The sequence below is a fragment of the Ascidiella aspersa genome, chromosome 1 (assembly GCF_963924565.1).
Source record: "Ascidiella aspersa chromosome 1, kaAscAspe10.2, whole genome shotgun sequence".
Lineage (NCBI taxonomy): Eukaryota > Metazoa > Chordata > Ascidiacea > Phlebobranchia > Ascidiidae > Ascidiella > Ascidiella aspersa.
In genome coordinates this window covers 28,225,629-28,296,432 of record NC_139447.1, presented here as the reverse complement: position 1 = coordinate 28,296,432, position 70,804 = coordinate 28,225,629, and the positions used below count along the sequence as shown (strand labels likewise).

Genomic DNA, 70,804 nt, shown 5'->3' with positions numbered 1-70,804 from the left:
AAGCATCATTAACTAATGATGAAACTGCACTTAAACGCAATAAAATAACTTCTGTTGAAAAACATTCGCCAGTTTCTGCAACGCCACAACCACATCAAACTTCAAAATTTTCTTACAATTTATCTATGCCCCCAGAAGTAGAAATTCCTGTTCAGGTGTCTGCTGCCACTCAGTGTTATCTACCTCTTAACCAAGCCTTGTTGCAAAATGGTCCTCAAAACCTGACGTTTTTGCATCTAAAGTCGCTTGAACCGACAATGTCAAATGAAGAGAAATCTCTTCTAGTTTCTAAAGATCCCGATTTTAAAGTGGGTTGGCTTTTCGACGAAGTCATAAACAGTTACCTATGGTCATTGAGCAAAGGTAACGAACATGTCATGTATGCGTCGTCAACAGTTGCCCAAATAATGGAAAGAAAGGGCTCTCTTAAGCGATTGTGGCAAAATGTTTCGTTGCATAACAAGAAATATATTTTTATTCCTTGGAATCCGACAGGATCACACTGGGTTTTATTGGTTGTAGATATAACCAGAAAATGTCTTCTTTATTTGGATCCCCAACAAATGGTTCAGGTGGAAAAGAATTCTGCTGTAATAAAAGCCAAACATTTTGTTGATCATGCTATTTTCACTAAGTTCAAGTTTCACATTCGTTTTGTCGAGAGCACTCCGAGAAGTCTGCAATCGGATTCTGCCAGCTGTGGTGTATATGTTTGTATGTACGCTAAATGGATGGCCAATAACAAAACTCTTACTCAAAGCGAGGATCACGAAAACTATAGACAAACAATTTTAGATGAGATTGCTGGTGGTTGTCTCAATAATATTTTATCAAACAAAGAAATTTGTAAAATTTGCAATAACGATGTTCAGCCAAACTGGATCCAATGTACAAGATGTCAGCATTGGCTTCATATTGAATGTGTCGGATTAACACCAGAGGAAGCAAATTGTTATCAATATTTCGTTTGTCCATGAATAAATTATTTTATTCCTTTTTGCAGTAGTTTTAATTTTAAAACAGACAATACGGTTATATCAGGCTTTCCGTTTTATCTTTAAGCTACGACCATTTCTTCAATTTGTGTAAAAGATAATCGTAAGGCGATTGTGTTTTTTCTTCTACATTTATGGAATTTTATATTCTATTTGTTTTTCGTTTTTTTTGGTTTAAAATTTCACCAAGTTATCCTTTGTGTTGTAACGAGGATGGATTAACCTGTTTCACTTAGTACCGCCCAAATTGTTGCATTACCTTGCTGGACCCAGTGGCGTATCCAGGGGTTGGGGGTTCGGACCCCCCCTTTTTGTAAGTGACATTGTCGCTTTTTGTTCGGTTAAGAAAAAAAAAATTTTTTACAAAAAAACTTGAAAATATTTAAAAGAAATGCCGTTATACCAAAAACAAATCGCACTCGCTTTGCTCGCCACGAGTGCCCTGACTTAAAAACGTTAACAAACACTGAACTAGATTAACATTTGTCGACCCCTGGTGTAACACGTGCTTGTATTTTAGCTGACTTGGCGCACCGTTCGGCACAGAGGTCGCGCTAATCGAATAACACCCGGGAAAAACGATCTACGTTTAGTATTGCAGGTGGCGACAGACGTGCTTGCAATTTAGTGTACTGCTGTACATGGATCTACCAAAATCAATTACACATATTTCACGGTCTTGGTTTAGTTTTTCGCCTAAAGTTAAAGATTGCACACTAAGCGGTTTCGCAGCTGGCGCCAGGCAGGAATGTGGACGACGCACGTGTTCGATTTTGCTGGACAATTCGCTGTTTCTCATATTTTTTTTATTACTTATGACGTTATATCCGTCGCTATATTATGACGTCAGACGGAAAAACGGGGAATTCCCTAAGTTGAAAATTCATAACCCCCCCCCCCCCTTTTTGGATTTCTGGATACGCCCCTGGCTGGACCAGTAACTTTAAAAACTGAAATCAGAGGTTTATTAGGAATTTTCGTGCAATCAAGACCAGGCTAGAAACATCTTAGTTAAAACTTGCTATTTAGATATATCAGGACCAACTGATTTCGGTTATCCCTTCTTAAGATGTAATCTTGTATTTTTGCAGTTATCGTTAATCAATGCGATCTAGGTAGGGCTGAATCGCAGTTGTTAACACAACATATGTGAGAGATTTGTTCATTACCTTTCGAGGTCTTTCTTTATATAATTTTGTTCGAGATGGAGCTTAAAATGTTTTCGTTTGACAGTTTTTTATTTTCTTTTTTTTTGGACATTAAAATTATTTTGAACACAAGTTTGTGAAACGACTTGTCAGGTGAAATTCTTAAAAACTTCGATTTTTATAAATGACCACTTCGATTTTTATAAATATTACTATTCAGCCATATTTCCAGGTAATTATCGAGCCTTCTCACCGAATTTTCGCGAAATGAAGTACAAGACATGTACTTTAAAACAGGGAGTCGAACCGTAACCGAACCGGAACTTTATAAACCGGTTTTGGTCCAAATTTTGGACCAACCGAACCCGAACTGTTTTATGTTCTGAGGAGCCGGAACTGAACCCTATATTTTAAATAAACCTTATAACCGAACCCGAACCTGTCAATAAAAGCGGTTCACTCCAGCATGACGTCACAACCTCTATTTTACTAAGTTAATCTATGTCATGTTCGAAAATTTTTAGGAAAAAAATGAATACTGATTAAACAAAACGTTAGTTTTTTTTATTTTCCAGATATTTCAATAACGCAAATTTTCCAGATATTTTCAATAACCCAACCGGAACGTTATAAACCGGTTTAGAAAATAAATTTTGGCGAACCGGAACTTTTAAAATGCTCGGAACCGAAACCGGATTCCGAAACAAATCTTGAACCCGAACCGGAAAAGTAAAAACGGTTCGACTCCCTGCTTTAAAAAGAGCTATCTCCGTATTCAATGCCGTTTGCGCTTTGCTTTTAATATTTCAACATAAGGCCGTTCGAATTCAAAGTCCCCCAACAGCATCTAATATTTACTTCAGAGATCTATAGCAACCACTTCGTCAAATGTTGTTTTGCTACAGAGAATTTTTGTTTTAATCGCTGTGATTTATTGCACCCGCATTACAATGTTTGCGTTATTTTTGCAGCCAATATGCAAACGATAAACGGAAAGTTTTCGGTAAAATTCCGTTACCTAGATTTCTTGCAACCACATCTCAATGTTTGCGATATCCTTGCAGCGAATGTGCAAGATTCAATTGTTTTGACACCAATTTTTATGCGTCAAGGCATTTACATCCGTTTTAGCATATGTTTTCAAAACGCCGATCCACGCCGCGGTGTAAACATAAATCAGTTTCCCAGGTCGTGTGGTATTCAAACTGTTGTCATTGAACTGAAGTCGGAGGCTGTTTCGCAATCGCGTTTTGACGTAAAAATTGTATGTTTCGTGTCAGAAATAAGTGCAAAGAAGCTTTTGAGGGATCCAAAGAAGCTTTTGAGGGATCCGCCCTTGTCACGTGACCTTTTATTAGATATTGTGAGAATTAATGACGTAAATCCTTCTTTGTTCGCAGAAATTTTGTTAACTGATTCTCGTCTATAAATAGCGTGTTCAATCAATATAAAATGGCTTTAAAGGCTTTTACCCAGACATCAAACTCGAGTGCTTTTGTGACTGAACCAGATAGGGGTTATTCACCCCAGCCGCTGCAAGCGGAAAGAGCAAGCTTTGTACGCCGAGTATCAGAGTTCTCGCCAATCAGTTCTGCAAGCTCAGACTCAAGCAGAAATTCTCCAGTCAAGAAGATACGTAAACCTTTCGTTAATCTTGATAGACTTCAAGCATCTACTTCAGCAGCTGCTAATTATACAGCGAAAAGACAATTGAGGAAGCCATCTCGAGGTCCTAGAACGCCACCTTTAATCAGACGAATTTCAGGATCCAGATCGCCCAAAAGATCTAGATCACCACCAAGGAGAAGATATCCATCGGAAAGAAGAAGCACTTACAGAAGAAATAGCCACAAACGTTCTCTGGAATCCGAAGATTCTTACGAACTGTATCTCCCGCCAGCTCGAAGACCTTCCTGGCGAATTCATGTCCCGTTCAGTGCAGGCACGTCAAGAGAGCAAATTACTTCCGATCGTCTACTTGAAAATCAACAATTGTGCCCCTTTGTGGATTCGTATTTCAAAACTCGTGCAGTAACTACTCAACAGATCAGACTTCGGAACGGCTCATTTGAGGCTATTATAAAGAGGACGGCATTCGGGCATCAGCGAATTTCGGCATATCAACGATATAGACAATCTTGGAATTACTGCTGTGCATTCTATGCAAGCCAACAACGAACCAGGAGACGTGTTCGTGTGGCAATCAAGTCATACTCCAACATCTATTGAAGGCAAGGTCTTGACAGAGACATTCTTGGCACAAAGAATTTTTATTGGTGTTCCATTACGTCTTATAATAAGTCTTGTTCTTTCAGATCTAACATTCTTACCAACGCGTTGTTTGTACACAGTCCTTGTGTTTGATTCGGCAACCCAGCAAATACACTTTTAGCAAAACTTATTGAATTTTAGTTAAAAGTAATCATCATCAACATAAATAGTAATATTTTTTGCTGAGAGTGTGTTTGCTGGATTGCTGAAGCAAGTCCTACAAGAAGTGTATAACATTTTTAGCTTATTAGCCACACATTCTTTTTGAACAAAGTAAACGCCAAAATCTTTACGCGCTTCGCATGGATCTTATTTGCCAAAAAGGAAAAATATACCCCAAAGCACATAAACATATTTTTCCACTATTTAGCTTCGGAATTGGCACTCCAGTGGGGTGCGAACTTTGAAGTATAAATATTAGATAAAAAATGGCTTCCTAATTAACCAAAGCCGATTGTTCAGGTTAATAACCCTTTCCAAAACAAAATATCACCCTTAAAGAAGTAAAGAACTTAAAAATTTAGAGTTATATAATAATTTTTAGCAAGAAGTTGATTTTCAGTCTTATTTAACATGTAACGAAAGCGCCGCCATTTTACAATGTTGCATAAGTTAACCGCACATGTTTTTATATTTAATGTAAAGGAGTGAATTAAATTAGCATATTAAAAAGCTTGAAAAGAAACAAGTCAAAAGCTTAATTACTATAGTAGAGGTTGCGCCTCCAGCAGAGGGGACATGCCAGTCTGCATTCTGTGGCAGGTGCACAGTGCACACCCCATATATTTTTTCTATAGCAACTTGTGTGCACACCTAAATTGATATATTGCGCACTTAAAAAACTTGAACTTAAAATTAAAAAAACTCTGGTATAGGATTTCCAACCTGAGGTTTGCAAAAAAATATTATTGCTCACCTGCACACCTCAAATTTTGGTGATCACAACCAAGATCTCGGCATGAAGTGCCATGAAATGCAGACTGGGGGACATGGGTGGCCTTTAGGTTAAACTCTATTAAAATGCATGACCTGACACCAAACCACTATTGGGAAGTATGGCAAGTGTACCTGCAAGTTTTTTTCTTCAACCTTTCAAAATTGCACCCCAAACTAATCTCAACTACAGCCCAAATATGTTAAACGCTTGTGCGACAAACGTTTACAGTGCAATGTATGCAATACAGAGTGCATCGGAAAATCATAAAGTGCACCCGAGGTGCACTTTTTTGGCCTTTGTTGCACCTGGTCACCCAGATTTTTTCAGCTGTGCACATGTGATATCTCGTCGAGATCGGCCATACCTTCCAGGCTTGACACCAAACACATGTGCAGTGCCAGGTGCTACATATATATTTTTCGTGCAATTTGAAAACGTTAGTGCAATGGTTATATACTTAATCTAAAAATATTTACTCATACATATCTGTATGTATAGCCAGTCAGGTTTTTTTATGTTACTTTTAAAATAATTAAGACTGGTTTTGTTTAAACTAAGTGCAATAATATCCGAAAAGAGATGAAAAGACAGCATGTATGTGCAAAATCCAATGTCTTCAAAGATTTGTCTCCTTGGATAGGGGACATTTACCCCCATTGGGAAAAACCATTTAAGATTAAAAACTTATCAATCAGCACTTCACAAGAAGATGACAAAAATCTGTTACGAGAGGGCAAGTGTCCAAGAGAGACACAAAAGGTTGGTTATTACGATCTTTTTTAAAAATTGCCTTTAAAAACTTATATTTAGTTGGCTTGTTCGATGTTTCACTCTTAGTACCTGTGCTACAATAGAATTACAATTATTCTTTAAACCTATTTATGTTGTTTTGTTATAATTTGCTTTCTGATAATTTGCACATTTTAGCCTAATTCCTGTCTGAAAAGAAACACTTTTGTTTAAAAACAAAAAAAAAATTTAGTTGTAAAATAGCTGCTACCACAGTACATAAAGACACGTTTACATTTTAGTGGTTTCAATCAATTGAAGATGCAAAAAACTATCTACAAGAATTTGCACATTCACAAAACCTAAAATTGATGAAGTCTAGCACCAAAAACTATGGTATAAATGCAAAACAAATTGGAACTGAAAAGAAGGGAAACACTTGTTAAATTTTAAAATGTTACAGATGTAGCAAGCAAGAAGATTTATTGGGATGAATTGCTTACTCCATTTATCATTCTTGCTTGTGACACTTCCAAATTGTGCTTTGGACAAGACACATTAAAAAGTTTGGGAAAAAATGCAACTGCTTCTATTTTAAAGACAGAAAAGTTTCCTCATTACAAGGTACATAATGGTTTAAACCTAACTTTAAATTGAAATAAATATGCAGCCGTAAAGAAGACCTGTATTTGATAGTTAGCTTTGGATCTGGAATATAACAGAAAATCAACTAGCAGAGCTATAAAAAGATTTTTGTCTTCGAATGACCCAGTATTAGAAAGAGAAGTGGCGTATTTGGTGAAGGTTCCCACAAATACAATTAGACCATGTGTTGAGGTATGTCATTCAATGTATTTCTTTAATTTATTTACTCTTTAAGCATTAGTTTATAAATGTGGCATTGGAAATATACAAGCTCCTGCATTGTTGGAAATGTGATTTGAAACATTAACATGCTATTTTATATGCATACATCTAAATGAAAAAAATTGTTATTACTTTTTTCATAACCTAGTTTTTTTTATTGATCTTTAAGTTCATGTTTTGTTAATTTTTCTTTTCATTTTTAGAAAACCTGCAGTGTTGAAACTATGGCGAAAAAAAGTCCCCCAAAGGTATGGGGTTTGCTTCAAACTGTGTAAAGTTTTTATTTAATTCAGTCCTTGTTTTACTTATTTTTAGTGTTTCCATAACATGGAAGAAGCTGAAACAGCAGTTCAAGATTTTGAGCAATCAACATTTTCAAAATTTATTTCCTACATGAATAGAAAGTGTGGTGAGTATTCACCTTAATAAATTAATATCATTCTGTTGAAGTATGTTCTTTCCACTTGTCCAAAAGATGCTTCAAAATGTATGATCCAATGGGATGACACGTTGATGCCTTTTGTAACTGTGCAAGCAAAAACCTTGGTATGCCAACATGGCAAAGATCGCAACAAGTCCTATAATGCCTTGCGGCAAAAGCAAGCTTTGGAGAAGGTGAATGAAATAATCGCTACCCTCTGATTATTATTGATGTAATATTGCACCACTTTATGGTTTGGTGTGTGTCCTGGGACAATGACGTATCCAATCCCCACCCCCTTTTTCTATGTAAATTTATCGGTTTTTTGTTCGTTTTCCTCAGAGTTTAACTCACTGTCCGAATCGGCAATGTTTTTAATATTATTGGGTCAAGCGTCTTGAATTACAGCGAAACCACAATCAAACGCAAAACGCCGTTTTCCGTCTCTTGTTTCGACTGTAAACGCAGGATATTTTTTCTCTTTCTCTTGGTTGATAAGCAAAGTGTGTATTCGACAATTGACAACCCTAAGTCAAACCTTTTCCTTTTTTACTCGCTAAAAACGAGTTTTCTCCCCCTAAAAATGGTGTTCTCGCTGTTCACTGTCTGCGCAAATATCCGATTTGGTGTACCAACGATTTTTTTTGTAACTGAAGCAGATTCTCTTTAACTGTCCGTTCAAATTTCGCCTTTTTTTGACCGTTCAAATTCGCCTTTTTATATAATAATAGTTGCTGCAAAATTGTTCTCAAAAAGCATATCATAAGACTACTTGTTGTGTGTGTAACCGCATAACCGCAGCTTGTATGGCGCAGATGTTGCGCTACTCGTGGCTTAATAACATCCGGAAAAAAAACATCTTCCTTTAGTTTTGCAGGTGGAAAAGGACGTGCTTGTTGTTTAGCGTAGTCCCGTTGATAGAACTTAAAAAACTGCGCTGCTGATAGTCGAAAGTCGAAACCCGATTCTACCAAAAGCAATCACACATATTTCACCGTCTTATATTAGTTTTTCGGGTAAAGTTTACGATTGCACACTAAGCGGTTTCGACGCACGTGTTCGCTTTGGGTCTTAAAGATTCTCTTTTGCTGTGTCTGAACTTTTTTCTTTTATTTATTGACGTCATTCAGTATTTTATGACGCCATACTCAATTCTATTTTATGACGTAATTAATCATTAACGTCTGACGGAAAATAGGAGAATTCCATAAATATAAATTTCGGGCCCCCTTTTTGATTTTCTGGATACGCCCCTGCCTGGGGTTATAATAGCAGATAAAAAAATCCTAATTTCAGGGTATATGTGCCAATTGTTTTAATACTTGACTACCATACCAGTCTACCATATTTCCTCCTTGAAGCAATTCAAATTTGCCTGAACTTATATATATCAAACAGTCAATGTAGATAACATCATATTTGTCCATTACAAAAGAAACCTAAACTTGTAAATCCGATAAGTTATTTTTTCACATTGTTTACACGTTTTTTCACGTTATGAATACATATTTTGATATAATGTTGCGCCAAATTACCTTAACACTCTGTTATAATATTATAAACATTTCATTCCTGTTTTTAGCAACTTCAACCAAAGAGAAAAAGATTATCTGTAAGGTCAAAAAAGAGAGATTGTAATGCCAAAATACAAATTCGGCTGTTGCTTAGATTTCCAAAATATCAGGTTTGCGTGTTGTTTTACTGCAATAAAGTAGTATCGCTTTTGGAGACACATCAATGTAATTCAGTATATCAAATAAAACTCCTATACTATACGTTTATACGTTTTTTGTAGATGGCAACAGAAAACGTGTTTCAACAAAAAGAAAAAAGTAAACTTATTCGCAAAGCTCTTGCCAGCAGTGATGAGAACCTTGAAAAAGAAACTAAATGTCTCATTTACTTTCCTGACAATGAAGATCATTCTGGTCATGTTCTTGGAGAGGTAAGTTATTATCTTATCATTGAAATCAAATGTGGAATTATTTGCTTGTTAAATACCGAAATCTTATCTGAATATATAAATCTCTACATTTAAAATGTGTTTAGGATCTTGGACAAAAAGCTATTGAATCGCAACTTTTTGGTAGAATAAATCAATTGGTTGATAATGGAATGACCACTGTTACCGAAATCAAATCAGACCTTGAGTCGTATGTTGTCAATGAGCTTCTGAAAGATCGGCCAGAATTACACAATCATTACCAAAAATTTATGCCAAAACAACGCGAGATTTCGAACTACAGCTACCTCGCGTATACCAGGCGATTTTATTTGCAAATTGATCAACAACTCAGTCCCAATGGATGGAATGATGTGCTACAATCAGGTGACAACATTGTGTTTCGGCCGCGTGAGGCTGCCGATCAGAAACTGCTGTTCGTCCATCAGTTCGATTGGCAAAAGAAACTTTTAAGAAGGTTCGGTACAACTGCCTGTTTGCTTGAAGCAACCTACAAGACTTTTGAATATACGAATCCTTTATTCTTTCTTGCTGTTAAGTCAAATCATGGGTATCACCTTGTTGGTAGTTTTATTACGCAAAACAGAAGCACTTCGGATATGGAAGAGGCTTTTCAGGTGTTCAAGGCGTGGTCAACTGATTGGGATTCAACGTTTCTCTATGTTAACAAATCTGAAGAACAAATACAAGCAATTGAAAAGCTTATTCCAGGTTTGTTAAGTTTTTGTTTTGTGACAATTAATGTAGAACTCAACGTTCGTTGTTTTATATATTATATTTTTTTGATTTTCAATGTAATACTATTTCTTTTACTAAACGTTGTTTTTATTATTTAGATTGTTATGTGTTATCATACGGATTTCATGATTACAATAATGTAACAGGAAATTATTCTATTGATTTAACGGAAAGTTGGAACTTTTTACCAATTGACAGCTTGCAAAATTGCCAACAAAAGGAGGACACACAAAGTCGCATTTCCAGCGTGTTATCAGATATCGCCAAAACTTCGCTAGAGGTCCCCTCTAACCGTGCCTTGATTGAGGCTGAACTTGAACTAAATAAGGTTCTTGAAAAGCTAAAAAAATGTTGCATTAATGCGGTTCAGACTGTTTGCGACAAAATTAAGGCCAAACGAAAATCTCTAACCGACAATATTGAACTTCCGACCAAACGCCAGAAAACTGCGTTGAATAAAAAACAACCAACTACGGTCCCGCAGCAATACCGAGCTTCAGAAGTTCCGTATACAAAGACAAATCCTTCAGAAATTGGTATGGAGGTGCCTGTTTCTGAATATACTTTTCCCATGAACGAAACGTTGTTTAAAAATGGACCTCACAACCTATCGTTTTTACAACTTAAGTCGCTTGAACCAGAAATGTCCGATGAAGAGAAATCCGTTCTCGTTTCCCAAGATCCCGATTTTAAAGTTGGTTGGCTTTACGACGAAGTCATAAACAGTTACTTGTGGTCGCTGAGCAAAAGTCACGAACATGTTATGTATGCGTCATCAACAGTTGCCCAAATAATGCAAAGAAGGGGCTCTCTCAAGCGACTGTGGCAAAATGTTACATTAGCAAACAAGCAGTTTATCTTTATTCCTTGGAATCCGACAGGAAGGCACTGGGTTCTGTTGGTTGTTGATATTAGAAGAAAATGTCTTCTTTATTTGGACCCGCAACAGATAGTTTGTGTGGAAACGAACACATTTGTAAAAAAGGCCAAACATTTTATTGACCATGCCATTTTCACCAAGTTTAAGTTTCATATTCGTTTCGTTGAAAGCAGCCCGAGATGTTTGCAAACTGATTCTGCAAGCTGTGGTGTTTTTGTTTGCATGTACGCCAAATGGCTGGCCAATAACGAACCTCTTGTGCAAAATGAACACAACGAAAATGACCGACAAAACATTGTTGACGAGATTGCTGGCGGTTGTTTAAATAAAATTTTGTCGAAAAAAGAAATTTGTAAAATTTGCAACGATAATATTCAACCTAATTGGATTCAATGTACGCGGTGTCAGCATTGGCTTCATATAGAATGCGTTGGATTAACTCCAGAAGAAGCGAATTCTTTTCAGTATTTTGTCTGTCCATTAGTATATGTTTAAACTAATTGTGCCATATTTCCTATTTCTTCGCCATTTTAGTGTGGTTTATGCTGTACCGTACTAAAGTTGAAATTATGTTTCTGTTTACTATAAACGTTTATTATATAGAAAAGTTTGATTACAGGACATTACCATGGGTTAATTTTTTCCAACGTAACCTAACCTATAATTTGTGGTAGTGCTGAAATAAACATATTTCGGCAGTTATACGAGTTAGTTTGAAATAGGTATGTCCGATGATATCAGTTCGGAGATTTTTTTCGGTATGAAATGATAGTACCGGCATTTGTCCGATACCAGGGCCATATCGTCGCCAATTTGATACCAAATTAACGTATGTATTTAAGCCTTTTGTGTAGTTCAACCCAGTGATTTTTTTACCTTCAATACTTTTTGTTAATATTGGAAATTCTAATGAAGTAGGAAGTATCGGACAACCTCATTCCAAAACTCGGTTAAGTTTCGACTGGCATTCTTGAATGCATGCAAAAACTAATTGTCATTCAGATGAGAGGTGTTTAGACTTGCATTTCTGTCTTTCTGCAATAAGGAAAACTATTTGTCGTTCGCTGAACCTTGTTAGCCGTCGTTATTTCGCCAAAGTTTGGAAAAAGAAAGTTTCTTTCGAATACGGTAAAGTTAGAGACCAATCTCACTCGGATGAGAGGTGTTTAGGCATTTTTCAGTTAATTTTGAAATAATTTTTAAAAAATGGACATAAATGATTTGTGGTAAACAGATGTAAAAAAATATAATAAAAATACCAAAACTTTACTTTGCCATAATGGTAATTAGCAATGGTGAAAGCATGCAGGTCGAAAATTTTATTTTGTCGCGTATAATATCTCCGGAAGTAAACAACATATCATTCCGAAATTTAAAGCGCCGAAAAGTTTACCCCACATAATTAATCCATAGGACAAGTTGCAAGGGTCGATCTGCTGAAAACAAAACGCTGGTTAACTTGCCATACTTTCCATGGAGCAGAGGATGTTTGATTACCCAAGTTTTCTAATAACAATTTCCAAAGCTCGTTCTACTTTCGTCATACTACACTCATTTGTTTAGCTATTTTCCTGAGCCTTCTGGTGTAAATGTTAACCTTTTAAAGTTTTGTAAGATTTCATTGTAAAAAAGTTGTTAGTTTAAGAAGGTGGGAACTTGGTTGTCAAAATAGAGTTGAGCGCTTGTCTAGAATCCTACCACAGTTCTAAAATCAACGCACAAAATTTGAGTTAGGATGCGGGTTAGCGTTTGGGTGTGGGTGGGTCAAGTATTATTATATTCCTAATTTAATAACAATACTTGACCCACCTTAACCCAAATGCTAACCTGTACCCTAACCCAAATGGTGTTTCGTTGTGGTAGTATTCTAGACCAGCGCCTAGAGTTGTTCAAAGTACACTATTACTGGGCATTAAATTTGCTCATCTTTCAAAACACGTAATTTTAATGCAGAAACTTGCTACTAATTGGTATAGGAAGTTGTACCCTGTATTAAAGTGATCTTTTCCAATGGTTGTCGAAATGGAGACTCAAAACATGCCATGTTGGTATTACGAAAAGGCTGATCTCAAGAAAACTCCTTCGTTCAATGATGGAATTAATGCTGAAACTGAAGCACGCTACAGAAGAGAGGGTCCAAGATTTATATTCGACATGGGAACAAGGGTAATTAAAAAATGTATAATTCTTGATTTTATACAGCCAGTAGCTAACATTTTAGTAGTTATTGTCATAATTGTTTTGGGTAAAATAGCAGGTAAAACTAAATATTTCCATCAATGTATTACAATTGCATTTTTCTTCAACTGACACTGGTGTGTTTCAATTAATTAGTGAAAAAAGTTTGTTTCCTTCATTGCTATATTCATATTTTCAGCTTGGACTACACCATGACACAATTGCAACTGGAATTGTTTTTTTCCATCGCTTTTACATGTTCCATTCATTTAAAAAGTTCCCCCGTCACATCACTGCAACTTGCTGTTTGTTTTTGGCTGGAAAAGTTGAAGAAACACCAAAGAAGTGCAAGTAAGTTAACAAGTAATTCACATACCCTTAATTCACTAATTAGTACTTACTGTACTTTAAACAATTCTTATTTGGCACTTAGTCCATATTCCTGTGGTTCTTACCTGTTTGACACTTGCGGCCCAGTAAAAATACGAAGATCGTTTCATGGTATATACAACACTTTATGTCAGCCAAATTCCTGGTATATCGTAAGGGAACAAAACATGCTACCATTAACCAGTGACACTTTTCTTGATTACTTATCCTCAAATATCTTTTACTTTCCAATAAATATCTAAATAGCTGATTTTAATGTCCTTTCTTAACTTTTATTATATTATATGACACTTTAGCATTTCTTATAACTTCCTTTCTAAAATATTGTTGTAAATTGTTAACTTTTCAATGGTATTAGCATTTTATTGTTTTGCCTCTCTTTGTGATTGTATGTGTCTGCTAAAAGGCTCTTTGTTTTTCATTACTTCTTATGTACAGAGATCTTATCAAAGTTGCCAGAAGCTTGCTTAACGATGCACAGTTTGCTCAATTTGGCGATGACCACAAAGAGGAAGTTTTAACCTTTGAGAAAGTTTTGCTTCAGACAATCAAATTTGACCTAACCGTTGAACATCCTTACAAATTCATGGTGCAGTATGCCAAAGCACTCAAAGGTAAGAGAAATATTTCTCCGCTATTATTTATTGTATTGTTAAAAATAACTTTAATGGAGAAGTATATATTGACAGGCTGTGTATTAACAAACATAGAGATGGAAATAACATTTGAACAAACTTTTCTAAATACACAAAATAGCTCATTTATTTATTTTTTACTTTGTCATAAATTTACTATTTTTTTCACCAAATTTCGTATTTGTATATTTGTTAGGTGAACGTTCAAAGATTGAAAAGCTTGTACAAATGTCATGGACCTTCATTAATGACAGCCTTTGCACTTCACTTTGCTTGCAATGGGAACCACAAATCATAGCTGTGGCTGTTATGTATTTGGCAGGTAGGTTATACTTTTCTTCTAAAGGTGTTAAAGACCTGTAGCATAGAGTCATATATAATACATCTGGACTAAATCATATAATATCAGATCCCACTGCGTTGTTGTATACAAGTCATGTTTAAATAACTTAAAGACCCCGTCAAGTTATTTTTAGAATACCTTATGAACAATCATCCAAATAAATACAAATCAAATTCTAAGTCCAATCTTTTCTTTTTTTTTGAATTATTAAGCAAAATGTTTTACACATAAAATTAAGTAAATGCCCCGATTTTACCCAAATTGTATTGAATTAAAACACTCCATTTTAGTCTAATTATCTTTTAGTTTAATTCAATGCAAGTCATTCGTCATTGACATAACACTTAAGTCATTACAACACTGCCTTAGTGTAATAATTAATTTAAACATGTATATATATTACCAATTGCTACGCTCAATATCCAAACAAAATTGCACTTTTCTAAAATTTGCAGGCTCCCTAGAATTTTGCAGATATTTTGATATCATACTATGAGTGTTTCATTAGAACATCGGCCATCACTCTTTTGTATTTTTGTAAGGTCGTCTGTGTAAGTTTGAGCCACAGGATTGGGCTTACAACAGAGGAAGGTGGTGGGAACAGTTCATTGATGATATAAGTATAGAATTACTGGAGGACATTTGTCACCAGGTGCTATGTTTTAAAAATTATGTTTACCATGTGTGAATAATGCTTAATAGGATGTCATGTAACCAAAAATAAGACTATACTGTATATTGTAGGTTCTTGGCAACACACTATGTGTAATTTAAGTACATTTTTGTAAATAGGTTTTGGATCAGTATTCCCACGCTAAAGGTGGTAAAGCAGGTTCATCGGGAAAAGCAAAACGTGAACACCCGAAAACTCCAGCAGATGGAGAGAAAAGTTCTGAACCTCAGGTAAATACCTAAGTTTTGTTTCATTTGTTACTAAATGCACGAAGACTGTTTTGCTCTAGCTTGCAATAAACAAATTTCATGTATAAACGGCTTATAATCAAAAGTACTTATCCAAACTGCTACATTTTTTTTCTAAATATTGTTTTATTGCTAAATGCACTAAGTCTACTTTGCTCTAGCTTGCAATATACAAGTTTTCATGTATAAACGACATACAATCAAAAGTACTTATCAAAACTGTCACATTCTTTTTTCCAAGTAATTTTTTTTGAATGAAACCAGTTTAAACATTATTCTCCCAATTTGTGACTCTTAAATTGTTGGTTGTGGCACGGCAGTGTGCCCAAAAGTGTGCTGCATTTTTTATAATGTCGAAAGTAACCTATTTGTTTTACAAATAGACATGCAGAGAGTCATGTAACACTTAAATGCATGCTATATGTTAGGCTATCAGCTTGACGTCTGGTTAAAAGATGATTGTTATGAAGGTGTAATCGTAATATTTTGTAAAAAGTGTGCTGCAAATTAGTTTTTATTTTTTAGTATATTGCCAGCTAAAAAAGTTTGAGGAGCCCTGTTTTAGTTTTTGATCTTTGCATTAACCATTTTTTAAACTTTCCACCATTTCTTACCTCACTATGTAAATTTATTTTTTTAGGCCAAAGCTTCAAGAAGTGATTCACTTAAAAACACACCAAAGCCAAAACAGCCTTCACAGGTAACATTCAAATAAAAAGTACAGTTTAAGGTGCGGAAGTACATATACTTGGCAGGGTTATATAAATAGAAACACTAGGTCTGTCTTTAAGTTAAAAAAGTAAGGGAGAGTAATTTTGATAAAGTCAAATTGCCCCTAAAAATATTATACAAAAGCAGCGTAAAGTGCACTACATGACTGCGCAATCCTAACCCATACTTCAGTTCAGCCTCAGGACTCAAAATTGTCGGTTTATTTGGCTGAAGTCAGACTGGGACACGATGAGTCCACCGTGCGCTTATGCAGTAGAAAGTTTGGAACTGATAAGGCCACAAAATGTAAATCGTCAAAGTTCAATAGGTGGTAGTGGGTTGGTGAATTATAGCACTCCATTGCAAGGATTGCTGTATAGTCAACGTAGTTGGTTAATTTAGCTGGGGTCGAACTCGGGCCTCGACTTTATTTTCAAGACGAGTTGGACTCGGAAGACTCAACTCCGCAAATGTGGTTCACTAATATGAAGTCCATTGATTTAAATTATTATTTACAGTAAAACCTTTTTCGTTCCTTACACTACGAGTTTTGTAAACGGCCAGTTTAACCCTGCGTTCCGTCCGGTGCCTTCAAACAACAAACACGTTTGTCCGACCGCAGACGCCCAGCAAAAAGTCGCACTCGTCCGCCAACTCGTCCACCTCCAACAACAAGAGCAAGCCGGCCAGTGGCGAAACACAGAGGCAGTCGTCGTCCAACACCGAAGTGATCGCCATGGATACAGTCGACACGGCTGATAGCGGCGGCATCGAACAGGGCCAGCCACCGGCTGCTAGCAAAAGCCAGGTAACACAAGCTCGATCATTGTTGCTTGGTATCTTTGACGGTTGTTTTTGGCCATTGGGCCGTGACACTTTTCTTTTTAAGCAAAGGCATTTTGGTGGCCCACGAACTGATAAAAGTGAAATGTTTAAACTGTTATCTCACCAAAAACGTAAAGTGAAAAGTGATTTTATTTGCCTTTTTCAATTTGGAAGGCGGGTAAACGGGCGGGTAAAAAGTTGGTATGAAAAAAATCTGTAAAACTATCAAAACTTTATTATAAAAGATTTATAAATCAAAAATAGAAAGTTACATTTAAAAAAATAGAAAATCCCAACTTTGTGGTTTGTGTTACCCTTCTAGGTATGGCACCACAGTCAAGTTTTCTTTTTATTTTCAATTAAACAATTCCTAGGCGAATCCTGCTCAATCCCAGACGCCTACGAGACCGGCTCCGAAAAGCGATTCGTCAACTTCATTTTACAGCAACCTTAAGCAGTACCAGTCCTTCTTGGGTTCCGCTGACCCGGCCACGCTTGGATTTCTCCCACCCGGACCCAACCCTTACACCCAGGGCCAGAGCTTCCTGAGCCAGTTCCCCGGCTCGATATCTTCCGGCCCGGGTATTACCCCGCAAACGCCCCCGGTTCACCCACCTTTTAACCCCAACACCGGCGGACCGCCCCCACCCCCTTCGTTCCCCGGTTTTCCCATGCCCGGCTCTTTCGACGGGGGTTTCCCGCCCAATCGATTCCCCCACACCCCACCTGGTACGGACCCAGGGATGTACCCACCCCCAGGAAAAGGTCCCTATCAAGGGCAACCACCCTTTGGGGCCAACCAGCCGCCTACAGGCCTGGCTACGGTTAGAATAACTGGACGGCGGGACCAACCCAGTGGCCAGCAGTGGCCTTAATTGTCGCAAATCCCTCGACGTGCCAAGCTATGTGTGTACGTGTTTTGATTTCAGTCGAATAGGGAGGCTGAAATACTGTGCGGTGATTGGCTGAACTGACAACTTGTATGTTTGAAACTGTTTCGAAACTAAAGTTTTTCTTAAAATCAACTGCCTATCGAAAATACCGATTTCGCAGATCGGTACCGGAATGTTTTCCTTGCTGTCGATCCAAGCGTATGTGCGCTGGTAGGACCAGCTTCAGCTTGTGAGAAAAGGTCTTAAAACAGCAAAATGGGTTCTGCAGTATATGTTAGCTGTAGTGCAGGGGTTCTGAAACTTTTTTTACCGCGGACCCCTAAAGATTTTTTTGCTTTGCATGGACCCCGGTAGACAAGAAATGCTCCAAAATGACGTCATAAATTGACGTCACAAAACAAATAGACTTCATGACTCTGTTATTTCGGTCCGAAAAATGTGAAAGTTATATGGAGTCTAACTATACATTCAGTGCAAAACCGTTTAATTTTTAATTTAAGTGTTTTCTTTTAAAAAATAATTACTTTAAGTATACACTAGTTTTTTAACTAGGCCTTCATGGACCCCCTAAAACTAGTTGACGGACCCCCAGGGGTCCATGGACCCCAGTTTAAGAACCCCTGCTGTAGTGCCTTTGTTGCAATACGCGTTCGTTTAACAAAGGCAAGTGTGGACTGGCCGAATAAAATATTTCTCCCAAGGTTTGTCCCAGAGTTCATAAAACTGCTATGTTCGTACCAATTTGTTTAGATAGTTACCCCGTAATAACGAAGAAACAATATTTAAGCAACACGTAGGTTTACGACCCTACGACAACTATTTATCAGTCGTATAGAAATTTGTTCAAACGGATTCTTCATTAAGTTATCACAATGTGCTGAACAACCAGTTTCAGCGTGTCTTGATTAGTTAATGACTATTTGAACGTGGTGAGATTCAAAACCTTTTGTAAAGTATCATTTTTGTTTAAGGGCTTACGTAACGACGTGTTAACGAGAACAGGCTTAATTGTGGTCTAATCCGAATACACATATTTGGCCCGGCAGTATGAAAGGTTGCACACCCCTGCTCTATAGTGGTAAAACTGTTTTTATGCAGGATTGTTTTTACAGAAACAATTTAACGATTTTTCAGCAAGCATTTACTTCACAACAAACATATGTTTAAATACGTTTTCACGATTGATGTAAAATGTATGGCGTGAAAATTAAGTATTATCATTTAGCAAACACATGGAAAACAAGAATTCATTTCCAGTCAGTTCAAAACAAATTTATTGATTCAGTGTTGTGTTGGCGGAATTGAATGACTTTTGTTTCGGAAATGGTTTGATACTTTATTAAAACATTGGTTTAATATATTTTTAGTTAGTTTAATGTTTAACATAGCAAGCAATTTGGGGCATACTGGTTTAAGGTTGTAGTAAGAATATGAAGCCCATACAGAAGTATATCATTTTTTCCCAAGTTCACATTTATCCTAAAATGCAAAAATGTTTACACTGATAAACAATTGGCCTAATATTCAATGGCACAGTTACGTCTTTAATAAATCTATGGTTCACTGCCCCCCGCGCTAAACAGCATTCTCATTAATGTTCCTGTCGACGTCTGTGTATTTCGTTCCGGACGAAGTTTCGTTCTTTGAGCTCTCGTGATCTTTACCTCGACAAAAGAATACTGGTTTGACGCAGTGGCGAATCGCCCCACGAAACTTCTTGTTTCTGACACTGTACAGTACGACGTTCACCAGGCTGCAAATGAAAGAATGACGGCTTAAGAACATTTTTTAGGACTAAAGGTCTGTTTACACTACAGCTGCCCTGAGCTGAGCAAAGCGTAAATTGCATTTAAATTTTTATTGTGGCGAGCGTTTCACGCTTTGCTTAACTCCGGCCCCGTGCAGCTGGCTTAAAGTTACGCTTTGGAGCGATTTTCACGTTTTGCTAAACTCAAGCTCAGTGCAGCTATAGAAACACGTTACGTTTGGGGCGATTTTTACACCCAGCGCAGCTCACTGCAGCTGTAGTGAAAACAATTTCACACCCAGTTGAGCTCAGCTCGGCTCAGTGCAGCTGTAGTGTAAACGGGCATTTAAGGAAAACGCAACCTATTTAATCCAACAAAATTTGAACAGTTTGCGCGAATCTCGTTATATGAAATCTATTTTCTCAAGGCTCGAATGTTAATTATATTTTTTCGTTGAAGTAGAATCACAACTTTAAAGTAGACACATATTTAGTTGAACAGTAAATTATTGGTTAAAACAAAAATACAACATCGCCTCTACCTGTTGGTCGTTGCAAGGTAGAAGCAGATCAAATATGGCGTCGGCGTGTCGTTGCAGTTCAAAGCGCCCACCATGCTTAGGATTCCTACCACTGCAAGAGGGACTGTAGACAAAAAAGCAAGTAACGGTTTAAAGCAGTGGTTCTTAATCTTTTGACACTTAGTAAATATGCAAAAATATTTTCGCGGACTGGTAAACAGAATTTTGAAGGCACGATTTTTTTACCTGGATAACCAGGCAAATTTTAAGCTAGAACGCCATAAAGTAGTCTGGGCGTTTTTCTGCTGAACGGTATCTCTTAAAAAGGGCATAACATTCTAAAAGTTAAATTGCGCTAAGCGCTAATGTTTGCATTTACGCATTTAAAGTTGGTGAAAGGTTATATCCAAGCGGAAAACTATACAAAACTTTTTCCGCCTTTAAGAACCACTGGTTTAAAGAGCACATAAATGAAACAAATTAGACCAACCTTTTTTAAGTACCGGTACTGATTTTTTGACCCGTCCTTCACATTAGACTTTGTATAAAATATTGCACATATGACTATATGTAGATGAATATAATCGCAGTTGGTTATAACATTTCGCAAATTGATAAAAGCAGTTGATAACACAGACAAATTGAATATAAGGATAAAAAATACGTCTCGGCGGACGAATTAAAGGTAGGTTACCTTAAGGCGGTGAACTTACTGAGTGTAACTGTGAAACCGACTTGCATAAGTGCAAGGGTAACGAACATCGCTCGCTCTTTTTTCTGCTGGGAAACCTTGCTGTTATCACCTTCGCTTAGTGACCGCCACTTTCGCACGATTTTGAAATGGAACACGAAACCCGTGACGATTGTAGTAATCGTCTTCAACAGACAAAAATTATTATTGTTTAGTATAAAGGCTTGTCTTGAAAAGCCACGGTTGTTAGCCTAGTTCTTTGATTGTCTCGTGGCTTTAAGTGATTTATTTCTGTTTTTAATAAAGTTACACAGGTTATAAACAAAGAGATTTTGACAAATATATTAGACCTCATAGGACATTTCGTTTTTTTTTTTTACACGGCGTCAATAGAAGATACTATTTGTATAAGAAATTTGATAATCCAATTCCAAGACCTATAGGGTTTATAGCAGGGCTTGTTAACAATGCAACTAGGCATATGTAATAAAAAATTGCTTGCAGGCAATTGATGAAAAATACAGGACGCCATACCCCTAAAAACGTCGCGCATGCTTCGCATTGTTGCACGACTGCCAAATTGGATTTGTATACAACGTAATCACGTTAACGATATGTTCGCCCGATGAAAGACGTCTTATCAATTATCATGCATCATGAATTTATAAATTCCTTTAGTAACGTCGTATAAAGTTATTTTATGGATAATTTGTTATTTAAAAAATAATTTTAATCAGTTTATTGATATAGCTAATGTGAAAAATGCACATGCATTAAACGTTACCAACTAATACAACACAATGCACTCACCATTACAGCGTATGGTATCCCAAGTATTACCACAAGTAGAATTCCCAAGGGAGTAAAGTCGATAGGGGGTGTTAGATTTCTCAACGTCAGGTTATAAAGAAATACGGTTTGCTCGTAAGAATACACGTAGTCGGAAAACCATACTGTAAAAACGTTAGGCTCTTTTAAACGAGGGCGGTAGGCAAATTTGACATGGAGGACATCTTACGTGGTGCCACTGCGGAAAGAATGGAAGCCAACCAAATTAGCGCCAAGCCAAGGTATAAATGACGGCTCTTCTGAAATTTAAACTCAAGAGGTCGCAGGATGGCGTAAAGGCGCTGGAACCCCATGAATATGAGATGGTTGATGGAAGCGACGTAGCCGAGCATGTAGAATACGCCACCAGCGTTGGCCTTTTGCGAACCTCGCAAGGATAGTTGGAAGGCGTCAAGCTGGGTTGGCGTCATGTTAATTGTCCATGCGAAATGCGGGAGGGTTATGAACAAGATTTGCACACCTGTATAAATACATCCATATCGCAGGTGAGATATTTTTAGCCATTTTAGTTACGTAAGGGGCAACTAAAATAGAAAACATCTGTAGTATAATAAATATTATTTGCTTCTAAATAAGGTAATTTTATGCATGTTCGTAATGTCGTATAAAATTGTTAAAGTATTTTCAGAGGTCACCTGATTGGCTAAACATTCTATGTTTATTCGTTGACCCAATAGGTATACTTGTAATTAAAAGTTGTGCGATACTAATAGTTACCTTTAACCAATCGACTCCATTATTATGCTCAAACAAGCAAAATATTAAAGGATTTAAATTTATTTTTTACTATTTTTCTTTATAAATCTACCTTTTAACTTATAGCCTATAATTGCTGCGTTAGAAAAACTAGGGCTAAAACGCACAAATAACATTGGTATTGGATCGGCACCGAGACCATCCTAGTCTCTAAGTCTTACAATTAATCTTACGTTTTCGTGCGGTTGGTTGAAAGGCAGAGCCGGATCGAGGGGACCACGTGGTCATGACCACCTTCCAACAAACTGTTTTTTGCATATTTTAACTACGATATTGCAAAAAAATTCTCAGTTGTTCCTTATGCGTTTTAGCCCAAAATTTAAAAATCGTTTCAGTCCAAAGGCGTCATGCGCTTCATCGTCCGATTTGAAATATGAAATTTTGGAAACTTAAACATTATGTAAAGGCATATTTTCGTTTGCGCGAATTGATAAATCTTAATAAAGTACCTTTTGCATTAAAGGTAACACATTTCCAACCTAAAACTACAAAATGAACGAACTATGTGGCGTTCTTAAGGTTTACCTATTTATGGCGTTTTGTTACATGTAACTTTGTGACGTCATTTCTGAAAAAAAATTTTATGTCGTCATTTAATAAAAATCCGAGAACCAAGGCACTAATCAAACCTAATTAAAAAAATAAATGCAAATAACTCATTCAGGTGTAGGACTAAGAAGACATTTTACAGCAGTTACAGTTCTTTTTACAGCAGTTGCAGGGAATTCAATTGTGTATAAATCTTGTTACAAAGAGTTTGTCGAGTGTTAGCAAAACAGGTCTCCTTTCTATTGATAAGGCCATTAGAAAAGCTTTGCTTGGGCCATTGATTAAAATAACAGTTAAGAAGAGTTCATAGATTGAGGACAGAAATAAATGTCATTAACACAATTGTTAGACTAACAGTGGTTCTTCCTGTTTCATAAATTTTTAGCTTTGTTAAAAATAGTACACTGTGATTCCGGTGTTAGGAACAATTACGTAAGATACGGTATTAATTATTAAATCCTATTGACAAAACACCGTCTGTGGAGATATTCGTATAGCACCACTTTAAGCTTTTGCAATGCCATTTTTATGCTTTGTTAAGGATGATAATAAAATTAATCGTTGCACAGTGCCCAATAGAAATTTGGGAGAAAACTATATGAGCTATAAAAACATAACCTTTTAATTATAAGGGTGGTAATTTAAAGCAATAACTCTTATGCTAACCCAGCGTTACCTATAGCGTTTCGGTGCGCCATGGAAGACTGCTATAGGTGCGCCGCGAGCTAAAGGAAAATAAAACGTATATAGGTCCTATTATATAAAACATATACTTTTTTCCTTCCTATTAAGCTTAGCTCATTAATTTCACAAGCCTTTTAAGTAGAAAACGCAATTAGACCTACAAAGCAACAATATCTAAATCAGATAATTAATCTATAATAGGCTACCATTATTAGGCCTATTAAGACCGCCGGCATAATAACGCCAAATTCCAATAATAACCACGACAGAATAAGATCTAAAATAGTCCAGATAAGACCTGAATATGTCGAAATAAGTTCAAAATTAGTCGAAATAAGACTTTAATGACTAAATAACGTTTTTAGTCTTCAAGGCTGGAGTCCCTTAAAAAAAAAAATTGCAGGCAATTTAAGAGAAATACCGGTACACCTGAAAAAAATCGCGCTCGCTTCGCTCGCAAGGTGCTCCGCTACGTTTTCATACGTGTTTAGGTGCGCCCCCAAGTAAAAAGGTTAAGAAACACTGTGCTAACCTGTAAGCATATCGGCCACGGCCAGCGAACACTTGACGACGTTGTAATGTCCCGTGAATCCGTCTCTTTTCAGAAGCGAGCAATAAAGGAGAAATCCATTGCCGAGCAGGATACAAAGAGCTAGCAACAGAACGACTGTGGCGAATATTCCCGCTCCGGCCATACTGCAAACTTGGCATTCAGATAAAGTAACATTTTGGCACGTGTCGACCGCCTTAGCATCGCAAATGGCTGGTAAACCGCAAAGGATGCTTGTCACATTGCTTGTGTTGTCAAACGTAGGTGCGACAAATTGACGGTCAGGTATCCAGTTGCCTAGAAGGGGAACGAGCGGTGTTCCCATTGTTATAAATTCGGGTACAATAACCAATTTAAACGGAATAGCTGAGATATTTTGCTCCGGGCTCGTCATTTTGTTGTTTTTCTATTCCTTTGCAAGTTTTGGTAAAAACAGAATTTTCTTTTATAAATTGTTACCTTTAGCATATTTCCGATAAACCACCCATATGCACTTATAACACTTATAACACAATATGTTTCAAAATAGTGGTTCTGTATGAACTTTTCTGATCTTTTTTAAACAAGCTCTAAATTTACCTAACCTGTAAAAAGTATAGGTACACTTACATACTCCTCATTAATACCTGTTCGCTCGGGCATAACATATACAAGCCTAAATGTCCGATGACACCTTTGCCCTATACGTTACTAAAGGAAGTCAATGCTATGTGTGTCCGAAACACCCCGTCAAAAACATCCATCATCCTTGCATAACAACCGCGATTTAGCTGCGAAAATTACTTTATTTTATTTTTGCGTTAACTGAAGTATTAAGGTCGGCCTTTCCAAGACTGTCAAGTCAAATTAAAAAAGTTAGACATTACGTTATCATTGGATGTGGACTCTAGTGGTTAGTTAAATGCATTTGGCAAATCTTCAGGGGCAATAAAAGTTTTTTTCTTGCCAATATAGAAACGTGTTGTACGTGTCGTGCGCTAAAGCTTACGGAAACGAATCAATCAAAGACATCAGCAGATCCTGCTGAACGATGTGCAGTTTTCACACCAGTCTTCCGAATATCACAAAGAATAAGTAACCAACTTCAAAAGGCGTTTTCCCGAACAAACCAATTCATTTGACGCGACTAAACCATTTTGTTTTTATATTTAATTATGGTAATTGTATTGCCCACCGGCTCAACTATAGAACGGCTTGCTATATATTTGTTTTCTGATAAGTAAGTGTATTGTAGGTAGTGAGATTAACTTATGTTATTACGAGACCGTTGATGCATAGTGCTAGCACGAGTACATCTGCCCACGGCATTAGGCAGCGAGCTTACGTTAACTGCTTGAGCGGCATAACAATAACCGTTGCTGTACAAAAAAGTCGTGTCGTTTTTTTTTAAACCATTTTAACTAAGCAGCCAGTGTGCCAGAGTTAATTGCGACAACCCAACTGAAATGTACTTAAAATTTTCTTACCCCAACAAAAAACATGCATTACATAAAAAAAGCAAAAAGCCGCCACAAAGCCCTTTGTTAAATAACAAAACATTTCTATCCCTTAACCCTCAATTAAATAAAAACATTTCTAACAGTTTGTCCTAACGGCCTGTGGTACGACAACTGGATAAGTCTAGAAACTTCAAACAAAGCGATTGAGGCGACAGACAAAAAACATATGCCAAAGAGTATTCATGACAAATCAAACATAGACTTTTGAAAACATGGGTTTAACGTTTGAAATGCCACTTCTGTCGTAAACTGCCTCTTAAATTATTATTATCGAGATATTTTGATACTAAAACCTGGCGACTTAGCAGCACGCGTTACCTAAACCGGGCGACTTGGCAGCACGCGTTACCTCGAAGTAGCCTTGTGTGATCTTAAGTTAAGTTTGGATTAAGCCCGGCACACACTCTTTATAGTACTGAAAGTACCTTTTCGAACCAACGCCGATGAGATAAATTTTAAAGGCGCAATGAAGGTGGCAATTCAAACTGAAGATGCAACAAAGGCCACAAAGCAGCACAATAGGTATAAGTGCTAAACGGCACTAAACCTCTTACTGTAAAAACTGAAAACTGACACAAGAGCCTATCACAAGAACTCAGCAAAACTTTACCCGGCGCCTTTTTAGGTTTTACAATTTGCAGTAAAATATTTACGAATTTGAATACTTTATTCGGTAAACCATGGTCAAAGCCATACCATGTAAATGTAATGTGTCTTATAGACTAGAGGTTATGCCTGAGGGCACAGCCTTATTTATTTGCACAACAAAATACAGCAAAGAAACATGAGCTTAAAAACGCAGCCACGGATACCTAAGGCACGTTGGTATATTGTAGGGTTGGGCAAACGCGTTCTTTGAAAGAGTTACTTGCAAAAAAACTGCAAACAAAAGCGAGACGCAGAATTATTATCGTAAACACGAACACGGTGAACATAACTCTTGCTATTCAGGTTGAGGAGCTACAAAAACAAGTCGGCGATCGCAGTAACACAACAGAGTTTTAAGATTCATTGTTTATGACGTTACGCTATCAGGTAACTTTCTGACTTCATCCCTGAAAATGGCCCAAACCTCAATATGGGATCTGACTCTTTGTTAACACCTTCAATATGTCCCTCTTTTTTCTCCATTTTTATTGAACATAATTTGTATTTTGTTTGGACATGTCGTACCTTGCTCGCTTTGTTCTTAAGGTTACATAAACCGGTTAAAATATTCACTGCACAAAAGTAGTGACACCTAAACTTTAAAGCGAACCGATTTTAATACATTTCAATATATTTTCAGTTTTAGCAACACTATAATTTTAAATATTGCTTTTTGGCGTAATTTTTTTAAGCGTAAGATCCAGTTGTTACAAGGTTAATTTCTCATTACGGTTAGACTACTTTCACGATTGCTGGTAATTTAGATTTATGCAGTTTTAGCCACACCTACAAACATCAACTCAAAATAAAAATTATCAAGTCCTGTCAGCCATAATTGTTTTTGATTTTTCTAAATGAAGCTTTAACCTGTTTTAGAAACGCTATAGTGTTTACCTAAAACAGTTTTCTGTTTATAAGATTTTTTTGTGTGTTTTAAATCGTTAACAGAAGCTAAACAATTAACTATAACACATATACAAACTTTTTTGTTACATTTAAACATTTTCTTTTCTTTACTAACACCTTTGTACTATGTGTGCTTTAAATATGAACGAAATACCTCCCGTTTTCTAAACTCTAAAACTTATCGAATCACATTTTGACAACCTAATTTATTTAATGCCATGTTGTGTGTTCTTTCCGGTTTAAACCGTCCTTGTCAGGGGTCGGCAACCACTCGCCGTTTGCCCGGACTTAAAAAACTACTAAACACTGAACTATAGAACTATTAAGGTCATCGCGTGTCCTAAAAGTAGTTTGATTACACTTTTCATTAGTAGTATGGATGACGACGTGTGGACTCGAATTTCAAACCAAGCAAACGCTAATTTTTCGCGTTTTGCGGCAACATTTTACTGCCTCCTTGAATGTAATTAAACACGTTTTTAAAGTGCAAAAAATCCGAGGCCCGCCAGATTCACAGTTGTTCCAAAATTTTGTTAACACAAAATCTCAGTTAACATATGTTGTGCGGCCCGCAGAGACCTTTATGAGTTTGGTTTTGGCCCGCGACTAGAAAAAGGTTGCCGGCCCCTGTTCTAAATAGTCACTCGAACTGCCAAAAAGGTACTTTACACCTAACGAAATTACAAATAATATCCACACGGCGGCTGACTTTTTATGGAAAATAATATTAGTTAAAAATTGGTGCAACCGCGGATCGAATGGAAACAACCCAGACGAGCGCCAGGCCGATATACAAGTTTAATCTCTTCTGTAGTTTAAACTGAAGAGGTCGCAGGATGGCGTAAAGGCGCTGGAACCCCATGAACATGAGATGGTTGATGGAAGCGACGTAGCTGAGCATGTAGAATACACCACCAGCGTTGGCCTTTTGTGAACCTCGCAAGGATAGTTGGAAGGCGTCAAATTAACGGTTAAACGCGGCAAATTAGAGTGATGGACCCAATAGTAGCAGATTTAACAAGACGATTACCTTTTAACAGCTCGCGGTTTTTGTTCTTAAACCCTAAAAATACACACTAGCAATTAGCTTGACACTTTTCACTGTTTTTAATGTTAATCTTTCTGTATAGAATTCGTGAAACCATTGCCTTACTGTAAAATAGAAATAAAGATAGGCGACAGACGTTGCTTTTATCATTTTACACAAAAACTAAGAAAATTGTGTTCAAAAAAATTAATGATAAATCCGCAAAATTATTATATTATTAAAGAAAGGCATTCAATGACTTACTATTTTTGGAAGTGAATTTGCCAAATACACTGGCGTTTACGCTTTTGCAAAAAACATGAATATTTTACATTTAAGTAACGCACTAGGTCAACATCATATTGGAAACCTAATTACCTTTTTACTAACTTGTTAAACTGCGATTTTCATGATTTGCTCTTTTATAGTAATAGCCAAAAAAATGCGCACAGCCGCCCTCCTCTATTTGTAGACACAAAATAGCCACTCTTTGACAAAATGCAGACTCAACACCAAACAGCTGATCATTCCTCATCACATTTGTAAGGCTTTTGTTGTTTAGCGGAACGCAATGCATATAACAGCGTTTCTTAACCGGTGCGCCATGGAATGCTGCTAGGTGCGCCGCGAAAGGAAAAACCATGTCGAAATAAGTCTAAAATTAATGGGCTTTAATAGACAAAATAACGTTTTCAGTCTCAAAGGCTGGAAGTCCCTATAAAGATATGTAACTATAAAACCCATATAATAAAAAATGCAGGCATTTTAAGAGAAATATCGGTACACCTCAAACATTTCGCGCTCGCTTCGCTCGTAAGGTGGGCTGCCACGTTTTCCATACGTCTATAGGTGCGCCCCCAAGTAGAAAAGGTTAAGAAACACTGGCGTATAAGAGGTAGTTATGTGGTAACGGTTTTTTTTATGTTTTTTCAATAATTTCAAGAATAAAAGAAAGTTTATAAAGTACAAAGTCACTTTAAAGCAGGGGCGAAAGTGAAAAATGTTTTTATCGAAACGTATGCGAATATTTCGAGATGACGTCGTAAAGTTATGTCGTAGCAGATAACGTCTAACAAAGTAACCTTCGGAACTGTATCGTTTGATGAGGTGAAAAGATAGCGTGATGGCTTGTAAAAAACATAACAATTGTGTTATCGGTACAGCGAACTTGCAAAACTTATATTACCGGAACGCATATCCGGTAGCAATTATTTTACTGGAACGCGGTTTCGAACCTCTCCGGCTTTCCCACACCACTGCTTTAAACTCGAACGCAGATAGCGATGTGTCCATTTGAAACTAATTATCAGTTCACACGGGGTTCACATCCTTAACCATGAGACATATATTGTTTATAATAACAAGCAAGGCTTCACAGCGATGTATTGGAAGCGACTACAGCATCTGTGGAATGAGCAACTGTACTCAAGGTGTTGCTTTTGGCGCTATCCTTGGCACTGGTTCTGGATAAATCTTTTGTCGCCAGGGGAAGTCTTTGGCTTTTTTCTCGACATATGATCTTGACGTCGTCACGCATCGCTTGACGAAATTTCTCATCTCTGACGCTGTATATCAGTACGTTCACCAGACTAAAGAGAAGCGTTAGTTTAACGATTGTCAATTTGATCAAATGTTTAAATAACTATATATATTGTCGCACCTGTTTGATGTGGCGAGATAAAAGCAGACCAAATATGGCGTCGGGGTGGTATTGCACTGGAGCACGCGCACAAAGTTCAGGATGCCCACCACAGCCAAAGGTACTAAACGAAACACAGATGGAGTTAAGTTACTAATTTGTTTCTAAATTGTGGAGATTTTTCCGAGACTAATTCCTTTTTACATTATGTACAAACGGGTAGAACAAAATTGTTTAATAAAGGGTGCAACAGCGTAATAAAGGAAATACATTTAAAATAACAAACTTAAATGTTTATGACACTATCGCTATAAATGTCAAGTATCACAGAAATGCACCCTTTAAAGTAGATTTTGACTACAAAGCATTGTCACATCACAACTCCCTTCCACTTGAAATTTTGCCCAGGCCAGATTAATTATGTGTATTATTGTACCCCATTAGATTTACTAACTATCTGTTCTAGTGGCAGCTAACCCAATTTAATTAACTCCGACGAATGTAAACTTACTGAGAGTTACCGTGAAACCGATTTGCATAAGGGCAAGAGTGACAAACATTCTTCGTTCTTTCCTTTGCTTTGAAATGGTTTCGTTGTCTGTGTTGGAAAGCGACCTCCATCTCCGCATGATCTTAAAGTGAATCACGAGACCAGTACCGATTGTTGTGGCTGTCTTTACCGAGAACAAAATTTCAGTGAGCATTTTTTCGTTCAGGCACGAGCTTTTGATAAAAATGTGTTAATAAATAAACGAATTAAATCAGCAGCTACCGACCATTATAATGTAGGGTATTCCAAGAATGACCACCAAAAGCACACCAAGCGAAGTAAAGTTGATTGGTTCAATCACGTTTCTTACAGTCAAGTTGTACAGAAATATGATGTGCGTATAGGTATACACAAAGTCGTAAAACCAAACTGCAAAACATAACATCCAAAAACTGCTAATTTTGCGGCCAATATTTCTATGTTTTTACCGCTTGCCCTCTCCACCCTCCTGTTAAGTAAGTACCCAATAGCTGAAAGCTTTAATATATATAAGACCGGCATCGGTAATAAACCCTTCCATTACCATACAAAAACTCTTGAACCTTACGTGGTGCAACCGCGGACAGAATGGAAACAACCCAGACGAGCGCCAGGCCGATATACAAGTTTAATCTCTTCTGTAGTTTGAAATGAAGAGGTCGCAGGATGGCGTAAAGGCGCTGGAACCCCATGAACATAAGATGGTTGATGGAAGCGACGTAGCCGAGCATGTAGAATACACCACCAGCGTTGGCCTTTTGTGAACCTCGCAAGGATAGTTGGAATGCGTCAAGTTGGGGAGGCGTCATGTTTATTGTCCATGCGAAATGCGGTAAGGTTACAAACAGAATTTGAAATCCTGTAAATAATATGGCATTTCTGTATTTCGCGTTTTATTCTCTAACGTTGATGAAAACAATTGTCGTTTATATAAAATTACTTCGGAAATACTAATATTTTCGTTTGATTCAAGGTGAATACAGTAAAATGAAAGTCGAATTAAACTAAATCCTACTTGTCATAGAAGTAACTCGGTGAACAGGAAAGTAACCTTTCTTGTTAATGTTTTGTTTACTCGCATTCACGAGAAGAAGTAATAAGTTTGAAAAGGAACGCAAACGGGGGCAATAAATTAAGTGTCCCATTTGTTTGCTCAATTTTGTTTATGCGGCATAAACCCAGCAACGGATTAAAACAAGTATGGGCTTAAAATTGTTATTTGAAAAAGGTGCTGACTAAGCTAAAATATAAAATTACATCAATGTGGCTTTCAGTAAACAACTCCTTAATATGTATATATGTTTATTTTACCTGTAAGCATATCGGCGACGGCCAGCGAACACTTGACGGCGTTGTAATGTCCCGTGAATCCGTCTCTTTTCAGAAGCGAGCAATAAAGGAGAAATCCGTTTCCGAACAGAATGCAAAGAGCCAGCAACAGGACAACTGTGGCGAATATTCCCGCTCCGGCCATACTGCAAACTTGGCATCCAGATAAAGTAACATTTTGGCACGTGTCGACCGCCTTAGCCTCGCAGAAGGCCGGTAAACCGCAAAGGACGCTCACGTTGGTTACATTTGGTTCTACGACGACTCTATCAACCACCCAATCGTACAGGTCGAACATAATCGGGTCGAATACCGTCGTCGACTCCACAGTTGTATTTGGCGGTGGCGGCGGCGGTGGTGGAATTGAAAAATCCTGGAGGCTAGACATGTTTTAATTTGTCGTATTCGTATCTCAACTGACGTTCGTGAATTTCTGCATGCAACAAAAATGTTTACGGTAACTCGGTAGGCAGTAAAATTAGCTTCGCTACGGGTACTAAGAGTATAGAGTCAGGCTTACGACATTCATTGAATTAAGAAATGTTAACTGGTTGAAACACTGTCATATACATCTGTCTGACTAAATCATCAACAAAATTTGCGCGTTTACCTTTACATTTGTAACAATTTTATACTATAAATGCACTCTAGTTTGAAGCTTTGGACTTTTTAAGTACATGGAAAGTTGCAACTCATCAAAAAACAACCTCCATGTTTACTACATGCCGTGCGCATTGTGCTTTATCAAAACATAAGCTTAGGTCCACAGTAAGGGCACGTTTGGCCATTTTGCATGAATAATTGCCGATACATGACAGGCTGCAATTTGTATTGTGCCGAATTTCATGTAATCGTTGTTGATCATTGCACAAATATGCGTGAACTTTATTTATTGAAACTAAGCTCAAGTGAATAATCTATAGAATTTTTATATAAAAATGTTTATTTCCTAACTCTTTTCCTATATATATATTAAGGAAAAAGCGAACTCTTGTTTTACGCGCAAACCCCTCTGCAAGTTTATGAGTTGTTATTTAGGGCCGACCGATTTGCACAATGCGCGGCATATTTTCGCGAAGAGTCCCGCCTGTACGTTCGCACTGCGGGATATCCTTACAAAAGGTACGACATGCCGCTACACGAATTCGTTAGAGTTCCCTGGTTAGGCACAAAGGATGTGCAAAACAGATTGCGCAGATACACTTCCTGCTGTGTAGGCAAACCGCTAATCCTTTTTTCATTCTGCAAACGTTTTTATACGATAGCAAAACTATATAACGATTTAGATCGATATGTTCAAATTCTAATTTTATACAGTTGCTACAAAGCCGGTTTGAATTGTTCGTAAAATAATAAAGAGTAGTTAGCACTAGTATGAAATTTCAATTTGTTAAGCCGACCGGTCTACTCCTCTTGTTTTGTTTGACGTTTTGTTTGACCGATACTGCTCCGGCAAATGACACAAGCGTTTTGGCAACTTCAATTACAGGTATGACGCCATGTGCAATATCTCTACGACTCTTAATTTATCGACCTATTTATCGAATATTTAAAAAAAACTTAGCCACAACACGCTTTTCTTTAACCAATATAATTGCAGCAAACTCCACTAATTCTGATGCAATTCAAAACGACGAAAACCTAACCGATCCCGCCCCTTTTCTTCCATTTGATGAAAACCAAGGTATTTCTGTGAAGTAGTCTGATGTATATTTATAACACGTAAAGCCCAAAACGTATTAAAAGTCAAACAATGAAGGAAATATGCTCTTGTTATTCAGACTAGCAACCGTTGCTCGCATATACTTGTTGCAGGCAAATGTAAGGGAAGTGCACATGGTGAAATATGTTCTTTTCTTTTATTATGCTAAAAATGATGTCTATATCTAAGCTGGAAATTTCTTTCATTGAAACCAAAAGTTGAAGAGGGTCCGATAAAAACTCTCGTGGTTAAAAAAATATGTGTTTACGTGCATCACCAATCTACCACGCTTTGTCATAGTTTTTTGGGGGGAGGGGGGTGGTGGAATAAAACGATTTGTTTTACAAGGTGTAACGATTTTTCCAAGATTTAAATCCCTTGCCGAACGACACGTATTACGGCGGCATCTATGACTCGCCACCGATGTATGGCGACTACTACTTCGGTCCGCCGGCCGTTCTCAGCCCACAAGCAAACCGCACAACAAACTCAACGAACAAAACGCTGAACGGCCTCCCGACGTTCTGCGCCTTCAGGGCGGTATCTGTCTGTCGTAACATTTCCCTGCGCGAGTGCTCCCTCTGCAGCATGACCAGGGCCGGTTTGTTGGCCTTTGCCGTTGCCATCCTCGCGCTGTGCATCATTCTCGCCAATGCGCTGGTCATTTGGGTATTTGTCAAGTGCAGCGACGAGTTTGGAAATTACGCAAAGATCAAGCTCTCCTTGGCGGCTGCCGATCTGCTAACTGGTGAGAGTTCCCAATATACATATTTTAATTTACTCGGAGTACTTAGCAGGAAGTAGTTCTCAACTGGGTATAAGTTGTCTTATACTGATTAATTGCCTAATACTGTGGGGATGATAACTCCTACAAGCCACGATTTATAGATCAGGCGATAAAGAAATAATCGATTGCTAGTAATGCCTATCTAGTCACCTATGCTTCAGTAACTTGTTGACGTATACCTTCAGGCACCGCTTCCATTTAACCGCAGGGCCGGCTGTTTACGATCTGATTTTTACTGTGCTCAGGCCTTTTCCTTCTACTGGTCACCTTGCCCAACTTCAGCAAGACATTGCAGATGACTGGAGAACAGTTGTTTGAATACGTGATCCAGCAAAGGCGATCCCCGCAGGCGACCGCGGGCGGCATCTTCTACCTTTTGCTGTTTACCTCGTCGCTCTACCATCTGATCTTCTTGGCCCAGCAGCGCCTGCACGCCATACGTTGGCCACTTACCTACAAACACGTCAAGGAGCGAAACATTCAGATTGGGATCGCCGTCGTTTGGTCACTGGCGCTTCTCGCAGCGATTTCCCCATGTAAGCACTGATAGGCTTGGCGCTTCCCTCAGCTTCAGGCAGTTAAGTGGAGAAATACCGCGGCTTGCTTGCTTATTGGCAAGTAGTCAACGACAGTTCGAAGAAAACAAATTAAAACATTATAGTCGCTAACTAAATAATGACATCACAATTAAAAAAACTCTCTAAATAGAAATGTCGCGAGCATTTCACTCGGTTTTAAAGAATGGATTAGGCTAACGGTTTAATTCGCCATGTGTAAAATATGCTTCGCTTGCATGTAAAAAATGTAGGGATGGACGCTGACATTGCATATTGAAGGTAAACAAAAAAACAATTTGGTTTAAAAGCAAGATTTTCGTATTAGCCACCCGACTATACATTATTTAATTTTTGGCAGTCAAAATTCCACTTCTAAATTTATTTTTGGAAACGTATGCCAAAAATTAAAAAAAGGAAAAAAGGTTGCTTTTCTTTGTATATTTACAGCAGGCGATAGTTGACACAAGATGACGTTACTGGAGGGGGTTTTAGGATTTCAAATAACGACCAGGTTTTCATAGACGCTATCTTAACGGAAAATCATAAAAAATATTTCGACGAATTCAACACACGTCATAGAACACGTTCACACACGAAAAATTACGGTTACTACTTTTTAAGCAATACACATACATATAGCAAACAGACCCGCCACCGTTTTGATTCACATTTGCAACACATAACATATGATGCAACAAAATTAACGGAAGGAATACGGAGGAAATTATTTGCGTGTTTCTTCTATTTGCGTTGCATTACGGCCTCCTTATGGTCGTTTACAATCATGTGATATTCCTGCGAAACAGACACAAATATTTGTTCCCTGATTTCTTTCAGTGTGGTTTCCGCATCATTTCGTCTTTGGATATTTTCACATAACTTTCTTGTACGATGTGGCGGCTGATGAAGCTGGAAGTGGAATCGCACCGATGATTCCATTTCTGGTGATTGTCTTTCTTGTCCCATTTTTGCTCATGGTGAGATGAACATCTTAATTAAATAGTTTTAGACAGAAAGCTTGCAATTTTAAAATAAATAAAAGTAATTTAGGACTATTCCATTGATACAACATTATTGTGCGTTTTTCTAAGGCAGTTTATTTTGTATTTTCTTGCGAAAGACCTCAATAGCTGTGGTGACAGCCATTTTCACCAGAGACTATTTGAAGAAATCTTCGCACATACGCACTACGCAGCAGTTGGGCAAACCCGAAGCGAAGGTGTTTGTAACTCTGGCTGCAATGCAAATAGGATTCACAGTCACATTGCGTAAGTAATTGATTATTATGATTCGAGTACATTTTAGCTATTTATGGACTATTAAAGGCTTTTGTTTTGACAGTGGACGCACACTGTTTTTGCCACGAGAGAATTTTGGTTTGGATTGCAAATGTTACGCTGCATTTTCTTAAAACTATTGATCGCGAAGTGTCAGAATTTTCGACTATTCATAATGTATAACAGCGAATACTACCGTGCTGGGTGCTTAAAACTATGTCCTCTATATTAATCAAGTATAGGTTAACATCAAATGACTAGTAAAAACGCCAATAAAACCTTTACAAACCGAGAAAAAACCTAGAGCGAGTAGTTGCATTATAGTGCGATGATTATATATTGATGCAATTAAAGGTTTCCTACGTTTAATCTTTCTTGTGCGTATTTGTAGTTCCACTTTTCGTAACGACAATTTTGTCTTACGTTGGAATTTTGGGGTTCGCTTCGCTGGCTGTCCCTTATACAACAAGTTTCTATCTTGCAATGTCAAACAGGTATAGCAGTTGAATTTACTTTGAGTTTCCATAAAGAATGTAATAGCCAAATTCGGGCCAATTATTTTTCGATTTTCCAGTTTGGTCAACGTGCTTGTGTACAGCGTGGTAGACGAAAAGTTTCGACACGCCGTTGTAAAGCTGCTGCCTTGCCTCGGAAAAAAGACCAAAGCGCGCTTGTCGTCAGCTGGTTCAACTCACAGCACCAAGACTAGGGTGAGCCAGCAATCGTCCCGAAAGTTGTCCCAGAGTACCTCGAAAAAGGGAGACACAATCGCTTGACATTATTGATCAGTCGACGTTCCATGGTGATTATCAGGGTGGGAATAATAGCAATGCACAAAGCTTTGGTAAATTTGTTTTAACCCGGTTTGTATTTCCCCACTAAAGAAGCAGTTCGACATTTTTGGCAATTTTAACAATGATATGAGCGGATGTATTTACCACTAAAAGTACAATCAAAGCATTTTAAATATGTGAGTTTTTATTGTATATCTGCATGCAACTTACAAGTTTTTATAGTATTGTTTAAATTATTATTGATCGATTGTAGGGCAGAATTTAATAGTTTTGGGGTAAATCCATTCGGTTCTTTTTAGTGGAAACTAAAATGGTGAGAACCACTGGTTTACTGCATGTATAAAGTTTTTATTGGAGAAAATTTGGAAGCATTTTTGCTTGCTGATGATCTGTTACGTTTTAATGACGTTATTCCTCTTTGAACATGTGATTACGCAAACTCAATCACGTTCCGCCTCTGCCTTGGTTGAGCAGTTTTGTAAACAAGTCTTTTTAAAATGTTTTAAGTCCAAGTCAAGTCGTTTGCAAAAAATAACACGACAAGTCCCAGTCCAACTCATTGCCATAGTAAGTCAATTCAAGTTGCAGCTTTTGTCAAAAATAAACATTAAAACTTATAAAATTGGTAAACGCGTTTTGTTCTGCCCAAGTTTCGCTTGGGAAACACCAAAAAAGGAAACGAATAGAAAGTTAACATTTATTGTATAAAGTATAACTGATTGGCTTAAATAACCCAATTTTGCTCTGTTTAAAGCACCTTAACTTAAATAAAGTCATTAGATAAACTGACTTAGGCTAAATCTAAGTAAAGTCATTTGTAAATACCAAAATGAATTCTAGTCAAATTTTTGTGCACATTAAAGCACTGCTTATAAAAAACATGCTTTAAGATACATTTAGTAAGAATTGTACGAATGCAGCTTATGCATGCCTATATTGTTGCTCAGTTTCTTTTAATTTGCTTTGCTAACTTGATTTTTGTGTCGAGCGTTTATTTCAAATAGACGTATTTGTAGAAAATATGTGTTGTCACCGTCAGTCAAATATTATGCAATTTATTTAAAACAGATACTAGATCGAACGAAGCCGACAGATCGTGCTTTATACTTGACACAGAATAAATTAAGTTTTCAGGAAATCCGACAATCGCCGAAAATATATGTAGGTGACTATGACGAAAATAACTGTTTAGCCTGTATGTGTTAACGCAGCCTAGCAACTTAATAATTAATCGATCGACGTTTCGACGTGCTATACAGAACGTCTTCATCAGGATACTGACGTTACATTTAAAACAGATTCCTTATAAATCAAAAAGTAACAATTCGTGCGATTGAAAACTCGCACCAACGCTCATTGATGTAAGAGCGCGCGATAGCTAATCGGCATTAGAACGTCAGTTTTTACGTTCATGGTGCTGGCGCGTAAATGTATGTTTCACGACTCAAGAAAACCGCGCTTGTGGTAATCGCTTTCCTTCGTCAACACCTGAGCAGCAGAAAAGGTGTTGACGAAGGAAACCGATTACCACAAGCGCGGTTTTCTTGAGTCGTGGAACATACCAAAAACCTTTTTTACCCGTTCTATGTTGGCTTTGCAGTTTATATAAAACACGTGGCGATGTTTTAGCACAGGGGTGTCCAACATGAGGCGCGCTTGCCAAATGTGGTAACCGACCTATTAAAAATTGGCACCCAAGCCCCCCAAAATACAGCCAAATGTCAAAAAAGCTAAATTTATTATACAGTCAATTGTTAACGTTTATTCACAAAACAGCAATTACGACCACAAACAATTACTGCTGATATTATAACATTATACTGTTTTTATTTTTTGTATAAGAGCGCTTTTAATATTAGAAAAAAAGTAGTTGCTAATAAACTTTGGCACGAGAAGAAGTTATAAGATAAAAATTGTCACGTCGCTATGTTTGAGTTGGACACCCCTGTTTTAGGGTGTTTGTCAGCTGCTTTAAATCCGGCGGATCGATGAAACTCATATATTTAAAGCAAAAATGTTTACCGCCAAACAGGATACGAGTTTTAAATGCATATACAATGCAGTTATATTTAACGTGAATTCCTTAAAATATTTTTGTTTACAAGCTTTATCAAGTCCGTTACCACAACGGAGTCTCTAACAAGTGTTTTTTGCCTGTTTAACTCACAGTCGCACTCTTGCAATGAAAAATACACACTGGGCACCGGTTTTTCAAACGACTGAGTCCCGGTGTACGTACATTGGGGTTTTGGAAGGCAAGTAACTCAGTCGAACAATCGATTTGCGGGTTCGAATTGTCGTGGAACCGTAAATTCTGGCTTTTCTTTTTCTCTGCAATCGAGCCGAAGTGGAGAAAATTCTCTTGACCGAGTTCCTGAACTTTAGATCCACGACGGTGTACACAATGACATTGACGAGACTAAAATATTCAAAATCGAACAAAAATGTAAGGGTATATTTCTGCCATTTGGTAATTTAGGTTGTCAGAACATGTATGCAAGAATATACACGAAAATTGTAGACATCTTCAACAGTATAAAACCGCTTTAATGTTTTTAATTGCAAATTCAATTTACCACTTATAATTTGTTGAGAAGTAAATATACCATTTGATTCTATTTGGGCATGATTTTGACGCCACTGCTCCTTGTTATAATAATTAGACGTAAATGCAGTGACGAAGAAATGTCAACTACAGAAAAATATTATGACCATATATTTTTCATTGCGTTTTTTTTTGGTTAAGATAAAGATTAATGACACATAGAATAAATTCACAGATTGACAGATCAAAGGCGATTTTAGATTCATTTGGTAAAAATTGCACTTTAATGAGTCTTACACGGCAATTCGTTAAAGCGGGCAAAAATATATGTTTTCGGACAGACAGAGCGCAAAAAAATAAACAAAAGTGGGCCTGGTGGCACATCTTTAACGTCCTTATTGTAGTGTTTACAAACTATACAGTATTACTTGATTTCTATGTAAACAGTGTATCACGTGACTGTATTGACCACACCCATTATGATTATGTATCACGTATCAATAGCGAAAGCAATTAAGTAAACCACCTTGTGTTATGTCTAGTCTTTGACACAGAACTAGGCAGCGGAACACTATACTTATGAGTTGACTAACCTGTTTGATAGGGACAGATAGAAGCAGGTGACGTACGGAACAGCCAGCGACTCGTTTTCGAGGTCACGTGTGTAGGACAGCACGGTGGCAACGAACAACGGAACTGCGCGAAAGTCGACAGTTCAAAAGGTTATAGCTGTAAAGCGCATGCTGAAATACCTATCGACGTGGAAACGCATGAAGCGCAGTTGGGTGAATTTTGCTATAAATTCTTGCGTGTTTTAATGAAGAAAGATGGGTAATCTGCTGTCGGTTTCGTTCCGAGCAGCAATCAGCCAAACACGGCGACAACACGTTTACTTTTGTTTTTCGTGTAAATGTTTGTTTGAAATGCGGACCTCAGGGCAATTGTTCACATCGTCACTTCGTTGGCATTGACACGGGGGGGAGATATTTATTTTTGCTTTCTCTATTTTATAACAGGGGTAGGCCACTTGGTGATTAATACTTTGAAAAAAGCTAGTTAAGTTCGATTACTGAGCAGTGAGAATACATTATACCTTTATTATATACTGGTACTTTTAACCCGGTACAATTTTAACGTAGATCACTAAAGTGTTCACCAGCTTTAATACTGCATTAAAAAAGCAAGGTGGCTTGCGACATTTATGGTAGCACACGATTTATTGGCGATGATGTAACTATGTTACGTCATTATTAAATGATAAACAAAATTCGGTCAACCCCCAATCTACCTAATTATGTAAGAAACTTTACTATATTTAATACTGTTTTGTGGATGTCGGATTCCGAATGCAATTTTGTAAAGCATTTTGAAGCGGTTATTTTGGAAATCGGCATGATTTGCACTGATACTAAACGTTCTATGGCTAATTCGTCTGCTTCTACATCGGACAGCCCCCGCCTAATTGCAATAGCACGTTTTGCATGACGACTTAAAAGGACCAACGCCCGTACACGTAACAGCGCCGCGTATATACCCTTACGTAATGTTAGCGTGAATCCGACTTGCATAACGGCCAGAGTGGCGAATACCCTCATCTCCTTGGCGCTTTTCCGACTGGCGCCTGTCATCTGCGATGATCTGTCAACGAAGCGCGCGGTGAGGTAACCGGTGATAGCAGACAGGCACGCCTGGAAAGCACAAAGCACGATTTGCTGTTAAATTTAATCTGGATATATTTTTGGCCGCCCCGTATAATTGCTTCCTGTGCCAATCGGTCGCTTCCAAATGCTGACCTAATTTGCTTTTCTGCACGTTGCGAGTTTGCTTCGATTATAAGACGCTTTCGGTTCAAATGATCTCCTTGCAATAACCACGTTACATTACTAGTCCCTACCCCAGTTATTTGACATCTTCACAGTAGATAAAAATCTGGCGTCATTATTTTTTCATCGTTGAATGGCTGGGTTAACAACAAAAGGAAAACAACAAAAAACTTTATACGATCACATTTCATAATGACAAACGATGTTCCTTAAAAAATCACAAACCTTAAGACCCCCGAAAACCGTATTAAAAATTTATTTTATTACATCTTTACAATCGACGAGAACTTATTCTTTAATAACTATATAGTGAAGATTCAATACCTACCAAACAGAGAAACGGAATGGCAAAAATGACGAGAAGAAAAATAAGCATCGGGGTGTAGTTGGAAGTGTAGCTGATTTCAGCCGTCGTAACGTCGAACAGATAGGTCAGATGGGTGTAAGCAAAAACTAAACTGTTAGGGAACCACACTGTAAGCAAAACACATCCGGCGATTAGACTTTTCTAGGCTTGTATTCAAACAAACGATGATTACTTTTTGACTTTAAAAAGATAAATTATGCCTAAAAACACTTTTTGAAGTGATATTGAAATAGTTAATTAATCTCCTTGCATTTCTAAAAAAATGGATCTTTTACAGCTTAGATGCCAATCAACTCAAAAAGCCGCGCATCGAATAATGATCCACCTAGATAAGCACTTCTAATAGAGTCAGTGAAAACAAATTATTACAACATCGCGACTGAACTGATTTTACCACATTACGGCCGAAACAACAGAAATCCTGTTGTTTTATTGTATTTTAATTTGTTTTCGAATTATTTATTCTATACTCTTGACCTGCACATGTATTCTGATGATATTGCGATCAGAGAGCGGCTGACTTTGATGACCTAAAGTTCTTTCGCTGCTCCCTGGGAATCCGTATAAACATATCTGTCGATCTGGCACTTGGCTTCAAATTCAAATGATTGAAACTAAGCACTAATGTAGAAAAAATGTTTAAGCCTACACAATTCTGCCTAGAAAATCTGCGTTCCAAATTATATTAGCATTATTCATTTTTTAAGAACCATATATGTTGCTTACATGGAGAAACGGCAGCGAAAACCGACAGTAGCCAGACCACAGCGATCCCGATGTATATCGACCTCTCCTTAATCAGTTTGTACTTTGTCGGATACACGATAGCGTAAAATCGCTGCTGTGCCAGGAAGGCAAGATGGTAAAGAGAAGAGCTAAAGAGGAGGAGGTACAGGACTCCACCGACGCTGGCCCAGGCGCTCCCGTGTTGCGCCATCGTGTGGAGGAATAGTTCTTCGGGCGTCATGGTCACGGTCAGGCCGAAGTTCGGAAGGGTCACCACCAGTAAGAAAACACCTGTCAGAATTGATTTAAATATGCTTAGAGTGCCTACATACCAGTGCTACTTAACTGGGGGGCCGCGGTCAGAATACGGAACTTATCTGTCTCAGTATTTACTTAGCATTGCGATTTAATCGTTTTTATCTTGGCAAAAAATTGTTGCTGTTTATTGAAAACCACTTTCTAGTAACGGACAGCACAGAATTCTCAGTTGAAGTGAAGGACATATGTATACGTATTACATTTTGTATGACTATAAATTATTTCATGAGAGTTATAACGGACCTAAGCAAATGCTAAACTTTTGTAACTAGACTTTTGCTAAAAACAGTTCAGTAGCCCTGCTATATACAAAGGATCACCAAACTACGACCCGCGCGCCAAATCTGGCCTGCCAGTTTGATTATCAGGCCCGCAGCATGTTTCGAAAAACAAAGTTATTAATATGTGTTTATAAACAGGAATGTTTGTCGAATGCAAAGCAATAACCTCAATTTTAATGCAATTTTAAACTCACTATATATTTTGAGTTATTTTTTAGCTTACTTCGATTTATAATAACCCAGTCAAATAAGATCAATACAAATTTTATGTCCGACCCTCGATCGTCGATATTTACAAGTGTCTTAACCGCGATCGACAATCCTTACAGTTATCCAGCCTAGTTATCCAAATAGTCTCTCGTTAAGATGGCATACAAAACCCCTCAAGTTTCTGAGCTCTATAAAGTATTGAAAAAGAACACAAAAAAGCTATCCTCAAATTTTGCCACTTTTGTATGGCATATCAATTTTTCATTGTCTGTCATAAAGGCTTGCCAGTATTTGAAATTGGTGAGCCTAAATTCAAGGTTGAAGCGTATCTATATAGGGTAGTTGTTTAATGATGAAATCGTTTTGTAAAACTTTAAAAAGCGTTTTCCATACACATTTTTAAAAAGCGTTTCCATACACGATTTAAAAGCGTTTCCATATACATATTTCATATGTAATATTTACTTACAGAAATGATGAATTATGTATTTCTAAAAATAAATTTGTTATAAAACGATTGATATTTAAACTTCCAAAGCCTTATTTTACAGTGGCTTTAAAAACACAAAATTGTTATTGCTGGGTCGTTTAGAATAACATTCTAATAACATTTTAAGTACCTTTACTATATGTAATATTATAAAGTAATAAATACATTTTTAATGAACACGTTTTAAAAACGTTTTGTATCAGATTTAACAGCAGTTGCTAAAACATTTCAGTCGTGATGTTTATCTATAAAAGCGACGTATTGATTTATGATAATAATATGGTTTTTTGAAACGACTTATTAGATTAATTCCATAAAGTTCCGAGACCCCAGATTTTGCATGAAATGGTTTCGCCACAGGCGGTAAGAATCACCTGTGAATAGATCGGCGACGGCCAGCGATGTCTTGATCTTCACGTAGCTGCTGACGAAGAGTGACTTTCCTTTGACGAAGACCCAGATCACCAGGGCGTTGGCGAAAATGATGGCAAAGGCGAGCACGACAATCGCGAAGGCGAAAAAGCCGGCGGTTTGCATGCTGCAGCGTTTGCAATGCATCAACGGCACACCCGCGCACAGGATTATGGCATCGTACGAGCAAAACGTTGGGAAGCCGTTAAAAATCGGTTCCAGGTTGGTAGAGTTGGCGTTTAAATGGGTATAAACATATGTAGATGATGCTGTCGTGACTTTAAAGGGCGTAGTAAGCGCAGTGGACGATTTCAACTTTGTGCTAATCGCCTCGGAAGCTATCGGATGTATTGCCGGATTTGGGTCAACGCTAGGGAGTGGGGACGATGGGTGATGGGTTTCGACTCCGATTGTGAGAATCCCTGATTGGGGTTCACTAGGAGAAGGCGCGGTTGGGGTTGGTTGATTGGGGTGCCACCTTGTAGATAAAACACCCAATATGGGGTCCTCTGTTGGCAATTGATCCGGGTCGAACTCAGGGAAGCTTTTTTTTGCCGGAGGCGTTGTGGGGTTCTCCGTTGGGTGTTCTGGCGGCTGATGGGGTCGTACGAAAATGGGCGGGGCCTGCTGCTTGATCGCGGACAAAACCTTTTTGGTTGCCGATCCTGGTACAGAAGGCCTTTGCGTTGCTGTTCTTTGCGAAGATATCGGAATCGAAAACGCGGCAACAAAGCTGAACAGCAAACTCAAGTACTTCATGATTCCTGATTTTACAATATGACTTTTTGTTTGTCTGCAAGCAAAACAGTTACAGTGGCTAATGCTTGAGCAACAACTATACGCGAATCCGTTTTTTCCTTGCTCAAATTACATTTATAAATTCAATAAAATTTCTTTTTTTTAAAACAAAAATGATTTGAACTAAAACCTTCAGGCTACTAATGCAGCAATCTTACATGAGACTTCTGGTTAGTAATGCAAAACACCAAGAAAACCAGAAAAAAAAGAAGCCAAAATTAATAGGATTATGCATTTCATGCCATATTTTGAAATAATTCTTTAACAAATGAATCTTTCATGTTCGTTTTACTTTAAATACGGATTAGTTTGATATCTCAATTAGACAAACGATTTAACCGCTTTGCTGCCAAATTCACCGTATTGCATCTGAGGATAAAATATTACATCTGATTGTCCTTCTATATTTCTGTGCTCCCGTGATAAGAAAGATATTGCGAGTAAAGTCAACTTAGGCTAATAGCAAATCTGACTTGACTTGTGCGACATAAGTGCACCACTGAAGGCAGCATGCGATTACCGTGACCAGAAGCCAGCCAAGTCATTTTGTTGGTTAGATAGGTTTCGACAACGGTGTAATTACTTGCCAGACTTCCGTCGATATGTGTATGCAAATAGCCGCATCACAACTAAAGGTATAGAAAGAAGTTGCTTTTAAAAAGACGATATTTGCATATTATTTTTGTGTTTGTTTCCCCAATGGTGCATTGTCAAATTTATTTTAAATGAAAGCATAACTGACTTTCCTATTCTTAAATATAACCTAAATGGTTGTTTCACACTTTGAGGTAAATACTAAATTACTTAAAATCACGTAAAAGTATGTTGCTAATGTTACAGAGTTTCAGGCTAGGTAAGGGCCTGGGCACGTGTCTTTGGTGTCGTTTGTTCACAAATAGGTACCATGGGTTGTCTCGTACAAACCTCAAGGTTAACGATTGATATAGAACTTCTTATGTTATGGCCTGTTTGTATTTACCTTTTTGCAAAACATACGTCTAAAGCCCCTAAACTAACGCAAAACTAATTTAGTGTAATATATAAAACAGCATTGTACAAAATCCGCGCGTTTTTAGAGATACCTTTGGTTCGCAAACTAATAGTGATCTTTAAAATTCGGAGCGTTTTCGATGGATTGAACGAAAAGTACTTTTGTCTGGGTTTAATGTTGCATCAGCAAAAGCGGATGTCTTAAAGATTTAAAAAAATGTAAAAATTGATCTCTTGCTCATTCTAGCGGACAATGTAATAACAACGTTTTACATTTATTTATTCACAAATATGTTTCAAAATTAATTTTTTCTACCGTTTAAAGTCGTGGGCGTTGCATTTGGCAAGAGTGGTACAAAAATTAAAGAACATGCAATTCTGAAACGTGCTAAAATGAATGTATGGAACATGTCTTATGTAAACGCCTAAAATAGACCATAAAACAACATGTTAATTTGGAGATTAGATAACACGGTACCGTGAATTGTTTGTAAAAAATACCGTATAATAGCAGTACAGTAGGATGAGTTTGTAAAAAATTAACTATTTAAGCATCGTGAATGTCACGTTGTATCACAAAAATGTTTCGTACGGTAGTGCATATCGCATCACCAATTGAAACTTCGCCGAGCGACAGTAATGGCTAAACGTATTGCGCCATTTACCTATTGGAGCGGAATTGGAACACTATAAAACATCCTAAGCAACAATGCGAAAATCGTCTTTCCTAGAAGCGTGCGCTGTAAAACACTAGTACAAAGATTTGGAACAAAACAATGCGTATAAAGGTTGTCTTGTGGTTGTCACAAATTCAGTTTATTCCCTGTCACTTTTAGATTTGTGCCCAAGGTAGTATGAAAACTTAGTTTTGGCGAAAGCATTTCAAAATCGCTAGTCGTAAACGTCCCACCTGGCATTAAAACGCTCGGTGTTGTGCCCGGCACTTCACGCTAATAAAATCGACACGTAATAATTTTTTGCAGTTTATCAAATTTCATTGATTCTTGATGGTAACCCCTTTAGATCAGCGTCTTGCTTCTGGCGCTGTCTGTGGTAAGGTCGTTAGCATCAGACCTTGATACTTCGCTCCTAAAGCCGTAGTTCCTTTGCGGCGTGGTAATTCGTCTGCAGTTGGCTCCATGGAGCTGGAAAAATATTTAAAAAAACACATAAAAACAAATGCTTTCTAGTTTGTTTTACAAAATCACTGTTGACGATTCTTGTTTGGTTTTCTGCTGTAATCGCTACGAGGTGAAAATTTATGGCAAAGTGTAATCGTACTACCAGAGTACCTTCGAGGATTTTTTTCAATGTTTATAAGAATAAGCATGAATATTTTATGGCAGAGCTACCCCGAATTAATTAAAAATTTAGTAGGGTTAGTTTAATGATTTACAACAAAGTATATATATAAATAATCTATGGTTTTCGCTCATCCAATTGTACAGACTTGTCCAGGTTTATTGCCGAGCTTTAAATATGGTTTGGCAAGTGCGATAAAACGTCACTGCGCAAAATGTCTCTGGGTGTTGCGCACCACAGAATACTCCATACTATAGGAACTTAACCTACTGTTAAATGACTTTGCTTTGAATAAAGATGCAGCTGATTTCAACACTAAAGATGCTACAACAACTATTTTTCTGAAAAAAACTTTACGACATATAGAGTAACGCGACACACACTTACAGAACTGACAGTCGCCTTTCTTGGTTTCATGGTCATGGTGGAGCTGCTGTCGGGATCACTTCTACAAAAATAAACTTTATTATAAAACTTATATCATTTGCGTTTGAAGATTTGGCAAGTTATGGATATAAGGCAAACTTTTTAAACAAACGCTAATTTTTTATGCATACATTGGTGAGCGACGCTTTAGCAGTACAATTGGTTATTTGTGCTTTTCTTACCCGGGAATTAATTTGTGGCATCGGCATGCTCGTCGAAATAACCTCTTGTAGCCTCGTCTGTAAACCGGGTTCACCACGCCGTACACTATGAAGTTCATCGCTGAGCTGCTCAGAGCCAACCAGGCGACCACCTGAAGAACAAAACAATAAGTAACTTAGTTATCCTGCAATTAATTAATAAGTTATATTTACGTAGTAAGTTAAAATTACAAGGTTTTTTTTTCATTGACTTGAGTAAGCATTTGCTTAGTATATTAGTGTTTTACTGGTTGGCCAAGAGATCATATAAGTATGTGACTATAATGGCAAAGTGAAAAAAACAAAAACAAATTAATGTGTGGCGTTTTTAGGGATATTGCTATTGTTGCGCTAAATTCTTTTTACTGCCAATTCAACCATCTTTAAAAAATAAACTGCTAATAAATCAGTTGAAAGTTTTTCATCGGCCAGCTTTGGCACGAACGTGGGTTTTAAGGTAAAACTTGGCCCTATAAAAAGTGGTAATGCGAAAGATAAACAAAGTGACAACTAGGGCTTTCCCTTAATCATAACAATACAAACCTGCTCGGCAACAGCCGGCACATCATTCGGGTCGATGGCGAGCATGAGTGCGTAGGGCAACCACAGTAGGACGAACACCGTCACCGTGGCACCCAGAGTCTTCATAAGATCGATTTCCTTGCGCACCGACCCTCTTACTTTACCTCCTCCTCCTCCTCCTCCCGATTCTCCTCCGCTCGTGTTTCCGTTTTTCGGGCAGCTGCTGATCCTCCTTACCCACTTGCCTCGCTTTCGAACCGAGCTGAAAAAAAGGGCAACTGTGTACAGCAGTGTTCGGCAACTACTCGTGCAAGTACTACTATAGAAGAAGCACGCGAGGCTTTCCAGGTGGTATACGGGCAGCCTCCGCTCTTGTGTAGAGTTAAAAATGACGCGTTGTTGTCTTTTAGGAATATCAACTTTACCTCTAATGTAGAATAATTAGAGCTGTTCGCGAGGTATTTGTTTATTTATTTGTGTGTTTTTTGGTCAAGTAAAGGTTCGTCTATATCCCGAGGTACTGAAACAAAATTATAAAGTGGTACACGACAATAAAAGTAGTTGACATATTAGCTCCAAATTGAAAACTAAATTAGAGTTAAGATTGACTATGAATGAAGCGTGGTCCAACTATATTTCGTCGCGGGCGGAAACAGATTTTTTTAAATTTTAGTAAGAGGAACAAAAACGTCTTATACATGCTTCAGAAGTTGCGTATTAACGCTACGTCGTAATTTAAAGTAACCTTAAGAAAAAAAACTGACGGACTGTTGTGCAGTTATACAACTAAAGTTATTCGATAGACATACCAATAAAAAGAGTTCGCAGGCCACATTTGGCCCAGGAGCCTGTAGGTGGACCACGCTGGTTTACGGCATGTGCTCAATTACCTGACTTTGTATCAGAATGGTGTAATTTAACCCTTAACAGCTTTGAGGACTTATAAGAAAACAACTATTTGTTAAAGACGATAGAAAATGTTGCTTACTGCATAAGTCTCCAGTAGAAGACGATGATCAGCACAACCGGAAGAAAAATGGCCACCATCATACAGGTGTTAAAGGCTGGGTTCTTGCTGTCGTGCCACAAGCAAATCTGCATCTTGGCGTCATACCTAAACGACAGCGCATTATTTAGATATGATTTAGGTTACAAATGTTAATAGCATTAGTATATTAAATTATAATAATAAGAAACCTGTTTAAGGAATAAATTCATATTCAAATTAAAAAAAAAAAAAATGTGTAATAAAAATGTGTAATACGTTTAATAGGCTACAATTGTACATTCTTTTTGAAATAATGATAAACATAACACAAGGGGCTTTATTACACAGTTTTACAATATTTTACATGAACGTTACATGAAAATCGATAAACTAAACTTACTCTAGTTCGCTAAATCCTGTAAACACCGGCAGTACGAGAAGGTTAGCCCATATCCACGTGACCACCACCATGAAGATCATATTGCGATTCGAAAATACCTTTGGATGTGACTCGTATCGAACAACAGCCCAGTACCTGATTATAATCAAGATGTAGGTAATCAATGCGCAGTAGCTTTCAGGTGGGTCGCGAAGCATTTATAAATGTTACAGTTTTCCATTAGTTCGGGAAATTATTACATTATCATTACCCGGTACGTAAGGTTCATGCAACAATGTAACAAATACGTAACAATTAGATGTGTTTTGTCGCATGAACTATTTCAGTACGTACACCAGTAGTAAATATGCAGGTTTTATGTAACTGTTAATCTTATTTTCAATCAGTTGCATTTTAAATTATTGCTAAACAATTTGGTCATATCTCATTGTGGTTCGCACAACATAACTTGCATTAAAAGTGGGTCGCGAACTGAACAAGGTTGGAAAGCACTGGTCTAAACAGCTATGTTGATTTATATTTACAATACATATTTATATAAAACATAAGATATGGAATTTTTGGAGGAATTGTTGCATCGTAAATTTATGAGCGCCGATCGAACGTTACTGTTTGCAAAAGTTGTTGTTGTATTTTGACCTAAACTTACCACTTTTGAATAAAATAGGTTAATCAGTTCGTAATTATGAGCAATTACCTGTTGGCGGCGATGAATGCGATGTTGGAGAGCGAATTGGCCCAGCAAACAATCGTCATGTAGCCCAGTATCTTACAGCCAATGGCAGGAAGAGCGTTGGTGCCCATTAGAACATTGGCCACTACAGCCGGCACACAAATACTGCATATCTGTGAAAATTAGGGCGATTATTTTTTGGCCTGAAAACAAGATTTATTTTGATTAAGTTTTTACTGAACGACAAGTTGAAAAGATGAGTATAGTTTTGTCAGTTTTGTAAACGTGTATTAACATTTTTAATCGATTTTGACTTGAAAAAAGTTTGACAAATTTCGACCTAACGTGTAAATTTTGACAAAATTTGGACTTTTTTGACAATTCAAAAAGAATCGCTTAAGTTACAATCAAATGAAAATTACAATGGTGGGTATTTAAATGCTATTTTAAAAGACATTTTTCGATTTTCTGATGATTTACCGCAAATTAAAGTGGGGCGGTGAACGCGATGTTGCTATAAAATGGTAATCACAAATTTCCGTTAACTCACACAAATATTGCATATCTGTGAGAGAAATCAAATGAAGAATACAAGGCGATAATTGTTATTTAAGAAGTCGGTGAAAATTTTGAAATTAAAACGGGCGGTAAACGCGATGTCGCAGTAAAAAGGAAACATAAACTTCCGTTAACGAACATTCTGTCACAAAGCGAGTACTGTATGCTTACCACGAGGTCGGCCGCTGCAAGGTTAATGAGAAATATATTTCCGTTTTTGTGCGCTCGCTTCTGCAGTGTGACCGACAGTATGAGCATAAGGTTGCCCAGAGTGCCAACGACGGCCAATAAAAGGAGGAAAATGACTTCGAAGGCAATTTCGACCGGAGTCCTTTCCTGTATGAAACCTTCGTGATGGTGATGGCCATGATCGTGATCATGATCATGATCATCCACGTGAACTTCGTGGTCCGTTGTCGTAAGTAGATTGGCCGTGGTAAGTAACTCCAGCTCTACTGACCGACTGTCCATGTTTGAAATTTGTTACGTTATTGTCAATATTTTTAACCTTTTTGAGTTTACCTGTAAAACAATAAAACGTTTAGATGGTCAACACCCTGGTTACTGCGACGAATTTCTTCCAAAAATTGAGCTATTGATTCATACCATCTGCACAAAAGAATGGCAGCCCGAAATTTGCGTGCAAAAAACTTATTTGCATAAAAGTAATATTCTGCAAGTTTTTATTTGCGGCCTCCATCGATTACTAGCGCCTTTTCTGGTAGATCGGCGATGCTCGACAGGTCAGCTTTTGCGACCCGGTAATAAACGATTAAGGCAGCGCGGATCGAAACCAATAATAAACGAGTGACCTGTTTAATAAACACGAACTTTGAATGCCGGGTACGCACCTGCGGTCACCTTAATATAGCGATTGCTGTTGTTTTTTTAAGCGATTGTGTCATACACGTTTAAATATTGGAAACGACACAGTTCGTGTCATTTTTTTGGACAATGAAAAGTTGAGTCATTATCTCAATTAGCGCTGTCCTCTCTTATCACATTTTTCCCGTGCTTTGAAATTTCCCACATAAGTGTATTCAAGAAATGTCGTTGAAGTTCAGTTATAAAGGGTTAAAGCTACTGTTTTATAAAAACCCTGATAAGAAAACTCAAAAGCGAATCTAACCTATCCTTATAAATATAAATAAATAAAGCTGATAAGGAAACTTTTATACGTTATCAATTCTAAGTCAAAACTGTATTTCACTCTAATCGTGAAATTATTGACAAAATACACTCAAAAGTCTGGGTTAATCGCTAAACTTTCTAATCATTTTGGATATGAACCAAGCCTCTGTATTTAAAAATCCCTCCCTTAATCTTTCCCAATAGCAGTCGTTACTGAAAAGTCCTCGGATTTCAGCAAGCAAGTTGCCAATAACGCAGGGCAGCCCTACAAATCGGGGACTTGGGTGTCGAAATTCAATTTCCTGACTAGATGGTGTAACGTTTTAACAGCTAAATAGCAAGAGCCGCCTGGCTTGGGGCACCAACGCGTCACCTTACAAGCACCTCGTCAAGCGACCATCACCGCATGCTGACGGACTTCCATTGTAGAAGGGTTTTCCGTTGTGGTTGCCGCGCAATTGAAAGCACCACGGTTCGGCCTACCCTCGACTCGACCTTATTTGATTCCAGGGCTTTGAGGCATGCAAAAACCTAGGACGAGCAAGGTAACTCGCGCCCTCTGACAAGAAATTTGCATCAGTTTTCTGTTGTAATAAGCTCGTTACTGCTTCTGCTAGCTCAGCCTTTCTTAACCTGGGGTAAATTTACTTCAAGGGCTAAATTTCCTCGTTTTAGGGCGTAAATCCAAGGATATGTAATTAAGCTCTGAATATTCTGGTTCCGATTTCTTCAACTAACCTTTGCGAAGCGGTTTCGCTGCATTGCTTACATCAAATTTGAAGCACGAAACCGACTTTACACGTTGAATTTGATATTCGTTGTGAATTATCTACTACTTTACCAGACATTGAACAACTCGTTGCCAAAACACAAGTGCAACTGTCGCACTGAATATAACTGATGTAATTTGTTACTTTCGTTTTTTAAATAAATAAGCACCACTTTATATATTGGGGGTAAATTTGATATTCATCTTTGTTAAGAGGGTAAAACATATAAACAAGTTTAAGAACTCCTGTGCTAGCTAGTAGGCTATTTCACAAAACAAAGGATGACACAACTTAGTCACCGATGTTTGTTGACAAACGTTGGACGCTATAGGCTGCTTGGCAGTGCGAATGTGTCGTGCACGACCATGTAGGAGTTCATACTTAGTGCTAGGCGCGCCAAGACAAAACGTTTGCGATAAGCTTCATTTGGCCATTGTTTACAAAACAAGCAACATCAACACTTGTAGTGGTAAAGACACACCGGTAACGAAGCATTTTTTACCATTTAGTCCGTTTGAGGTTGTAGCTTCTATGCTACTATTGGAAAAAAATACAACGAAAACGCTGTTTGTTTATGATTGCGCGAATACACGCACACACATGCGTTGCACAAGTATAGAAAGGTGTGGTGACCTGCGAAAATGCAACAATAACACCACTCGCCCACTGTATAATCTTAATGCATCATATAGCACCTGAGCGGATTCTAATATTTGCGGTTACGTCGCTAAGGTTGGTGTGGGTTTAATACGATGTCACCGAACATGCATAATCTTCCGTTTTACGAAGGAAGAGGTCTGGCGTGTTGGTCACGTTTTACAGGTACAATGAGGCCATGTCGGAGGAGTGCGAATGCCCATTAAATAGCAATCGATTTCAAATGAACTCGTATTGGGTGAGGTCGTTTTTTGATCTGTGCAATATATCTTTTGAATTTTTTTTACGTTTATCTTAAGTTCAGTTGCCTATATGACCTCAAAATAATGGGTCGCCATTGATTAACGCGCTGCTGATGATGTGAAGCTGCATCCTCTTGGATCCATTTAAATGCGAGACAAACAGATGTTCATTTCCTGTATGACTACCTTGGGGCACATCAGTTCAAAGCGGGTTGCAGACGTTTGCAAAATTAAATGGAAAATGGCGTTACCTGGTGCAATTTTGATGGATAAAAATCATGCGAGATGACGATTTCCGCATACCAGCGAGTAAATATATTTTATAACTAGTAATACCCTGTTTATTTTTACAAGTATTTGCACGAACTTTTGAATGCTATCCCAATTTCTCTGCAATGTAGACAATAGCGTTCGCCCGTTTGTTGTAGAGCACCGCACCTCTCCTAAATGGAAAACAATTTGAGACGTACAAGTGGAAGTTACATTAACCTTGCACAAAGGTGTATGATCAGTGTTCATCACCAGTTGGGAGGTAACTCCCACAAAAACTATGGTCATTTCCTGCTATTGCGCAACTGGACTCCTGCTATTGCGCAACTGGACTACTTAGTTCAAAATAACGCCAAGGCTTTCCATAACTGAATCGCATCATTGGAGACGATGGTTTATGCTTAGCTTGGACACTGCTTTACACTGCACACCACACGACCGGCAAAGCCGAATTTCTGCAGCAGGCCAGATCACACACAAACGGACTACTTAGTTCAAAATAACGCCAAGGCTTTCCATAACTGAATCGCATCATTGGAGACGATGGTTTATGCTTAGCTTGGACACTGCTTTACACTGCACACCACACGACCGGCAAAGCCGAATTTCTGCAGCAGGCCAGATCACACACAAACAATGTACGCATTCCTGTCACTCAGAGCTGACCACTTTAAATGAAACCAGCGCTTCTTAACCGGTGGGCCATAAAACGTTCCTAGGTGCGCCGCTGGCAGACAAAGTATTCTAAAAAATATAAAACATACTTTTTTATCATTATTTTTTCTCGTTTGGCTTGGCCAGTTTCTCCCACATTTATTTAATGATAAAGCAACTATGAGACTAAAACATTTTGTTTTGTTCGGCTTGGCCAGTTTCTTCCACAATTATTTAACGATAAAGCAACTATAAGACCTATAAATACGTGCAAATATTTTAAACGAAGCACCGGTCTGACTAAAATAATTAGAGCTCGTCTTTGCTCGCCAGGTTTTAAGAGGTCTACAGGTGCGCCGTAAGGTAAAAAAGATTAAGAAACACTGCTTTAAACTGTGGCGTCGCGTACTCAATACGTAACAAATCTCAATTCAAAAGCATGTATGAAATACCTTTCCATCTTTCCCAAATAAATAATATTGTGCTTGTCAGACAATAAAATACTTTTCGATTGAACGTATAAAATTATTTTTATTTTATCTTATTAAAATGCTTAATGAACAATACGATATATTGTTTTTTTGTTGCCAAACCACTAATCGGTAAACTAACTACGTTACAATATTAACCAAGTTCAACTTGCGACATTGTCGTTTTACATTTAAGTTTGACAGCAATTAAGATAAAGTTGAATAGGTTTGGTGCATATCGAACGTTACGCAGGCAGCTTGGCATATGCAGCTATTACAACACTAAAAAGACATATTCCAGTAAAAACAATTCTTTTTAGATTAAAGCTGACACAATTTGGTTGCTGCTAATGAAATTTGTACCCATGTCATAATTACGCCCCCCGTTGTTTACAAGCACTTTGTTCCGGTCTAGACAAAGCCTGACGTAAACAGCAAAAGTACAGAGTTCAGGGAGTTAGCTTGGTTCAACGGCTCGTTTCTGGCGGTCACGAATATCCCGGTAACGGCTTTATGTAAGAAAGTAAACATGCGGTTTAGGGAGTAATTACGCCTTACAAGTATATAGGAAAGACAAGCTCGCACACTTGCCAAAACAAAGACGTACATCCTTGTAGTGCGTCATTTTGCTTTGTTCGTACGTGAGTATTTCGCCGTCATCACTAACACGGGAAGCATCCGTGCTTACCTTTTCTGAAACACCTGTTCCAGCGGCCTGCATAATTTTGCAGGTGATGGGGTGAGCGAAAACTCAATCAAACTTTAGAGCGCCTGTCTATCCGAAAAAACGAGCTGCACGCAATTTTGCCTGACAAAGAAACAAACGGAAGGCGCATGCTCTGATCAACACCCGTGCACTGAACTGCCGAAAACATAGAACAGCAAAGGGGGTCGGAACATTGTTTCAACCAATAGAATCTCTTGGTCAGTTCGGCGCGCAAAATTATCCCACTTTCAGGCGCTGTCTTGATGGCCGCGACAAGGTAGGCTTTGATCGCGATCTGTAGCGGCGCCTGACAGTTAACTCGCCGACGATTTGTTAATGTCTAGCTGATAAGCAGTTATGCGCCGAGGAACACGTGCCTAGTACTCTGCGCTTTTATCTTTTGCCGATGAACTGCTTTGTTCAATTCGGCAAAATCGGTGGCTCTTAAACTTTTTCTTGCGGACCCCTAAATTTTATTTTGCTTACCGTGGACCAGGGTAGACAAGAAAATTTTAGAGGTGACGTCATTAAGTACCGGCACAATACAACTTCAAAGATCTGCTGATTTCATGTTAAATGTGAAAGGTAAATAAATAAATAAAGTCGAAATACATTGAACAAATGCTAAAAAGGCTAAATTGACTCCCAACAACCTTAACATTTCTCGACAAAGTGATTGACGCCCAAACGACTTTGGCAGAAGAATTATACTATCGTAAATTCGGATTACTACGGCCTACCTATTAGCTAAACTTAAATTGGTTCTTTTAATCGCATACCATATCCCTACCATGTGGGACTAACTTGATATTACGCAAACGCGGATATTTAACGCTATTCGTGCGCAATTGACAATTAGCTGGTTATAGCTGCTTAAACAAACAAATCAAGTCTCACGGCTATAAAATTAATTACCAAGTTCGAAACCACCTTAACACACGTATAGGCTGCTTTACTTTTAACGTCGAGCAATCAACAAGTTCTACGAATTATATGTTCCACGCAATTGTGTTAGATTAAATTGTATTGCGGTAATTCTTCAAACCGTTGCGCTAAAAGCTTTGTTTTCACAAATGAGACGGGACACGTTGCGTACGCTGGAAAGACTTAATTATTAACGAACGTGAAATTCTATTTTTATGTTTTAGTATAACATATATTAAAATTTAATTTAATACGCCCATAGCCATGTTTGTCCAAAAAACATAGCGTTCACCATTCAGGCCTTCCTTAAGTTTATATCGCAAAATTTTACCCAGGTCGAATGTTTGTCGATTCTTTCTTACCTATTTTGTTCCGAAAAGGCTCTTTTTAAACATTTGTCCAATGCAGACCCGTAGATGATGTTGAGAAGAATACATTTGGTCACCAATATTTAGACAGCCTGGGTGGCGATTTTTTAATTGCTACTTCTTTGTCACAATGCGCTACACACGTTGCAAGTTTAAACTAAAGCACTCTGCTTAAATAAAAAGCATCACTTACAGTTTTACACAACCGGCTAATTTTGTTTAAGTTGTTAATGGCGGCTTTGCGTAAAAATAACTTAATACCACCGATAACAAATGGTCGTATGCGCATCGCGAAGAACCTCACCTAACCCAAGGAAACTGCGCTGAACCCATGCACACCTCTCGATGATAAGCGTTACGAGACAGGCGCGTCCAGTGATTTGATGAACTGACAACCTTACTTGGTCAAACTGGTCTGCGTAACAGATAATTATGTGTGACGAAACAAGCGGCATTCGTGACAACGGGAATTGCGTCGCGTTATACCAGACCTTCTTAACCCGGGGTAAATTTTCTCATTATATGTTGTAAATCCAGGGATAGATATTCAAGCTATGAATATTCTGCTTTTTTCTTCAACTTTCCTCAACTAACCTATGCAAAGCGGCTTCTCTACATTGCTTACTATAAAATCTAAACCACGAAACCGACTTCAATCTGATATTCGTTGTGCACTATATACTACTTTATACCAGACATTGAACAACTCGTTGCCAAAAAGCAAGGGCAACCGTCGCACTGAATGTAACTGATGTAATTTGTTACTTTCGTTTTTTATTAAATGAGCACCACTTGGCCATATATACTGTGTACTGTATCTTATACTTCTAAAAATCACACAAATACAATATAAACGTATGGGTATACGTAAAACTCGGTAAAATACTGCCTCTGGCTAGCCATCGACGAAATTACCACCCCTAGGTTTCACTATATTTATTGGCTTAGATACACTGAATTCAAGCATTAGATACACTCAATTCAAACTAAGCGTACATTACAAACAAAAGTTAGGTATAAAATTCCACGTATGCGTTCTAATTGTTTCCTGAAACAGCGCAGTGTTTTTCACCAAGATAAAGCATATTTAATGTTGCCCTAAAAAGTTAACTCCCGCTAACTTAGCTCGAATAATGCTGTGAAAAAGACTCGAAATAACCATGGCAATAAAATGCGTCACGTCAAAAAACGTGACGTGGCCTGTATAACAATAAAAACGCGTGTATCACAACATGTTTAGCAGCAGGAATGCTCCGGATACGCCGACAAAAATGGAACTTTTATAAATAGGTTTGTGGTAATGTTGAAAATCGCCGCAATTATAGCTTTGATATTTCAATGTGGATTCGTTTCGTATTACCAACTTTTAGCTTGTGACCTAACCAACGGAAGTAGTTGCGCAGCGGATGTCCAGCGGTAACATTTCGTTTTGTCCTTTTGCGACCTAACATCGTTTTGGTTGAAAAGTTAATAACTTCCTGAGTTTAAAACAAATGTCCACATGTATACCACTGTGTCATTCGTTTCATACCACGATTTGCTTATAATTTTTGGTTGCTTTTTTCAACGTGTTTGGTAACCCTGTTGTAACTTTGAATCTAATTTTAATGAACGTATTTTTACGTCCACTCCAATTGCAAAACGTAACAAGCAGGTTTCCGATTTAGCAAATCTATTTACAACTAACAGTATAAAATAAAGGGTTGTTATAAAGATTGCATTTAGTGTGTATACAAATTTAATTTAGGGTAATTTTAATTTGCTTCAATTAGGTTTGAATATTAAAACATACCACACCTGATTTAATGTGTTTTTGCTATCAGTTCTACTTTCATTCTAGGCGCATTGTGGACGAATTATAACAATCAAGTTATAATACCTTATTGCCTTGTCGAAACAAAAAGTAGGCGATGTCACAATGTATATTTACTATGCTCCTTTTCACAAGTCACGTTGTTTATATTTTGGTTTTACCCCAAAATCCCTCACTTCTGATGAAGCTTGTTTTAAACCCAGGTGAAAACGTCATTCATTAGTGTCGATAAGATTGGTGTTGTTCATATTGTATGTATGGTGATCTACATTAATCTGCCAGAACGTCATGCCGCCATTAGGGACTTCCGCTGCTTTAAACAAAAACAATACGCCTCTTTTATTACTCCCGTGATGATAACGTATTTAAGCGGTAAAAAACGAACAGCAAAACAGTAGAGATTAGAGCGCCATTGCTACGGCATTACGTATTATATTTACATTTCCCAGACGATTGCTGTTTCCTGCAAATACGTGAATGCTGATGTCGATCTGATCAACCAAATAGGCCTCACATGCATATTTTTTTACATGCCTTGCATCTAATTTGCCATTCTTAGCACCTATTCGTTTGTTACTTGTATAGTTAGTCCCATAATTTTGTTCAAAAAATATGATAGTTAAAGTCATTGCAAAACACAGGCTTTGTTAATACGCACCATATCTATCTGGAATTATCTGTAATAACATTTAATTTTAGGATGAGCGACACAATAAAGTCAAATATGCAATATCTACTGTACCTCAGAACAAGCCCTAAATCGTGGGAAAAAGAACTAAGCCTTTTTTCTTTTTTTTAACATGTAGGATGTAAATGACCTAAATAACATATAAAACTGGGGGAGTGGGTATGGGAAGATTTGGGTCTCCGGTCTGGCATCCGCCGTTTTGATATCGACATTTCGGCGCCCTGGTTCAAACTGGCGCCGTTTTCGTTTTTGTTATGGATGAGTAATAAGGAAAGTTATAATTACAGTTAGGATAAGAATTGTTAGGAAATTTAGTAATTAAGTTAGACGTGAGATTACAGTTAGGTAAATCCTTTAAATATTGTTTGGCCATTTAGATGTCATTCCGACTGGTTTAGGTATAATTCTGATTAAACCCTTATTCCGACTTCATTATGTTTTAGGCTATTTTGATCGTATTCCGAACTTTGGGTGATTTCGACGTTGATTTTGTTCTAATTTCGGTCTTGTTACTGGAGTCCCCTAATTTATGCTGAAACACAAGTGTATTAGAATAAAAGATTGGCATTTTTTCCAAATCCATTGGCAGAATATCCCATTATTCCGGCATTAAAAACAGGAAAACTATTAGGGCTGGAAGCAGATTAAACTGTAGGAGCTTTTTTAAATAAGAACATAGCTATATTAAACTTTATTCAGTCTGGTTGTGCAGAGCCCACTACACATGCTTCAGCTTTTGCAAAATCAAATTTCTGTGGTTCTCAAAATAAAATCTCAAATAAAAGAATTATATTTTATTGTTTTTTAAGTTATTTTGGACAACTGAACAGCCTATTTACATTCGTATAAAGCACAATTACTTTGAAACTAAGTTACATAGAAAACATACCATATGGTTCTCTAAACAACCTTATTAATGTCACAAACCGTTACCTCCCTTAATCAAACCGTTATTATAGAAAACTAACAAAGACTATATGGATTGCTTTGAAACGCGGTTTTTGTTTTTATTCCCAACAAATTCGATGCTTTCTGCAACCATGTTATGGTCCAGGATTAATGTAGTTGAGTGGGTTTTGACATATGTAAACAAGCTATATAACGGCTTCAGGTCTCTTTGTTGTGAGATTAATGCTTTAAATGTATTTTGTCAACCACGTCATCCCTTTTAACTTTCATTACCTAGGAAAAATTTGTTTCATATTGTTTGTCGGTATAGCATTTAAGTTAAATATATCCACCAAACATATGAAAAACTCTTTAGCGACACCAAGGGACCTGTCAGGTTTCAAGCCACAGTATAAATTAAGATTAATAAACACGCAAAAATTTCGTCGCATGGCCAACCAATCGTGGACAACTGATGCACAGGAACAATAGTGAATAGAATACAGATTCTTGTGCAATACATCATGGAAAAAAAAAAAAAAAAGCAAAACATCATGGAGGTTGCTCTGCATTGCAATCTTAACACAGGCTGCCAAAGTTTCTAATATCTAGTTACTTGGTTCCAAAGAAATTAATAGAATTTCAGTCCTAAATATTAGTCACTTAAGCGAGCTCCATATATTGTTAAAATACACTGCCCATAAAAGAACACTAATCTAGCATAAACGTAAGAACCGCATAAAATCCTAAAAAAAAATATTTGATCATTTTTATATTAGGCGAAGAAACGCTTTCTTTATGGAGAAAAGGTAAGTATCTAAAAATACTACATTAAAATGCAAAATAAATCAGATTCGTAACATCAAAGCAGATTTCGGCCTAATATCCTGAAAATCTTTTTACATATTACCCTTTCGAATTTTGCTTGTTTGATCATAAGAATGACCTTATTTGTTAAATGATCGGATCGCGGTACTTTTTTCTCTTAACAGCGAGAATTTATATCGGAATAAAAATGCCAAGTGACGGACATCTCTGGTTATGGCCTAAGTACAAAGCATTAAAGGCCGAACATCAAAGGGATTGTTGTATGTTTATTAAAGATATTTAAGATATATACTGCGTTGTGTACAATCGACAATAAGAAACATGGGATACAACAAAAGCAACGACGGTCTCGCTGATAAAATGTATAGAAAAGTAAAATACAAATCGGCGTAACTATGGTAACCAAAGAACATTCAGTTTTACCTGAAAGCAACTTAATTGTGGGATATTTACTAATTATAAAACAGTTAAACATCTAGCCGTTTGGCAAAGGAACATAATCTCAGTCAAAAGACGCATACTGCGTTCAGCCAATTATGACCACACAAAAACGGCAAGTTAGAATCGTGGTAGGCTAAGCATGGGAATACACATTAAGACCAAAAAAGCAACAATAACCAAAGCAGAAAACTCTATAATCCCAGTAGTATTAAACCAACGCCAGAATAAAAACAAATATGTTGCAATATTTATGACAGAATAAGAACTTAATCGTCTGAATAAGACATAAACTTGTCGGAATAAGTCCTTAATTCATCGGAATAAGGCCCAAATGGCCAAAGTACCGTCTGAAACTGTAGAGAGAGGGTATTGGACGATCAGTGGCCATGGGTCTGACATCGGCCGTTTTGATGTCGACGTTTCGGCACCCTAGTTTGAACGGCACAGTTAGTGCTCCGCCGCTTGGCACCAGATTTTAATGGGTGGAAAATGAGTTAGGATTGAAAATATTAGGGGAGTTAGCAAAGTACTTAGGGGTGGGGGTTTGGGTTAGGTAAAGTGTTGTAGAGGCCTGATTCAATCCACATAGGTCTTATCCCGACGGGTTTAGGACTTATTCCGATTAAGACAGTCTTACGACTATAGGTATTGGTCTTATTTTGGTCTTATTCCAAATATGTTTTATTCCGACGTTGGTGTTGTTCTTATTTTAGTCTTGTGGTTGGAGCCCGCTAGCATTTAACTAGTCGACTGATTTAGTCAAGTTGGTTCTAGAACCGTCGGGTGTAAGTTGAGGAGTGACTTGCAATACAGTCCGTCGTGTGTTTGAACTGACTGACAACGCAGGTGAAGGTTTCTGAAAGGGGACATTACGTTAAATAAAAAGCAATTTCACATAAATAAGTAAAAGCGCAAATCTAAAAACTGTTTTGCAAAACCCAGGACATAAAATTCCTTTTAGCCATACTATTTTTTACCCATAAAATGCACTTTCTGTGTTATGGTTGTTAGTAACGATTTATTGATACATAAATGGACTATAGTCACTAGACTAAAGTATATAGACTATTTCCTTCTCGTGTTAATCAAACAATGGAAGTCCGTTTACCTGTAGGTTCGATCTTGAAAACATACTTTGAAACCTCTTCGCGTGAGTGCCATTGGTTGAATGAGAATCTATCTCTGATTTGACACCGCTGGTGATAGAAAACAATTTAAATTAAGAAAAAAGCTAAAAAAAGGCTTAATTAAAATAAGAAAATATTGTTTTGGTATTGGTTTCTGTCTAAAGAAACCGTGTTATTTTGTTTTTGTACAAACTTATTAACAGTATTATTATAAACTACATATAATAAAGTAGCTTTGGTATTTTTTATAACCTGGGTAAAACGATTTACCTCCGGTTAACATCGTATCAAAATATCCATTGACATATAAACTGTGTCACAAGAATTAGGTTGTTAAAGCCCTATTGTATTTCCACTAAACTTACGGAACATTCGTCACACAGCAGCAAACGTAGCTGATCAACAGCTTGTAACCCTTTCTGTAGGTCGGGTTCATCACACCGTAGATGACGAAATTGATCACCGAGTTGGTAAGAATCAAACGCGAGGCAACCTAGAATAAACAACGTTGACAAAATCGTATTAGGCTTGGCCTTTTAAAAAAATAGATCCGTTTGAAGAAAATAATGGCATTTCGTATGTTAAGGCCCGCGATGATAAAAGTGGTGTCAAATTTAAAATCTAAATAATCCAACTTGTATAATTCTATAAAATTAATAAAAGTGCAATTTTTACTATTAGCCATTTGAATTTTTTACTGCACTAGTTTTATTCTGCCTGAAGATGGACTTTAAAGCTCCTAAACGGCATTGAATTCTTTTAAAGGGGATTTTAAAATTGGTTAAATCAGTTCAATTCTGGGTTGTCATTTTCAAAGGTTTTATCAATTGCACCAAGAGCTATGTCTACGTCGCTGTACTAGGCAACAAAACGTCTGTGTAAAAAAATAAATTGCAAACAAAGCTGTTCAGATAATTACACCTTGTGCTAGCATTTTTCCTAGGGTTTCGTCCTCTTTACCGAAAAAAATAATTGTCCGCTGGGGACAGTAAAAAATGCCAGATGTTCTACTTCTTTTACTAGCTTATCTTTTTAAAAGAATTACATTTTCATGTAATTTTTTAACAGGAGACAAAGGTGAAGTCGAATAACTTTCAACGAAAGAATGAGTCCTTTCAGGAAAATTGGGGATCAGAAATCCCGGGGGTATACTTAATGCTTTGTCATTTTGCAAGCGGTCCTGGTTATTTTGTTATACTTCAAAAAAAAAACAATCGGTCTCTGTTAGTGTATCTTATAATCAGCGGAAACAGCCGTCGCACGAAGCGCAAACGTGCGGTGATGTATTTTTCCAGGTATAAACATGTTTGATGCATTTAACCCGGGCGACACTAAAACCAGGGTAAATCCTAGCAATACGTCAAGCGAAACACAAGAAAATTAGGGCAAAGTGAGGGATCAATTTACAGCACTACAAGTGAGCTATTTTATCTCGGATTTCTTGGGCGTATAGACTTGCACATTGTATACCATTATCACTTACCCTTTTGACAATCGGGGGCACGATATTTTGACTGAGTATGATAAGGATGCCGTAGGGAGTCCAGCAGACGACAAAGGCCAACACGGCCATCGCCAGCGTTTTGGCTAAGTTGATTTGCTTCTGTAGCTGTCTATGCTCCAAGTTGCGTTGGCCGGTCGCTGGCAGGGAGCTCACCCGCCGCATCTTGGCACCCCGCTTCTTTACAGCCCTACAGTTAGACGCTTAGATTTTAAATTAGGGTACAGAATGTTGCAGTGGAGGTTAAGATTACCATTTACTGCACATCAGGTAAACTGGTGTTGTTAATTTAAGGCGCACAATTGGCCAAAATGGTTAATTTAAGGATACAAACTGCTGTGGTGGTATGTAAGACCTCTTCGCAAATCGGCATTAAGACAAAAAATAAAAATTAAATAAACTACGAAATGACGACAAGGAAGTGTCGGAATTAAAAAAGTATACATACAGAAACACACTGCGCAAGCTCGTAAATTTGCATATTAAACTTTAATAAGTCATTGCCGTTATGTCTATAAGTGCTCTCAGAAGACACTTGTGGAGCCAGTAAAGAAATAACTCTATCTTGACTGAGTTGTCATGTGATATCAGCTGACGAAATGTCAAGGGAATACTTGGACCCAATGGACTCAACGGGCAAGAGTTTATGTACTTTAAAATGGATTCTTTTTGTAAATTTGAATTTTTTTTTAATCTCAATATATCTATCTTAAGTTTGAGAAGGTCATGTCTGTATATCCCACAACGTTGCAACATGGTAAATAAGATATGTTGGTTGATCCGATCATGCATATACTTAGCGTTAAACTCGATACGAGATGTGTGAAAATTACCCAGCTTAAAAGGTATTTTGAGATTGAACAACACTAATGAGAGGGATCCTTTTAGGAGCACTTAAGGTAAAGGATACATTACTAGGTATTTTCCTATGCGGTGTGGATATCCTGACCGAAACCAACCGCAAACCCGTGCCCACACACATAAAGAAGTCACCATATAGTCATGGCCTTTAACGCGCAAACAAGTGCGACCCGGTTGATTTGATTTCGCAGAATGCCGAGCTGCGGGGCGCAAACAAAGGCCAATGACGATCTTCCGCACCGAGCCGTGCCTACCAAATAGACAGCGGTCTGCGGTTCGCTGCTATACAAGTTTAATCGGGGTCACTGCAAAAGCAGAATGTACAGCGGGCGGATGCTTGTTGACTCACGCGAAAAGACGCCAGTAGCAGAAGACTGTGAGGCCGATGGGTAGGGAGATGGCAAGCACCATCACAAAGACGTTGTAGCTGGGCGCTATCACGTTGTTGTAGGAGCACAGCAGCATTTCAGGGCCGTACCTGCGTGCAAAAAAAACTTTCTTGCTGGCCATTGGTATAGGGTCTCGCGACTTCCGCAGATGCACGCGCGATCTGCAATTTATCAAGCACACTTGATTGTGGTTAAGGCTGTAACATCCTGCTGAACTACTTACTCTGTGTTGGTCAGGATTTTCATTAATCGCTACTCTTTGCTAGAACATTAGTGCCACCATCATTTTAATCACCTGAAGATAACTGATATTCTTTAGAAACATTTCGTTTTTTTTAATCCTTAACCTTGTTTATTTAACAATTCAACTTTACTCTGGTTTTGTAGGTCCGGACCTTTTTTTCGAAAACCTACCGGGGTTCATTGAGGTTACCACGTAGTTTGAATGGTTCAGAATGTACATATCAACGGTGATTAGTTTCATTACTAGCGTGGGCAAAATGACAACTATAAGCATAGCAATCGAGATGTCGAACAACGTACAACGCTGGATGATTCGGTAATGGGCTGAAAAAGGAATCATATAGGCTTGATGTGTCAAAACCTCCAAAACATGGAACATTAATCTATATATCATTTTGAATAAAATTTCGGACCTGTCAAAATATTTTCTTGCTAAAAGCTCAGCTTTATTATTTACTAAAGTGTTAAAGGAAATCATTTTTGCTTTCTAATTCCTTTAGAAACCAACTCTAGTGGAAAAGTACTCTCTTCTGTTTTTTAGCATTTTCCTTTCTATTTTAAAACTTTTATGGCTTAACAAACAACCTAACTGGAAACAAATCGTTTAAATCAAATCTCCTAATTTGCTGTCTTTAAACAAAAATACTATAGATGTAAAGACGCTTGTTGAAGCATATTTCGTTGGCCTAAATTAAATTTTAATGTAAGAATAATTGATTATAATAGATACCAACCCGTAACGCAGTCATGACATATCTTTATACACATCTTATAGATAAGATTGGTTCCAAGATATATACAAATATTATTTTTAATTTGGGTACCCTCGAGTAATAATGCTTTTGTTCAATTAATATGGCGTCCAAGAGGAGCTCATTTGTTTTCCACAGGCCAGTATAAATACAGCTACAGCTACACTCGGCGTCACAGCGACAAAACATTAATCTATATAAGCTGTATTTTGAGGCGACATGTGATTTGGTGAACACGTTCGAAACCCTTAAAAATTAGGTCTTAAATATATATAATTGGTATTACGGTCGGTCACTGAAGGCCACTAAACATCCGCAGTCACTCATGAAAATAAACTAGAACCGCTGATTCATATTCAACTTATAAAACAATTGCAAGCAAAGCGAACTGTTCTGTATAATGTTACGCGCACTTACTCTAGTTTCGTCCAGCCCAGGAAGGTTGGCATAATTAGGAGGTTCGCCCAGATCCAGTTGATGACCGCTGCTATGTAGATGCGCTTCTTGGTGAATACACTTTTGTAAGAGGTATGCCGCGCCACAGCCCAATATCTGTAAGAAACGGTTCGTGACATACTTGGCTGATGTTCAAGCTACTTGGACGTTTCTGTATTTGTGTCCAACGTGTGATATTTTTAACTTTATACAGACAAAAGACTAAACGGATTTTTTTTTGACTAGATTTAGTCGAATGGCGTTACGTAACTTTACATTCTAAAATTAGAACGATTGCTTTTAATATTATTGTTATTACAATTACGGAAATGTATTACAATTTACGGAAATGTATATATTTGAACGAAATGTATTTAAACAACTGGTTGGTGAAGCGAAACGTTGGCCACCAAATAGTTTGTACATAAGCCAAAACCAAACACGAGCGTTTAGCGTATAATGAAACTCAACCAATTATGCACAGTGCGCATGTTGGCAAATTGTCTAGTTTTAAACCACGGAAGTCTTATATTGATTGTGCAGTTAAGGGAGCAGCCAAGCTGTAAGCGACAAATTTTATCAGAGGGAGCAAACCTGTTAAAAGCGATGCAGGCCAAGTTGCTGGCAGAGCACACGCAAGAAACGGTGACCAGGTAACCCGCCGCTTGGCATACGCCGATTGGAAGTGCGTTGGTCGTCAGCACCACGTTGGCAATTACAGTCGGCGTGAAGAAACCGGTGACCTGTGTAGGGAAGCGTTAAATTACAAAAGCCAATTACTCCCGAGGCAATAAGTTCGCCAGGTTCTATTCGCGACCTATTGATCGGTCGTTTTCGAATTTCGCCAACTCTGGATCTTCGTGTTGAAGCAACAACGCAACAACGATCCAAACAAAACCACAGAAAGAATTCTATTTGAATAAGAATCTTAGCAGAACTGAAGATGCTTTTTGCGTAACTACATAACTATAGTATTCCGCTTTTGTTGAATAAAGTTGTTCTGGATGTTTTTTACAATCTTTGTGGTTTTGCTTTGATCTTACGATATGGAGAAACGATCAACAACTAGAAATGTGTGAGCAGGCTTAGATCCCGATATTAACAAAAAAATATATTATTATTATTTCATCAACGCAACAAAGAGTTACGCAGAAATCAACAAAGGTCGAGGGCAAGGTGCGCATCGAAATGCCGTTCCGGTTGCTACACGTTGGTTTAAGAACGCATCCAACCTACGGTTCCACGTCGCTACTTTTAGCATTGCCCCAAAGTTCACTTAATTTCGACTTCGCAGAGCTTTAGGAGCTGTTGTGCTTTGGGCGCGGTGCTAAAACCACAAAGCAAAACACAGAAAAACACAGAACAACAGCCCTACAATGCTAATTATTATCTCTAGAAACAACCCAATAATGCCATGTTCTAGCCTATAGCGACATGTAGGTTAAGCATGTCGCCTTGGTTGGAATTTTATCAGGAAACCTGAAAGCAGCAAACTTTATATGGAAATTGATCTTAGCTATATTTTTACGTGCTAGTGTTTCGGCGGAAAGTTCCAAAACAAGTTTATTCACATATTTTTGGCGTGATATTATACTCTCGATAAAAAAGCCCTGTGCGTCAGACACGCAGACAAGTGAAGCCCACCTTATCTGAGGTTTAATTTTAGATAAACAATGAACCGTATATAGACTTGCGTAATTCCATCGACAGGCGATGGGAAATTCACACCCAAGCCTTTGCCTATATTATTAAAAAATTCCGACGCTTTCGAAATTTCTCAGTAATCAAAATTTTGTTTTTGTTTGTCTGATCAATGCCTTCGGGCGTGCCATCCGACTTGTTATGGAGGATTTAGCTATGCGATACACAAGTTCGCACACACTTCAATGCAGCGCCAATTGACAATTCAAGGATATCCTTATCACGCAATGGAAGCGGCGCTCGTCAAATCGTGTGATCTTTCACGGTGAATGTCAAAACTGTAAACTGGAAAAGCGGTTGAAGTTTATCATGAATTTGTAAAAAGGAACCAAAGAATATTTAATGGGGTGGTACGCTGCGTATCTAATTTGGGGTGTTTGGTAATGTTGATTTAGTATGTAAAGTTACTTACATAAGCCGACTGATTTAGATGGGTTTCCGTACGGTTTTTGCCGTACTATTAATAAAAGTGCCGTACTTGTTAGTCCTTACGACAACAGGGGGCTAATCAACAGACGTACACATATGTGGTATACACGGCTCTTTAAAATTGATACACGGTTTAGTTATTAAGAACAGTTGCAGTTAGTGAAATGTTGTTTTACCTTAATCGCGAATCGGATTATTAAATGTAAATGTATTAACGCTACAAATAAATGTAAATGTATTCGTGAAGCAATAAAAAAAAATATTCGTCAACGATAAATGTAAACCTCGAAAACTAACTGCGAACTTGTGTTTTGTCACAAGATACAACAGGTGGTTGCGGTCAGGTTGAGACAACAACTCGAAGTTTACTGACGTGGGTAAAAAACAGGCGTTTCTCAGCATTTATCTGTATAAGTTAAAGTGTCATTTTCCTGTCCACTTGTTATAGCGCGTTGTCACAACGATTTAAAAGGATTTATTCTAACGTTGTTCGTCAAATTCATAAAGCGGACGTTCACCAATAAACTTTGCAGTAGTAACGCATACACAACGAACACTTACTATCAGATCGGCCACCGCCAGATTGATGATAAACACGTTGCCGTTTTTGTGCACTCGACGCGAAAGGATGATAGAGAAAATCACCATGAGGTTGCCGATGGTACCAAACACAGTGAGCAACGTGAGGAAAATAGCGTCCAGCACTCGTCCGGCGTCGTATACCCCACAGAAGGGCTGGCTCAGATTGTAGCACAGCCCATGTTCCGAACCGTTTTCGCTGGTCATTATATCGTTAGGTAACCGCTCAGAACTTGTTCAACTGAAACACAAATGTCGGGAGCGTTAGAGTGGCACACTGGCGTCGGGTATTTTTGTAACTAAAATTCCAGCACTTAAGCTAGACAAACTCAACCCGACCACAGCAGAACCGTATAACGTCATTTGCCACTTGGAAATCGCGGCGCTCGCGTATATAGACGTTGTTATTGACACATCAGTGACCCGTCGCCGTGTGGCAAGCAAAATCGCAAAAACAGATCTACAGCGAAGTTTTGCGTGGTGTTTTGAACTCACTTACCCCTATACAGTACATACGCGTTTTAATCGTACAACTCTTTTAACATGACTGTTTCTTCGACTAATTTCTGTGTAAAGCAAACGGTTTTAAATTTTCTACTGTAGTGCTACTGATATTTCTCGAAGTATTTTTTTTTTCTAAACCTTTCGACTGCCCACTGTCATCGCGCTAGAATAACATACCGAGTGGTTCACAAAGAGTCCAACTTCCACTCGCAATTTACAAGTGTCCTAATGTTACATGTTACCCAAGGGAACTCATCGGCTCCGTACTACATGGTTGCTTTAATTACACATTCACGTTCGTTTCGTTGTACGGCTATTCGAAGTTAGGCTTATTTAAGCTGTGGTCTGCAACGCTATTAGGAGATGTCGATTAAATTTGTCTGCGTATATGAGTAACGCGACTTAGGTTTGCCTGAAATAGCGTTCGTCGACCAGCTTAGCCTGTCTGGAAAAAACGCTATACGAGACCGCAAACCCGTCATTGTAATATTTCGTTACACTTTATTGCGGACTACACAC

The 70,804-nt window shown here is 37.8% G+C and overlaps 7 protein-coding genes across 7 annotated transcripts in view; 4 read left to right on the top strand and 3 right to left on the bottom strand.

Moving 5' to 3' along the window:
* The window catches only part of LOC146169256 (uncharacterized), a 6,394-nt gene extending 5,110 nt beyond the window's left edge, over positions 1-1,284 (top strand). Inside the window, exon 11 of the mRNA XM_083389174.1 lies at positions 1-1,284. This exon is cut by the window's left edge and continues 327 nt beyond it. Within this exon, the coding sequence (XP_083245300.1) occupies positions 1-977 (977 nt within the window). The 3' untranslated portion in view covers positions 978-1,284.
* A 4,637-nt stretch (positions 1,285-5,921) lies between these two features.
* On the top strand, positions 5,922-11,665 carry LOC146169255 (uncharacterized). The gene is made up of 11 exons (XM_083389246.1): positions 5,922-6,110; positions 6,383-6,476; positions 6,544-6,704; positions 6,777-6,917; positions 7,151-7,195; positions 7,263-7,356; positions 7,423-7,562; positions 8,951-9,052; positions 9,164-9,313; positions 9,418-10,042; positions 10,168-11,665. The coding sequence occupies exons 1-11, from the start codon at positions 5,931-5,933 to the stop codon at positions 11,442-11,444; spliced, it is 3,009 nt and encodes a 1,002-aa protein (XP_083245372.1). The 5' UTR covers positions 5,922-5,930; the 3' UTR covers positions 11,445-11,665.
* A 1,268-nt stretch (positions 11,666-12,933) lies between these two features.
* LOC146169254 (uncharacterized) lies at positions 12,934-18,601 on the top strand. Its single transcript, XM_083389138.1, has 9 exons — positions 12,934-13,115; positions 13,327-13,478; positions 13,956-14,131; positions 14,349-14,474; positions 15,038-15,147; positions 15,288-15,398; positions 16,057-16,116; positions 16,750-16,935; positions 17,327-18,601. The coding sequence occupies exons 1-9, from the start codon at positions 12,960-12,962 to the stop codon at positions 17,825-17,827; spliced, it is 1,578 nt and encodes a 525-aa protein (XP_083245264.1). The 5' UTR covers positions 12,934-12,959; the 3' UTR covers positions 17,828-18,601.
* Positions 18,602-19,054: 453 nt separating this feature from the next.
* On the bottom strand, positions 19,055-24,765 carry LOC146169253 (rhodopsin, GQ-coupled-like). The gene is made up of 6 exons (XM_083389149.1): positions 24,175-24,765; positions 21,823-22,113; positions 21,615-21,757; positions 20,827-20,989; positions 20,135-20,237; positions 19,055-19,598 (listed from the first exon to the last, which is right to left on the bottom strand). The coding sequence occupies exons 1-6, from the start codon at positions 24,584-24,586 to the stop codon at positions 19,421-19,423; spliced, it is 1,290 nt and encodes a 429-aa protein (XP_083245275.1). The 5' UTR covers positions 24,587-24,765; the 3' UTR covers positions 19,055-19,420.
* A 9,128-nt stretch (positions 24,766-33,893) lies between these two features.
* Positions 33,894-36,868, top strand: LOC146169252 (uncharacterized). The gene is made up of 6 exons (XM_083386332.1): positions 33,894-34,219; positions 34,504-34,794; positions 35,653-35,792; positions 35,936-36,083; positions 36,484-36,586; positions 36,667-36,868. The coding sequence occupies exons 1-6, from the start codon at positions 33,895-33,897 to the stop codon at positions 36,866-36,868; spliced, it is 1,209 nt and encodes a 402-aa protein (XP_083242458.1). The 5' UTR covers position 33,894.
* A 9,370-nt stretch (positions 36,869-46,238) lies between these two features.
* On the bottom strand, positions 46,239-51,405 carry LOC146169251 (melatonin receptor type 1A-like). Its single transcript, XM_083388869.1, has 8 exons — positions 51,086-51,405; positions 50,381-50,529; positions 49,684-49,818; positions 49,284-49,409; positions 48,317-48,557; positions 47,756-47,886; positions 47,535-47,595; positions 46,239-46,990 (listed from the first exon to the last, which is right to left on the bottom strand). The coding sequence occupies exons 1-8, from the start codon at positions 51,383-51,385 to the stop codon at positions 46,865-46,867; spliced, it is 1,269 nt and encodes a 422-aa protein (XP_083244995.1). The 5' UTR covers positions 51,386-51,405; the 3' UTR covers positions 46,239-46,864.
* Positions 51,406-61,281: 9,876 nt separating this feature from the next.
* On the bottom strand, positions 61,282-70,101 carry LOC146169250 (melatonin receptor type 1B-B-like). Its single transcript, XM_083388870.1, has 8 exons — positions 69,764-70,101; positions 67,667-67,815; positions 67,055-67,189; positions 65,603-65,731; positions 64,375-64,582; positions 63,257-63,384; positions 62,873-62,960; positions 61,282-62,620 (listed from the first exon to the last, which is right to left on the bottom strand). The coding sequence occupies exons 1-8, from the start codon at positions 69,986-69,988 to the stop codon at positions 62,507-62,509; spliced, it is 1,176 nt and encodes a 391-aa protein (XP_083244996.1). The 5' UTR covers positions 69,989-70,101; the 3' UTR covers positions 61,282-62,506.
* Positions 70,102-70,804: the final 703 nt, after the last annotated feature.

Excerpts from the sequence above, each read along its gene's own strand:
- LOC146169254 (XM_083389138.1), top strand. The coding sequence starts at position 12,960 with ATGGTTGTCGAAATGGAGACTCAAAACATGCCATGTTGGTATTACGAA. Across the intron at positions 13,116-13,326 it reads TATTCGACATGGGAACAAGG|CTTGGACTACACCATGACAC; the intron begins GTAATTAAAAAA and ends TCATATTTTCAG. Across the intron at positions 15,399-16,056 it reads AGAAAAGTTCTGAACCTCAG|GCCAAAGCTTCAAGAAGTGA; the intron begins GTAAATACCTAA and ends TTATTTTTTTAG.
- LOC146169252 (XM_083386332.1), top strand. The coding sequence starts at position 33,895 with ATGTATGGCGACTACTACTTCGGTCCGCCGGCCGTTCTCAGCCCACAA. Across the intron at positions 36,084-36,483 it reads AGGATTCACAGTCACATTGC|TTCCACTTTTCGTAACGACA; the intron begins GTAAGTAATTGA and ends GCGTATTTGTAG. Across the intron at positions 36,587-36,666 it reads TATCTTGCAATGTCAAACAG|TTTGGTCAACGTGCTTGTGT; the intron begins GTATAGCAGTTG and ends TCGATTTTCCAG.
- LOC146169255 (XM_083389246.1), top strand. The coding sequence starts at position 5,931 with ATGAAAAGACAGCATGTATGTGCAAAATCCAATGTCTTCAAAGATTTG. Across the intron at positions 6,705-6,776 it reads AAAAGTTTCCTCATTACAAG|TTAGCTTTGGATCTGGAATA; the intron begins GTACATAATGGT and ends TGTATTTGATAG. Across the intron at positions 7,563-8,950 it reads AAAAGCAAGCTTTGGAGAAG|CAACTTCAACCAAAGAGAAA; the intron begins GTGAATGAAATA and ends TCCTGTTTTTAG.
- LOC146169253 (XM_083389149.1), bottom strand. The coding sequence starts at position 24,586 with ATGACGAGCCCGGAGCAAAATATCTCAGCTATTCCGTTTAAATTGGTT. Across the intron at positions 22,114-24,174 it reads CGTGGCCGATATGCTTACAG|GTGTGCAAATCTTGTTCATA; the intron begins GTTAGCACAGTG and ends GTATTTATACAG. Across the intron at positions 21,758-21,822 it reads TCTTTCCGCAGTGGCACCAC|TATGGTTTTCCGACTACGTG; the intron begins GTAAGATGTCCT and ends ACGTTTTTACAG.
- LOC146169250 (XM_083388870.1), bottom strand. The coding sequence starts at position 69,988 with ATGACCAGCGAAAACGGTTCGGAACATGGGCTGTGCTACAATCTGAGC. Across the intron at positions 63,385-64,374 it reads TGCCCCCGATTGTCAAAAGG|GTTGCCTCGCGTTTGATTCT; the intron begins GTAAGTGATAAT and ends TGTTTATTCTAG. Across the intron at positions 62,621-62,872 it reads TTTCAAGATCGAACCTACAG|AAACCTTCACCTGCGTTGTC; the intron begins GTAAACGGACTT and ends GTCCCCTTTCAG.
- LOC146169251 (XM_083388869.1), bottom strand. The coding sequence starts at position 51,385 with ATGGACAGTCGGTCAGTAGAGCTGGAGTTACTTACCACGGCCAATCTA. Across the intron at positions 47,887-48,316 it reads TGCCGGCTGTTGCCGAGCAG|GTGGTCGCCTGGTTGGCTCT; the intron begins GTTTGTATTGTT and ends TTTGTTCTTCAG. Across the intron at positions 46,991-47,534 it reads GAAAGGCGACTGTCAGTTCT|CTCCATGGAGCCAACTGCAG; the intron begins GTAAGTGTGTGT and ends ATATTTTTCCAG.